This window comes from Rana temporaria, chromosome 5 (genome assembly GCF_905171775.1).
Source record: "Rana temporaria chromosome 5, aRanTem1.1, whole genome shotgun sequence".
NCBI lineage: Eukaryota > Metazoa > Chordata > Amphibia > Anura > Ranidae > Rana > Rana temporaria.
The window spans coordinates 73,083,562-73,155,650 of record NC_053493.1 but is presented as its reverse complement, the minus strand read 5'-3'; positions in this window follow the sequence as shown (position 1 = coordinate 73,155,650).

Here is a 72,089-nt window from a genome sequence, read left to right as displayed (position 1 = left end):
TATTTATGTAAAATAATAATGTAAAAATTATTACATTTATAATTATTATATACAAAACTTTCGCCTTGCATTTCTAGAATGGGTTATTTTACAATGTAATACAAGCAGCTGAATCATTGGGTGAGAAGACTGGTGAAATACCACCTTCTACAGAACACTGATGGCATCTTTTGAGCCTAGGCAAAGTAACTGGAGTTTAAAAGTGGTTGTAAAGGCACAAGTTTTTTACCTTATTGCATTCTCTGCATTAAGATAAAAACATCTTCTAAGATTAGCTCCCTCCCAACTTCCCAAATATTTACTGCAATACTGCTCTCTCCGTACCGGATATGGAGATAGCAATGGAAGCCATTGGCTCTTGCTGCTGTCAATCAAATCCAGTGGGGAGGGACTGTAGTGGGGTGTATGTCAATGGAGACAAATAGCCCAACTCAAGAGTGAACCCTTACAAGCTGCTTGCTATGGGGGCACTTGGAAGGAAGGAGGAGCCAGGAATGCCAAAGGGGGACCCCAGAAGAGGAGGTGCAGGGCTGCTGTGTGCAAAACCATTGCACAGAGCGGGTAAGTGTTGATTTTTTCATGTAGACTTGTAAGAAAATGGAACAGTCCATTTTTAGGCAACCATATACATAAAAAGACAGTTTCCTTATGCAGCCATTTTTGGAAAGATTAAGTGATAACCTAATGTTCACTGGGCATGACAAAGTTTCCCCTAACAAAAGCCTGAAGGGGGACCATTTGCGGAGTCCTTGCAAGTATTAAAACTTTAGTAAACCACTGTTTTTTTTAAGTCCTGCAAGGCAATGCCACACTGTGCTACTATGCATTGCATACTAGCACATTATGTGAAACTTACCTTAGAACAAAACCCTCCAGCGGTGCGCTGTCACCGCTGAAGGTGCTTTCATCTTCACCCATCTTCCTTCTGGGTTCACAGACTCCAGCTGTGTGAGTGGCCAAAGCCACGATTACGTCACTCCCGCACATGCACTCAGGAGCCGCCATTCATGGCACAGGACTCTGAAGGAATGGCACAGAATGCCGTTACTTCAAAGCACATGCACCGGTGACGTCACTGGCTGTATCAAAAGTAAATATCTCCTAAACTGTGCAGGTTTAGGAGATATTTACTGTACCCAAGGTAAGCCTTACTATAGGCTTACCTATAGACAAAAGTCGTGCATGGGAGTTAACTCTCACTTAAAAGTGGCCATAGATAGGTTGAAATTCAAATTCAAAATGTGTAGCTACTTCCTCTCCATGGAAGTTGATCTATCGATCAACAGAGGATGAGCGGATGGGTTGGAAAAAAGCTACTTGATCAGCAGCTGCAGCCACTGACTGCATCACTGATCTGTGCATTCTGGCAGCAGATGAGTCCCCCCTGCTGTCAGAATACAATAGTGCAGCTTGAATGTGTAGATGGTGTAATCAGTTCAGTTCTTCTTTCCGCCCGCTGGCTAAATGAAAAAAAAAAAAAACTGCGACATGAATAGCCAGCTTAAGGGTACATTCACACTGGGGCGGCGGGTGCATTGGTGGTAAAGCGCCACTAATTTTAGCGGCGATTTACTGTTGTTTTAGAGCCGCTATTCAGCCACTAGTTTGGCGATTTAAACCCCCCCTAGCAGCTGAAGAAAGGGTTAAAAGCATCCGTGCTTCTGAATTGCTTCCAGGCGCTTCCGAAGCGCTGCCCATTCATTTCAATGGGCAGGGGCGGTGTAGGAGCGCCACCCCAAAGATTCTGCTTGCAGGACTTTTTTCCTGTCCCGCAAGTGCACCGGCCCAGTGTAAAAGCACTCGGGCTTTCACACTGGGGGGAGGGGGGTGATGAGTGGCGATTTCAAACGCGTTACAGGTTCTAGTTATAGTGCTAAAATGCCTGAAAAGTGCCTCAGTGTGAAAGGGGTCTTACTGTTTAGAGCTACAAATGAGCCAAGAGATGGATTGTTCAAACACAAATCCCAGCAGTAGTGGGGGCGGCTTCCCCCCTCAGTCTCTCCGTGTCCCAGGATGTGTCTCCTCCTTGTCCCGGCATGCGTCTCTTCGGCTGTACTTCCCCTCCTCCATGTCCAATAGGATGGTTTCTCCTTTCGGACAATCAGGAAACGGGTCTCACAACCCGTTTCCTGATTAGCCAGGAGGAGAATCAGTGTGATAATAGCGAATATTCATTCTCTATTGTCACACAACTGGGGGGCTCGGAGCGCAGTTCTCTGCTCTTGGAGCCCACACCTTTTTGAAGCTTATTATAGCCTCTGGCTCCAATTATTTGCTTAAAAAAAACACCCCCCACCCATTGGAATCAATGGTCTGGCGCCCTCTATGTAGATCAGGGGGCCGGACGAATGGATGGGGGGGGGGCAGCGCCTGTGTGCTCCTAATGGACAGGCCACCACTGAATCTCAGGAGTCTTTATTTCTGATTAACATGACATGGAAGGGATAATTGGCACACAATAGGAAGCTTTTTTAAACTTCGTTAACGATCTGTGTGTTACAGGACATGTTGGTATGAATAGCCCCCATTGCAACTAGGATCTACCTGAACTAACAAAACTTTGATACAATGAAGATAATTACAGTGTTTCAACCAACAATATTAGATAGAAAATTATCTTCTTGCCAGTAATCATAAATAAAATAACATCCTGCTTCCTCGTCTCTTTTTAGTGCACAAAAAGAACAGTCAAGGTGTATTAAACGAACACGCCGCAACACATAAGGCAAAGCAAATCAAGTTTCCCTTTAAACATTTAAATCCTGTGTAAATAGTTACTGCAAATATATGAATCAGAAAAATGCACTTTCGGCTGCGATGACCACTCCTTTCACTATCTGCTTTTATTTGAAAAGCGGCAAACACAGCCCTAAGTTAGTTCTGTTTGCTTTTACTGCTGAAATGGTTTATTCTGTCTGAAAAAGAAACTGATGTTTAGTTAAAGTTAACACAAGTGAACATGTCAAAACAAGCCACAGGGAGTTATTTTGATGCGTCTAAGGCAATGGTGTATGGTACTATTAATTTCAGCTTACATGTTCATTAACTGATAATATTCACAAGATAACAAAATATCTAAAAAAAACATTTAAAAAAAAAATCCTTTTATTAGTAAAAAGGTAATAAATCAATAGTTTCCTGATCCTTAAAGGGAAATGTTACACATCGGTGTCATTCGTCTCTATTACAATTTCTTACATTCCTCCTTCTTATTCCTTCAAAAAAGCAGCAGTGTATAAATGTATGTATTTTTCAAATCTGTTCTCACACCCTGTTCTGGCTTTCTGCATACCCAACACAGGCCATGGCCTAGGTTGGCAGAACCAATTTTACACTGTGCATATGCACAAAGGCAACCTGAGATTTAGGTGCCCATTTATACTAAATGTGGGTCTGCAAATTTTGGGACCTACTCCGTACACTTAAACAGGGCAGTGTTTATTTTTTGGGCAGGTGAGTAGTTCTTTATGATCATCTGACAGTGTTCCTTGTTTGTAATATCAAGATTGTTTTAGACAAAAAATATTTAGCCATATTCAGAAAGACTGGCTTAACTGTGTGCAGGCGTAGCGTATCGTATATACGCTACGCTGCCGAGAGAGAAGTCAGAGAGGCAAGTGCTGTATTCACAAAGCACTTGCCTCCTAAGTTCCGGCGGCGTAGCGTAAATGGACCGGCCTAAGCGCGCCTAATTCAAATGAGGAACAGGGGGGCGTGTTTTATGTTAATGAATCATGACCCGACGTGATTGACGTTTTTAACGAACGGCGCATGCGCCGTCCGTGGACATATCCCAGTGTGCATTGCTCCAAAGTACGCCGCAAGGACTTATTGGTTTCGACGTGAACGTAAATTACGTCCAGCCCCATTCACGGACGACTTACACAAACAACGTAAAATTTTCAAAATTCGACGCGGGAACGACGTCCATACTTAATATTGGCTAGGCCAGCTTTTTGGTGGAATAACTTTACGCCTGAAAACGCCTTATGTAAACGGTGTATCTTTACTGCGACGGGCAAGCGTACGTTCGTGAATAGGCGTATCTCGCTGATTTACGCATTCTAGGCGTAAATCAGCTTTCACGCCCCTAGCGGCCGGCGGAACTAGACAGCTAAGATACGACGGCGCAGGCAGTCGTATCTTAGCTACATTAAGTGTATCTGTCTAACTATCTTCACCCCATGACCAGCAAAGATAAGCTCTAAGTATTAAAATATCACAAAGTGCAGCGCAACTCAAAAAAAAAAAAAAAAGAATAAACTATATAGGATTGTGCAAGTAAACCTTATGTGTGTCCTGAGAAAAAAAAATGTATATATATATATATATATATATATATATATATATATATATATTGTGACAGGAAGTCAGGTAAATCTGTGGGTGTTGTCACAGACGGGAGATACATTTCTGCCTTGTTTAGACAATTATTATCAGGTGTCGGCTGCAGAAGCAGCCAGAAAGATTTAAGGGCGTTGAAAAACTTCCGCTATTCAGAATGAGGCAATTAAGGCCTCTATAAGTAATCCAGAGGATTACTACTGATTGCTGCATCCTGAGGCTTTTTGAGTGAAGGAGAGCAGTGAACAGAAATACTTCTGAAGAGGTGAGGTGCTGTTGATTTTTTCTGTGTGATAAAAATCAAAAAGACTATTTGTTTTTCTGCTGTATGACCAGCAGTGTCTGCTCAGCACTAGGCTGTGCCAGACTCCATAGATAGGTTCCTGTGTGGTGAAGGTAGACGCCCCAAGTAGCCAGGGTTTATTTTATGTTTGATTTTGTTTATGCTGTTTGGATGCTTGTTTCCAGCAAGATGGAAGAATAAACCAAATTCTTTGTTTTCAACCGTCTTCGGCTGTTTCTCTGTATCGTTCAGTGTGTAGTGAACCCATCCAGGGGGTCACACACCCCCGCAACTGAGCTAACCCCTTACAATATATATATATAGGATTTCACATAATTTGAGGGAAATTAAAATTATCCACCTACAGAGGGCTGAATTCAAAGACACCTCGAAAATCGAAGTGAAAAAATTATGCAGCAAGCTAGTCCATTTTTCTGAAATTTCATTGCAAACAATTCAAAATGGTCCTCAGTAGTTTGTATGGCCCCCAAGTGCTTGTATGCATGCCTGACAACATCAGGGCACGCTCCTAATGAGATGACGGATGGTGTCCTGGGGTATTTCCTCCCAGATCTGGACCAGAGCATCACTGAGCTCCTGAACAGACTGAGGTGCAACCTGGTGGCACCGGATGGACCGAAACATAATGTGCCAGAGGCATTCTTTTGGATTTAGGTCAGGTGAGCGTAGGGGCCAATTTAATGGTATAAATTTCTTCATCCTCCAGGAACTGGCTGCATGCTCTCACCACATGAGGCCAGGCATTTTTGTGCACCAGTAGGAACCCAGGACCCACTGCACCAACGTAGGGTCTGACAATGGGTCCAAGGATTTCATTCCGATACCTCCATGGATATGCCTACGATGTTACAGGCAGCATAAAGTTCTCTGCAGCTTCTCCAGACCCTTTCACGTCTGTCACATATGCTCAGGGTGAACCTGCTCTCATCTGTGAAAAGCATGGGGCACCAGTGGCGGACCTGCCAATTATGGTGCTCAATGGAAAATACCAATCGAGCTCCGCAGTGTCTGGCAGTGAGCACAGAGCACACTAGAGGACATCGGGCCCTCAGGCCACCCCCATGAAGTCTGTTTCTGATTGTTTGGTCAGAGACATTCACACCAGTGGCCTGCTGGGGGTCATTTTGTAGGGCTCTGGCAGTGGTCATCCTCTTCCTCATTGCACAAAGGAGCAGATTCCGGTCCTGCTGATGGGTTAAGGACCTTCTACGGCTCTGTCCAGCTCTCCTAGAGTAAATCCTGTCTCCTGGAATCTCCTCCATGCTCTTGAGACTGTGCTGGGAGACACGGCAAACCTTCTGGCAATGACACGTATTGATGTTCCATCCTGGAGGAGTTGGACTGCCTGTGCAACCTTTATAGGGTCCAAGTATCGTCTCCTGCTACCAGTAGTGACACTGACCTTAGCCAAATGCAAAACTAATCAAAAACAGTCAGAAAAGATGAGTAGGGACAAAAATGTCTGACACCTCTACCTGAAAAAACATTCCTGTTTTGGAGGTCGTCTCATTGTTGCCCATCTAGTGCACCTGTTAATTTAAATTAACAGCAAAGCAGCTGAAACTGATTAACACACACCCCTCCCCATCTGCTACTTAACTGACCAGATCAATATCCCAGGAGTTCTGAATCAAAAGTGCTCCTTAAATTTTTTTTGGAGCAGTATATATATATATATATATATATATATATATATATATATATACACACAATGGGGGTTATTTACTAAAGACAAATAGACGTTGCACTACAAGTGCAAAGTGCACTTGAAATTGCTCTGAAAGTGCACTTGGAAGTGCAGTCGCTGTAGATCTGTAGATCCGAGTGGGAAACGAAAGGAAAATAAAAAACAGCATTTTAGCGTGCACATGATTGGATAAAATCAGCAAAGCTTCCCCTCATTTCAGATCTACCCCTCAGATTTACAGCGACTGCACTTCCAAGTGCACTTTCAGTGCATGATTTCAGGTGCACTTTTCACTTGTAGTGCAAAGTGGATTTGCCTTTAGCAAATAACCCCCAATATCTCACAAAAGTGAGAACACCCCTCAGATTTTTGAAAATATTTTATTATATCTTTTCATGTGACAACACTGAAGAAATTATACTTGCTACAATGTAAAATAGTGAGTGTACAGCTTGTATAACAGTGTACATTTGCTGTTCCCCCAAAATAACTCAACACAGCCATTAATGTCTAAGCCGCTGGCAACAAAAGTGAGTACACCCCTAAGTGAAAATGTCCAAAATGGGCCCAAAGTGTCCATATTTTGTGTGGCCACCATTATTTTCCAGCACTGCCTTAACCCTCTTGGGCATGGAGTTCACCAGAGCTTCACAGGTTGCCACTGAAGTCCTCTTCCACTCCTCCATGACGACATCACAGAGCTGGTGAATGTTAGAGACCTTGCGCTCCTCCACCTTCCATTTGAGGATGCCCCACAGATGCGCAATAGGGTTTAGTTCTGGAGACATGCTTAGCCAGTCCATCACCTTTAACCCCAGCTTCATTAGCAAGGCAATGGTCATCTTGGAGGTGTGTTTGGGGTCGTTATCATGTTGAAATTCTGCCCTGCAGCCCAGTCTCTGAAGGGAGGGGATCATGTTCTGCTTCAGTATGTCACAGTACATGTTGGCGTTCATGGTTCCCTCAATGATCTGTAGCTCCCCAGTGCCGCCAGCACTCATGCAGCCCCAGACCATGACTCCCCCACCATCATGCTTGACTGTAGGCAAGACACACTTGCCTGTGTACGCCTCACCTGGTTGCCGCCACACACGCTTGACACCATCTGAACCGAATAAGTTTATCTTGGTCTCATCAAACCACAGGACATGGTTCCAGTAATCCATGTCCTTAGTCTGCTTGTCTTCAGCAAACTGTTTGCGGGCTTCCTTGTGCATCATCTTTAGAAGAGGCTTCCTTCCGGGGCGACAGCCATGCAGACCAATTTGATGCAGTGTGCAGCATATGGTCTGAGCACTGACAGGCTGACCCCACCCCTTTAACCTCTGCAGCACTGCTGGCAGCACTCATACGTCTATTTCTCCAAAATAGAATGAACCTGAGCATGGGCACTCAACTTCTTTGGTCGAGCATGGCGAGGCCTGTTCTGAGTGGAACCTGTCCTGTTTTTGACCGCCATGCTGCAGCTCTGTTTCAGTGTCTTGGCAATCTTCTTATAGCCTAGACCAGTGATGGCGAACCTTGGCACCCCAGATGTTTTGGAACTACATTTCCCATGATGCTCAGCTACACTGCAGAGTACATGAGCACCATGGGAAATGTAGTTCCAAAACATCTGGGGTGCCAAGGTTCGCCATCACTGGCCTAGACCATCTTTATGTAGAGCAACAATTATTTTTTTCAGATCCTCAGAGAGTTCTTTGTCATGGGGTGCCATGTTGAACTTCCAGTGACCAGTATGAGAAAGTGAGAGAGCGATAACACCAAATTTAACACACCAGCTCCCCATTCACACCTGAGACCTTGTAACACTAACGAGTCACATGACACGGGGAGGGAAAATGGCTAATTGGGCCCAATTTGGACATTATGGGCCAGATTCAGAGAGAGATACGACGGTGTATCTCCTGATACGCCATCGTATCTCTGACTTAGGCCGGTCGTATCTATGCGACTGATTCACAGACGCATAGATATGCCTAAGATCCGACAGGTGTAACTGTGTTACACCGTCGGATCTTAACTGCAATTTAAAAATGGCCGCGGGGGGGCGTTCTCACTGATTTACACTGAATAATATGTAAATCAGCGAGATACGCCAATTCACGAACGTACGCGGGCCCGACGCAGTGTTGTTACGACGTAGCGGATTTCCCGGCGTATACTTACCCCTGCTTCTATGAGGCGCAGCCAATGTTAAGTATAGCCGTCGTTCCCGCGTCAATTTTTTTTATTTTTACGTTGTTTGTGTACGCCGATTCAGAAACCCGCTCGTCGCAAGTTACGCTCACGCCGAAACCACTAGCGACGTCCTAGCGACGTCAGTGGTAGCAATGCACGCCGGGAAATTTCGCGGACGGCGCATGCTCATTTAAATCGGCGCGGGGACGCGCCTGATTTAAATAGTACACTCCCCCTAGCCGCGGAATTTGAATTCCGCCAGGGGTTTTACGATCCGCCGCCGCAAGTTTGGAGGTAAGTGGTTTGTGAATTACCCACTTGCCTCTCAAACTTGCGGCAGCGGATCTTAAATCACATAGATCACGCGGATCTAAAGATCCGCTGATCTATGTGAATCTAGCCCTTTCACTTTTGTTGCCAGCGGTTTAGACATTAATGGCTGCTTGTTGAGTTATTTTGAGGGGTCAGCAAATTTACACTGTTATACAATCTGTACACTCACTACATTACATTGTAGCAAAGTGTAATTTCTTCAGTGTTGTCAAATGAAAAGATATAATAACATATTTACAAAAATCTGAGGGGTGTACTCCCTTTTGTGAGATACTGTATATATAATAGGTCTGCAATCTCATGACAATAAAAATTATAAACGTGACCAAATATCGGAAATTCGCCAAAGCCAGTATATCAGCGATAGTGCAAAAAGTCCTCCAAGCAATGTACAATCTAAGCTCTTCTTCTTAAACCTTGTTTCTCCTTATTAATACCAGTGTATAAGCACATGTGTGTTTCATGCATGCTCCAAAAACTCTGAATTGCTCCACCACTGTATACTACCACTTCTCACTGCTACCGCTTACCTTAAGGAATGACCCACACTCAGGTAAGGTCAATATGCACTTTCCCAGCAACCTGTGCTTTAACTCAGCAGAGATCCTCCAAGGATTATTGATAGATCACCATGCATCTCAGAAGCCAGCCCATTCAGAAAAAAATTGAATACAGAGACTCCCATGGTGCAGTATCAAACACATAATAGTTTATTATCCAGGAAGAATAAAAAATACTCACAAAAATAGTGCACTCATACATCCACATGCACTAGATTAAATTGTCTTTTTCACATTCAAATTGCCCCCTTAAGGATTTGAAATTCCAGGAATGATGATGCCATGTGGCCCTGCCCCTGATGCATTTCATCATGTGATGCAGTGACTTCCTCATAGAAAAAGCTGACTGGACGTACCAACATCTTTTTATACACACCCAAAGATTATAGTGTCTCCTAGCAACCACGGCTATTTTGTGATAGACCAAATGCAAACACTAGAGGCCAAAACATAAATAATACATACTAACAGCCTTGGCCATTTTGTTGTGTGCAAATATTAATATTAGAGATCAATCAGGGACACCCGCAAGCATGACCCGGAGCAGCATGCACAACGGTAGACAGTTACCGTACTTAAACTACCCACCTGTAACCTCCAAAGACTGTCTCAAAGTAAATTTCCAAGCTGGACAAATTCAGGACAAAGATGGTGTTGGCCTTGGTTGGGGGAGAGAACCAGTCCTCGCTGGAGCCTGAGCAGACTCACAGAGCAATGACAAAAGTATAAAGTTCTATCTCTCTCTGAGAGGAAGGCTGCTCTTCGGTGGTTGAAACAGCACAATCTGTACTGGGGAGACCCAGCCTGAGGTCATCGCTCTCTTCACTGACTCCACTGACTTGGGTCCTTTCTTGGCCCACCTGGAATAATGCTATTTGTGTATATTTCTTTACTTTCCTTCAATTGTTTTTTTAATTTCATCTGCTCATCCCCCCTACATGTTATTCACCCCTGTTCTGGTATTGGGGCCTCTAAAATTAGCCACCACATTCGCCACTTCTTTTTCTCCCAGCTCAACCTACTCAGTGGCTCTTCTCTATCCTGATTCTAAGGGATTACCCCCACTGTAAATTTTAGTTAAATGCTACTGCCTTATATTTATAATGTCTTGTGTAGAGATCCGCAGAACAAGGTTAAGTGCTCATCTGCCCTAGCATACCTTAAAAAAACAAAGGGCTGTTGGAGATCCACCTGACAGGTCAATAGTAACTAACTCTTAAATGTCCATGGTTAAATTGGGTATACCATGCCAACCACGCCTACTCCTACAGTGGGGTTGACATTATGATTCCAAAGGCAATGCAGTTTAGGTTGATAGAGATAAGATTGGATATTCAGGGATGGTATATATGTAATCAGCTGTCCACTAGATGGCTCTGTTTCCATTATAGCATGCTAAAAGGAAAAGTTGTAAGCAGATGCTAGCTTCCTTTTTAGAGAAGTCCCTCTTTAGTGATGTAATATGGGGAGGTTAGTGTCCATATTAAAGCCAGGAGAGGAGGAGCCTTAAGCAGTTGGGGTATGGGAACCAAACACCCCACACCTAGGCAGATACACAAACCCAATTCCAAAAAGGTGGAATGCTGTGTAAAATCTTCATAAAAAGCAGAATTCAATTCATAAACCCATATTTAATGTTTAGAAAATATACCTTTTTAAGTAAATTAATAAGGTGCCTTTGAAATTGATGACAGCAACACGTCTCAAAAAAGTTGGACAGGGCCACGTTTACCACAGTGTATCATTCACACCTGAGACCTTGTAACATTAATGCTGCAATCCCATGAGAACGGTCTGATGGACTGTTTTCATCAGACCAAACCGATCGTGTGTGGGCCCCATCGGTTATTTATCCATCGGTTAAAAAATTGGAAACTTGTTTTAAAATTAACCGATGGATACCTAACAGATCTCATTTGTAGGCACGTCCATCGGTTAAAAATCCACGCATGCTCAGAATCAAGTCGACGCATGCTTGGAAGCATTGAACTTCGTTTTTTTCGTTTTTTTCTTCGTTGTTGTGTTTTACGTCACTGTGTTCTGACACGATCGTTTTTTTAACTGATGGTGTGTAGGCACAATTGACCATCAGTCAGCTTCATTGGTTAACTGATGGAAAAATCCATCAGACCGTTCTCATCGGATTGACCGATCGTGTGTACAGGGAATCACGAATCACATGACACGGGGAGGAAAATGGCGAATTGGGCCCAATTTGGACATTTTCACTTAGGGGTGTACTCACTTTTGTTGCCCGTGATTTAGACATTAATGTGTGTTGAGTTATTTTGAGGAGACAGAAAATATATACTGTTATACAAGCTGTACACTCACTACTTTACATTGTAGCAAAGTGTCATTTCTTCAGTGTTGTCACATGAAAAGATATAATAAAATATTTACAAAAATGTGAGGGGTGTACTCACTTTTGTGAGATACTGTATATGAGCATGGGTAAAAGTATGGAAAACCTCTAAGCTAATTATGCACACAGACCACCCATGGTTATTTCTCCCCATTTACGTGACAATTTCACTATATCTGATTCTTCAGAGATGTCCCATTGTTTTGTTGAATTCTTTAGGGCGTTAAACTACTTGAACCCTAGGTGACATTCCTTACCCCAATTGAATGCAACCCAGGTCCAACTATAGAAGCACCCATTATGGAAATGAAAATTCATACAATAGTTGCCCTCTTTGCCAGAAACTAAAGCACTGGGCGCTGACACCTGCCTGTAGAGCTTTACACAGTATACCTTTATTCTATAGCCCCCAAACTCCTCAATCTCTACACAGCAAGTTTTGTAACTTCCATCCTGCCTCAAATCATGCAAGAAGCACTAATTATACTGATTCCAAAAATCAATAAGTACTCATACTGCGCTGAATTCTGTAGTCCCATCTGTATCTCCTGCGTTTTTTTGTAGGAAGTTTTTTTTTTGCCGTTTAACATTTTATTTTTGGGGACCTCTAACATCCACTTGGGAGTGAGTGAGGACGATTCCCTATAACCACTTGCCGACTGGCTCAAGCCGATATACATCGTCAGAATGGCTCTCCTGCACAAAATGGCGTATCTGTACGTCAGTCCATAAAAGTAGGATAGTGGGCATGCGTGCAATGCCACAAGCCCCCCACCGGCACACCGTGGGAGCGTGCCGGCAGGTCCCGCGGACTCGATGTCCACCGGCGGCCCGCGATCATGGCGAGGAGAGGCAGTACGTTAAACAAGGCATTTCCCCGTGCTGTCTAGTGACATAACAGGGATCTACTGCTCCCAGTAATCGGGAGCAGTGATCTCTGTCATGTTTCAGTAAGCCCATTCCCCCTGCCGTTACAACACGCTAAGGGGACACACTTAACCCCTTGATCGCCCCCTAATGTTAACCCCTTCCCTACCAGTGTAATTTTGCTATAAAAACACACTGATCAATGTAATAATGTCACTGGTCCCCAAAAAGTGTAATTTGGGGTCAGATTTGTCCACCGCAATGTCGTAGTCCTGCTAAAAATCACAGATCGCCTCCATTACAAGTAAAAACAATAAAAATAAATAAAAGTCTCTAAATCGATCCCGTAGTTTGTAGATGCGATAACTTTTGCGCAAACAATCAATAAACGTCTATTGCGATTTTTTTTTTGCCAAAAATGTGTTGAAGAATATACAACAGCCTAAACTGTTAAATAATTAATTTTTTTATATATATAATTTTTGGATATGTATTATAGCAGAAAGTAAAAGAAAATATATATTTTTTCAAAATTGCTGCACTTTTTTTGTTTATACAGCAAAAAAATTAAACCGCAGAGGTGATCAAATACCACCAAAAGAAAGGAAAAAAGGACGGCAATTTTGTTTGGGTACAACATCGCCCGACCACGCAATTTTCAGTTAAAGCAACGCAGTGCCGTATCATAAAAAATGCTCTGGTCATTAAGGGGGTAAAACCTTCCGGGGCTAAAGTGGTTAAGAAGGATATAAGGCACAGAGGTCAGTGAGGATCATAAAATAAGAATCAGCAGTTGTGTAGAGAAGGCTCACTTTTATAGCTGGAGGGTAGTGCCACGATCGGTTCATCCGATGAAAACGGACCCGTGGATTTTTTCATCAGATATCCGATGAAGCTGACTTTCATCAGTCTTGCCTACACACCATCAGCTAAAAATCCGATCGTGTCCAACGCGGTGATGTAAAACACAAACGACGTGCAGAGAAAAATGAAGTTCAATGCTTCCGAGCATGCGTCGACTTGATTCTGAGCATGCGTGGATTTTTGACCGATGGATTTCCCCACAGATGATCGTTTTTTTCTCCCGGTTTTTTAACCATCAGAAAATTTTAAAACAGGGTCTATTTTTTTTCACCGATGGGAGAAAAAAAACGATGGGGCCCACACACGATCGGTTCGTCCGATTTTCGTTCGTTTTCATCAGACGAACCAATCGCGTGTACAAGGCATAAGAGTATATGGGTGTTGTAACACACTATCTAAATGTGAGCTCATTTAAGTTGAGTATTATATTTGGAGTTGCACATAATACACTATATACTTTTTTTCCTTTTCTTTTTTAGATTGATTGGCAGGTCTATTGGCTTTCCACCAAAGACTCAAGAAACAAGAGACATTTAGACTTGAACAGATGCACATTATTGGGCATAAAAGGGTATTGAATAACATCCTGAAGGAATGTTCTATGGACTAACTTTATGCAGCGTACACACGATCGGTCAAACCGGTGAGAACGGTCTGATGGACCGTTTTCATCGGACAAAACCGATCGTGTGTGGGCCCCATCGGTTATTTATCCATAGGTTAAAAAAAAGCAATCTTGTTTTAAATTTAACCGATGGATACCTAACCCATAGAAAAAAAATGATCCTTTGTAGGCACGTCCATCGGTTACAAATCCACGCATGCTCAGAATCAAGTCGACGCATGCTTGGAAGCATTGAACTTCGTTTTTTTCAGCACGTCATTGTGTTTTACGTCAGCGCGTTCTGACACGATCGTTTTTTTAACTGATGGTGTGTAGGCGCGACGGACCATCAGTCAGCTTCATTGGTTAACCGATAAAAACGGTCCATCAGACCGTTTTCATCGGATGGACTGATCGTGTGTACAGGGCATAAGAAGGACAGGAAGCCACGGCATGGGGGTATGATGAATGCATGCAGCCTCTGGACAGTCAGTTGTCATACACAGACAATGGTTATCCACTGCAACACGTGTACAATATACAGTACTTCTTATAAAACAAGTGAACCTGTTGGTAGTGATCGTAATTCTGCATACCTGGAAAGTATTATCTATGTTTAAAATCTTTTTCCACTAAGATGATTCTCCTCTAACAGTTTTCTTTGATCGGCAAGAGATTCAGTTTCTTATCATAGACTGTGTCAGTTCATCAAAGGGATGATATTTGCCATCTTTCATTACTTCAGTAGAATAGTACTGCAGCATTTCAACACTTTTTTAGCCTGATCATAAAATGTTCCTCATACCATTCTAGCATACTGTATACTATTAATCAAGATGGTCGCTATCTCATTTAATGGCATACCTGTTTTTTTTTTCTTTTTGTTTTTGCTTAAAAGCTTTCTAAACCACCTGTTCCTATATAGTTCAAGTACAGATGTTGAAAGAGACAGTGGCAAATATGTTGGCAGTACTAGCAGAAAAGTGCAGGATAGAGAGACGCTGCCTTATGCCCCTGTACACATGATTGGAATTTCCATCTGACTTTTTCCATCGGATTTTCCGATCGTGTGTAGCCCCATCTGAGTTTTTTCTTCTGAAATTCTAATGAATTCCATCGGACTTTAGATATAGAACACGTTCTATATTTTTCCGATGAAATTCTGTCTGAATTCCGATGTGATTTGGCCGGGCAAAAGCCTGATTGTGTGTACGCGGCATTAGGGGCATGTTATGCTGATGAGCCCATCTCTGCTGGCTAAGAGGATCACTGAAGAAGAGATAATTCACTTGATTCTATGGCATCTCTTCCTTTTTGGATGAAAAGCTGCAGAAGCTTGCTGGCCAGTGATGAAGTAGTGGCAAGGTAGCACTTTGCTACTCTTTAGAGAGTCAATGCATTTAGTCATTCTGACACACCAAGTTGTAACCAGCAACAATCACCAAGCATGTGATATTCATCCTAGGAACATAGGTAGCCATTGTGACTTCTCTTGCCAAAAATGTTTGTTGACTGGCTGTTGTGCTGATCAAATAGCTTTTTGGGTTTTTAGTTTACCTAGTGTATTGTTCAGTATTATTATTATTATCGCTCAGTAAACAAAATCTAAAATCCAAAGCCAACCAGCCAGCTAGCATTCTCTTTTTAACTTCAATACTTTTTTTTATTGTTTCCATTCAAGTACAAAAAAATACATATCCATATTTCACAGTCCATACAGTTTATGTGCATACAAAAAGTTAATTACATAGACTAAAAATATCCATTAATCTCATTCCCGACCCTCCCCTCTCTACCTCCCTCCTATCTTACTTTTAAAGTGCATACACGTTTTTATCCCTATTTCTTTCTTAATTTGTTCTTTACAAGTTTTTCCTTAATTAAAGTGAGCGGCCTATTTTGCGTAACCAGTGCTCCCATATTGCTTTAAATTTTTTGAGTTTTCCACGTCTAATCCATGTTCCCCTCTCCTTCCCTATTGTGTTGTTCATTACATTAAGCCATTCCGTTACTGTGGGTGGATTTTGTGCTTGCCATTTTAGTGCTATCAGTTTCCTCGCCTGGAACAGGCATCTTATAACTGCTTCTAATGTATCCCTCTGCCCCATTTTCTCCTCAATGCATCCTAATAGGCAAACCCTGGCCTCGAGTTCCAGAGTGGTCCCAAAGGTTGCGTTTATAATGTCCAAAATCTTAACCCAATATCTATGCAATTTTGGGCATTTCCACATCATATGCATAAGGTCACCTGTATTTTGGGACATTTATCATCTGACTTACATCCAAAGCTATATAATTTCTTGGGGGTAAAGTAAACCCTGTGGACCAAAAATAAATGGGAGACCCTTTGTGATGGAGCTAATGAAACCACTGTCCCCAATTCCAATATCCTATCCCATTGATCGTTCGTTATGAGGCCAACATCCTCCTCCCATCTCTGTTTATTTCTACTCAACTTCTCTTTTCCTATAAGCCGATCACTGATCCGTTCATATAATTCTGAAATGAGACCTTTCAAGACCCCCAACTTAATTAATCTTTGGAGATGCGTGAGCTTTTGCCATTTTACCTTCTGTAACTTAAATTGGGCTTGTAGTGCATGTCTAACCTGCAAATAGGTAAAAAACATGGAGTTTGGAATACAATATTCACTGCTTAGCTCTGAAAAGGATTTTAATGTGCAACCTGTATACAGTTGTGCCAGTCTGGTTATCCCACGTTTATCCCATTCTTTTAATTTCCCCATGGCCAGGATTTCTTTTAAGTTCTTATTTTCCCACAATGGGGAGTATTCTGTTGGTCCTTTATAGTCCAAAGCCAATTTTCCTGCTTGCCATATTCTTGCAATCATCTTTACTGTTGGACTTTTTACCAAGAAAAAGTTGGCCTCTAGGGTCTCTATTACAGATCTATGTGGGGACCCTCTTAACATAATTTTCCCACTTGCACTTCCTCCTCCCTCTATACTGCACCCCCCCAAATTCTGTAACTGTGCCGCCAAAAAATAACTATAGGGGTGTGGGACCGCTAGCCCTCCTCTATTTGAGCCAGCTAGTATTCTCAGGCCGCGTACACACGGCCGAGAAACTCGATGGGCAAAACACATCGTTTTGCTCGTCGAGTTCCTTGTGAAGCCACCGAGAATCTCGGCGAGCCAAATTTTCCCATTGCCATCAAGGAAACAGAGAACATGTTCTCTTTTTGGCCCGATGAGATCCTCGTCGGTTTCCTCGTCGAAAAGTGTACACACGACCGGTTTCCTCTGCAAAAAAAAAAAACAGCAAGCTTCTTGCTGGTTTTTGCTGAGAAACTCGGCCGTGTGTACGTGGCCTAAGAAGAAGATTAGGGATGGTAGCCCACTTTTTTTGTCAGTCTAGGTTCCTTAGCTGCCAAGACTGCACACGGCCTTGGTAACTAAAAAGTGCCCAATCTACATTTTAATGTTATTTGTTTTAAAGAGAATGCAAGCTTGTGGGATTGTCTAGGAACACCCTGGTTTTAGCTGTAGGAGTGAGAATCCAAAGTTTATGGGGACAATTATGTGTTTCTATGCTAACAGAACCCACTGTCTGTAATCTTGTCCTTCATGCTAGTTCCAAGTACGCACCAGGTAGTGAAGACAAGGTCAGGATGACAGCCCTGAATCCCTCACATGTCGAGCAATGCTAGCTTCTGTAATTCTATTGTCACAGATCTTTAATGGAGACCTGAAGGATGCCATAAATTAACCCTCATCTACAAATGCTTGTTGCCTGGCAATAGCGCCACTCACCTAGAACAAGCATAAAATAAATGCAGCCAGCGTGAAATCAGAAGCCCAGGTCAAATTTTGTGGCAGTGATTCAGAAAGAATGACATCCATTGGATCAGTAGGAGAGGCATTTTAGAAATAAAATATTACAGCCTCAATGTTCCTCTAAGCATAGGTTTCCTTTAAAGGGGTTGTAAAGGTAACAAAAAAAAATCCCTAAATAGCTTCCTTTACCTTGGTGCAGTCCTCCTTCACTTACCTCATCCTTCGATTTTGCTTTTAAATGTCCTTATTTCTTCTGAGAAATCCGCTCTTCCTGTTCTTCTGTCTGTAACCCCACACAGTAATGCAAGGCTTTCTCCCTGGTGTGGAGTGTCGTGCTCACCCCCTCCCTTGAGGGGGCGAGCAGGAGAGTCAGGACATTCTCTACGTTGCAGATAGAGAAATGAGCTGTGTGTAAGTGGGCGTCCTGACTCTCCTGCGCTCCCCCTCCCCCTCAAGGGAGGGGGTCGAGCACGACACTCCACACCAGGGAGAAAGCCTTGCATTACTGTGTGGAGTTACAGACAGAAGAACAGGAAGTGAGGATTTCTCAGAAGAAATAAGGACATTTAAAAGCAAAATCGAAGGATGAGGTAAGTGAAGGAGGACTGCACTAAGGTAAAGGAAGCTATTTAGGGATTTTTTTTTACCTTTACAACCCCTTTAATTTATCATATAAACCAGGGGTCTCCAAACCTTCTAAACATAGGGCCGTTTAACTGTTCTTCAGACTTTAGGGGGCCGGGCTGTAGCTGTCAGGAAAAATAAATGTCCCATCATCAGTTGGAGAAAAACAATGCCCCATCTTTGGTGTCATTGGTAGGAATTGTGTCCCATCATTAATAATATTGGGCCCTGTAGTCAGTCTCATTGGTAGGAATCGTGCCTCATCGTTGGTGTCATCGGGGATACATGGTGCCCCATCGTTGGTGTCATTGGCAGGAACTGTGCCCCGTAGTCGGGAGGAATTGGGAGGAATTGTCCTGCATAGTTGGTGTCAGTGAATGAAATAGTGCCTCAAGATAAAAAGCAATAAAAGCAAGCAAAGTGCTGCATCTGCCCCCCGTTTGCAAACCACTGACATAAACATTTAAAAGCTATAAAGATTTGTATTTATTACTTCCTTAAAGGTATTTTTATTGTCTGCAGTGTAAGTTCCTCAATTTGACCTGGTATCAGCCCCCCATATATACAGAAGTGCCCAACAAGTGGGAAGGAGAAGCACCACGAGGAACCAGTCAGTTGTGCTGCAGTGCAAGGAGTTAATTGGTCCACTGCTCCTCCTTTTACTGTCCAGTCAAAAGGATAGGGGAGCGTATGAGACTTATAAGACCTCAAGCACATGGATATTTGAGTCTTGTACTGTAAAGGCCAATGCAGAAGCCATTAGCATTTACAAACAGCCAGCAACGTGTACATTTATTTGTATGAGCAGTTGTATGTAGCACCGTGGCTCACTGGGCTTGGGAAAGTGCCAGAAATTGTTTGCTACAAAACTCAAGAGCATGTAAACATCCATGTGCATGAGGCCTAAGTGTTAGTGAACTGCAGCAGGTCAACTACCCTGCAAGCAACTCTGTATCTTGGCCTAGGCCAACAAGGCCCAGGCCTAGGGCAGCACTTTGCAGGGGGGCAGCATGAAAAAAGTCCCCGCTGGCTTGCGCTACACTTTTAGTGTAGCGCCAGTCTTATGGGGTGGACCGCAAGACAAATTGGTCTGGTGCCCCCATAAAGCGGCTGCACTACTGCCGGTTATGTTAGGGATGGTGCAGACACAAGGGACACTGACATGGTCACCTATAGCTGTCAGTTAGGTAGTAGGACTCTCCTGCAATCTTTTGCTTGTGTCAGTTGTACATATTAAGGAATCTTAATTTTATTTATGTTGATTGCTGATGAGAAAAATAAACAGATGGATTTATTTGTTTCTGCCCCCAATTCCTTCCTTTTCTCACCGCCTGGACCACATTCACCTTCATCACTGTGCTATATGTTTTTTGCTGCACCACTGGCATGGTTATATCCTCTAAGTCCTCCATAAATTTAGCAGAAATGTGTGCTTAAAGTAAAACTATAAGCAACATTTTTTTTCCATTTTGGATAGAGTAAAGGATGATTATAGCCCCTGTTAATTTGTTTTGCTATCCATTAATTTCCCTTCATTTCCTGCCCTATAGCCAAACAGACAGTGAGAGGAAATCTCTGCAGATTAGGGGAATTTCCCTCCCCCCAAGGCCCTCAAATTTCAGGGCAGGTCTTAAACAGGAAGGGGTGTGACCTTGACAGGAAGGGGTGTATCATATTTCAATTAGGGGTTGCACGAGTTTAGTCAGGCCTAGGGCAGCACAAAACCAAAATACACCACTGCCTGCATGAGAGGGATATGTGATGTGGTAGGTTGTCTGAATCTCAGAATTTGATTAACAAAAATATAAACCCTTTTCAACGTAAAACAGATCCTTATACCCTTACATGTATAGTATCTGTATATGTAGCTGTGGACAGCTGCATATGTAACATCCTGTAAAGTAATAAAACATAATGTATTGGAATGCAATGGAACGTATTACAGTATAAATTGCATTTTTTTGGACTTTTTTCAGTCTGGATCTGGTAACCTGATTTGCAGAGTGTGCCTTTTAGTTATCTATGATCTTGTTATTTTACACGAAAAGCAAATGATGAAAAAAAGTAATAGTTAAGTGCGTAATCCATCAGATAGATTACTATATGATGACAAGCAGCTGTGTACAGGGCAGTTTTTCTAAAGTAGTTACCTAAAGAAAACAACATTGATAACTGTACTTTTTTTTATTATGATTATTTTTCTTCTATACTCCGTACATGTAAAAGTGGGAACATTTTAATTTTTGTCAACTATGAAAAAAATATATAATTTGGGAGCCAATTTGGGGGAAAATAATGGTTAGATTCAAGGTTGGCCTTAATATTTCTTAATATTTATTTGCTTATACATTTACTGTATAAAGGTATCAGGGATGTGCGGTGAGGTGAGTGGCTGGGTAGGCACTGGCTAGTATCAGAGCCAGATACACACAGGTTACATACCCTGCGAACGTTAGAGCGAGAACAATAATGCAACGTAGATTTTTATTATCTCACAAAGCACCTTGTGTATCAAAGAGTTCTTACTAAGAACACTTTTATATAAAAGGCTCAAAGAGAAGTAGGGGCACTAAACTGCCTATCCTTTATTAGATTTGGTGGTAGCATCCTCACACAGCTTAGACACTGGACTCCCAGTCCTGTTGTACTCAGGGCACCTCCTTAGTTTATCTCATACAGAGGGATCTTTTTCAATAAGCAATAGTAACAGTCAACTACAGAGGCGGCTCTCTAATTAAGCAAATCAGACGGTCGCCTAAGGCCTTGCACTCACAGGGGCCCCGTGGTCGCCTAATTTGCCTGTGATCAATACTAATATTGGCGCCATCGGATCTCTATCACCCCTCTCTCTTTCTCACCTCCCCCTCTCTCCCCCCCCCCTCTTGCATTGGCTGAATATGTCTGATGGGTGAGGAGGGTGCCCTGGATGTGGTACTAATCACCTGTCTGCTAGATCCGGACATTTTCTGCAGCCATTTTTCTTGCTTGAATTATTTTTCCCATTATGGATGTGAATTGGGCCTCATGTCTAATACAGACGGTCATTTTTTTTTTATGAAAAAAAACGAATTTTTTTGTGAAGTAAACGACGTTGCCTACACACCTTCATTTTTTTTAAATGCTCTAGCAAAGCGCGGTTACGTTCAGCACTCTTTTCCTTCGAAGCTCACTTCATAACTTGCTTCTGAGCATGCGCGGGTTTAAAACGTTGTTTTAAACGTCGTTTTAGCTACACACGGTGATTTTTTGTGACACAAAAAACGACGTTTTGAAAAACGACACAAAAAATTGAAGCATGCTCGAATTGTTTTTTGTCATTTTTCAGAAGACATAAAACGACGTTTTCCCTACACACGGTCATTTAAAATTACGTTTTTAAAAACGTAATTTTTAACATCACATAAAGCGACCGTGTGTACGGGGCATTCGTTTTGCCTAAGGCCTCACAAAGCCTAGAGCCGCCTCTGGTCAACTAATATACAGTCTACGCATGAGCGGTGTGCTGAGGATTTTGCAGACACAGGCTGTGGTGTAACAGAAAATCCTAATACTTTTGGGCAATTTAAAGTCATGCATGCAAGCCATGCAGCCAAAAATCAACCACAACCATAGGCGTGCGCAGCCTAATGCATTAGGGTGTGCACCTCAAACCAAAGATCAAACACACATGAGTGGAGTTTTATTTCCGGGTACCACTCCCAGTATAAAGAAGTGGAAAAGATCTTTTCATCCCATTGGCACATCCTTTTTCTAGACAGAATACTGAAAGCTGTCATCCCTGTCAAACCGGGTTTCATTTACAGGAAGGCTCCTAATTATGGAGATAAGATTGTAAAAAAAGTTTTAGATTCACCCAAAAAAAAAAACTCCTTTTGGGATAAGGACGGTTTTTATGCATGCCATAAGTGCCTCCCATGTAGGGAGGCCGATAGACCACTAAGAGCTGTTGAATCTTTTACTTCTACATCCAACAATATTGAGTTTCCCATAAAGGAGTTCATAACATGCAATATATATATATATATCCTTGAATGATCCTGTAAACTCATGTACATAGGCCGCACAAGTACTGAAAGTGAGGATTGCAGAACATGTAGCGAATATCAAATTAGGTTTTAAGGACCATAATGTTTCACTACATTTTAAATTATTTCACGATCAAAACCCTGCAGGTCTCAAATTCTGTGTGGACCACCTCAAACCGGCATGGAGGGGTTCTAATCATGTTAGAGAATTATCTAAATGAGAGACACAATGGATATTTTCAGTTGATACTTTGTTGCCGAAAGGGTTGAACATTGACCTTAATATTAATGATTGTTAATGATGTCCTCCTTTTATCTTCTAGATGGTTCAGATACTCTTAAATATTCTTAAATATAGTATTTTAGACTCACTATAGTGTTTTTTAACCACTTGCCGTCGCCGCACCGTCATAATACGTCCACAAGGTGGCTCTCCTGGGCGAGATCACGTATTATGACGTCCGGCGCGTGAACGGCGATGGGGCGCGCGCGCGCGCCCCCCCGCCGTTCCCGATGATCAGATTCGATGCAGAACTGATCAATCACCAGGTCCAGGCCAATAAAATCTGGCCTGGACCTGGTGATCGCTCCAACCAATGGTTGTCTTCCCCTGGCAATGTTTTGTAAACATTGGCAGGGGAAGTACTGCTCTCTCCCTCGTGTCGGTCTTTCCGTTCCAGACCGAGAGGGAGAGAGCATCTAACAGTGAGTTGCACAACACTACACTGACACCAGGTCACGTAGGCACACATTTAACCCCCTGATCACCCCCCGATCACCCCCCAAATTAACCCATTCACTGCCTGTCACTGTGTCACCCAGTACAGCAATCAGATTTTTTTTTGATCGCTGTACTAGTGTCATTAGTGACAAAAATAAGTGTTAGGGTAATCAGTATTAGGCTCTAAATAGTCTAGGGACCCCCCCTAACCCCCCCCAATAAAGGTTTAACCCCATCATTACCCCCTGTCACCAGTGATCACAGTATAAGTGTCACCGGTGACGCAGTTTAGCTAGTTAATTTTTTATTGCATCAAGGCACCCGCCATATTTTTTGCAATAAAATTTTAACCCCCTGATCGCCCGGCGGGTGATCAAAGTTTGGTTTTAGCGCCAGATAGGGTCTGCGTCGCCCCAGGCAGCGGCCAATAGCGCTAACACCCACGCACGCACCATACGCATCCCTTTAGTGGTATAGTATCTGATCGGATCGATACTTGATCTGATCAGATCTATACTAGCGTCCCCTGCAGTTTAGGGTTCCCAAAAACGCATGGTTAGCGGGATCAGCCCAGATACCTGCTAGCACCTGCGTTTAGCCCCTTCGCCCAGTCCAGCCCACCGAAGTGCAGTATCGATCGATCGATCGATCGATCACTGACACAAAACACAAAAACACATAACTGCAGCGTTCGCAGAGTCAGGCCTGATCTCTGCGATCGCTAACAGTTTTTTTGGTAGCGCTTGACTCGGTCACTAACAGGTCAGGTGCTTTTTTGCCTGTGAATCTCACCACTGTACCCCTAAATTTAGAGCCCAAAATGGCAAATCGGTGGTACAGTGATGAAGAGGCCTACTTGTTTATGAGCCTGACAGATAGTGATGAGGAGGTCACGCATCTGTCAAATTCTTGCTCAGAATACGATCCTGTAGACGACAGTGGCTCCCTGACAGATAGCTCTGACGACGGAGTGGTCCCTGCTAGGGTCAGGCGTACCAGACCCCGATCTTCTGCTGTCGCTGAGGTGCAAGAACCGCAGGGCTCTCGTATGGAGGAGAGAAGTACTAGCGCCGCTATTCCTTCTGGTGAACTGGCAAGCACCAGCGGCCTAGTACATCCTGGTCATATATCCAGCACTGCAGTAACACTTGATGACGTGGCGAGTCCCATAAGTGCAGTTCAAGCTGGAGAGGTGGCAAGCACTAGTAGTGTCCCGCTGCCACCAAGAAGAAGAAGACGACAAAGACAGGCCCGTCCCCATAGTGCCCTTCCTGCTGCATTCGCCAATCCTGATTGGGTACCCACCACTTCTGCAGCACCCATACTTCCCCCATTCACTGGCCAACCCGGAATTCAGGTGAATACAGTTGATTTTACGCCACTGGATTTTTATTCGCTGTATTTCACGGAAGATCTCTATAGATCTATTGTGGACCAAAGCAATTTGTACGCTGGTCAATTCTTCACCGCTAATCCCCAGCTGTCCCTTGCCAGAGATTGGAAGCCAATTACGGTTTCCGAATTTAAGATCTTTCTGGGCCTTTCCCTCATCATGGGCATTACTAAAAAGAGTGAGCTGCGGATGTATTGGTCCACGCACCCAGTTCACCATATGCCCATTTTCTCTGCCTCCATGACCAGGACACGATACGAGCAGATCTTGCGGTTCATGCATTTTAGTGACAATGAACTCTGTCGTCCTCGGGGAGACCCTGAATTCGATCGGCTCTACAAAATTCGGCCCCTCGTAAACCACTTCAACGAACGGTTTGCAGCCTTGTATAATCCCCATCAAGTTGTCTGCGTTGATGAGTCCCTGGTTAAGTTTTCTGGCCGCTTGTCATTCAAACAATTCCTTCCCAGCAAGCGTGCCAGATACGGGGTCAAGTTGTATAAGCTCTGTGACAGGGCAACAGGCTATACATCTAGCTTTATGGTTTACGAGGGAAAAGACAGTCACGTAGAGCCGGAGAATTGCCCTGATTACATAGGGAGCGCTGGTAAGATAGTGTGGGAATTTGTGTCACCCTTATTCGCAAAGGGGTACCACTTGTACGTGGACAATTATTACACAAGCGTGCCACTTTTTAGTCACCTTTTTGATTATGGAATTGGCGCATGTGGCACCGTGCGACCTAATCGCCGGGGCATCCCCCAACGGCTTGTAGAATCCCGTCTTAGTCGGGGGGAGAGAGCCTGCTTACAGTGTAATAATTTGTTAGCAGTGAAGTGGAGGGATTCACGGAATGTTTTCGTTCTGTCCACGCTTCACGCAGACACGGCAGTCCAAATTCCTACGGCGACTGGTGTTGTGGAGAAACCCCTCTGTATCCACGAGTACAACCTTAACATGGGAGGGGTGGACCTCAATGACCAGTTGTTGGCGCCGTACCTAATTGCCCGGAGGTCCAAACGCTGGTACAAAAAAGTGTCAGTGTATTTGTTTCAATTGGCTTTGCTGAACGCTCATGTGCTATACAGAGCTTCAGGACGGACTGGATCCTTCCTAAAATTCCAGGAAGAGATTGTCGAAGCCCTTCTGTTTCCAGATGGTGCTGTGCCCCACCTTCCCAACGCAAATGCAGTGAGCCGGCTGTATGAGAGGCATTTTCCTTTTGTCCTCCCTGGTACCCCTACCCAAAGAACCCGCCAAAAAAGATGTCGTGTCTGCAGCAAACTCGGATTTAGGTGTGACACCCGCTTTTATTGTCCCGACTGTCCTGACCAACCTGGTCTCTGCATTGGTGTATGTTTCAAACGCTACCACACACTAATTGAGTTTTAGCGTAGGGTACAGCACCACACAGTCCTAGGCACACCAACACAGGGTCTCGGAATATGTGATGGCCATCACATTTTGAGAGACCATAATCTGCAAGGTTCAGTTTACAGTTTTCTTACAGTTTTTATAAAAGTGAAAAAAAGTGGAAAAAAAATTAAAAAAACTCACACAAAAACACAAAAAAAATATAAAATAAAAAATCCAAAAATAGTTGTGGTTGTATTTTTCTCCTCTCTTTATTGTTCTCTTATGTTCACTCTCTACTGTCCACTCACTATTGTTCTATATCTATTCTCTCTATTTTTACAATGTTTTATTGTATTTGCTTTGCAGGTATGGTATGTTATACTGTAATGTTTGTTTTATTGTTAACCATCATTTGTTTAGCAGGTACGCCATTCAGTTGCATCGCGGATTTATTTAGCGTGACAGCAACAGCGTTTGCTCCCACGATTTATAAAGCTGTGACTCCAACGCTGTAGGAGGTGATTTCACCACCACTGTTAAAAAAAAAGCATATATGCCGAAGCATGGGGGCAGCAGGGGCGGAGGAGCGATTTTGCTCCTAATGCCGCGTACATACGGTCGAAAATCCGACGGAGGCTTGCCCGTGGAAAAGTTCGACCGTGTGTATGCGGCATAACTTTTTATGCGGGAGGATGCCCCCATGCTTCGGCATGTATATTTTTTAGGCACAGGTTGCGTTAAAAAATGTTTTATTTTTTACTGTATTTATTTTTTTGGTATTTGCTTTGCAGGTATGGTATGGTAAGATCTTAATGTTAAAATGTAATGTTACTTTGTTATAATGTTAACCATCATTTGCTTAGCAGGTACGCCATTCAGTTGCAGCACGGATTTATTTAGCGTGACAGCAACAGCGTTTGCTCCCACGATACATAAAGCCGCGACTCCAACACTGTGGGAGGTGATTTCACCACCACAGTTAAAAAAAGAGCATATATGCCGAAGCATGGGGGCATTAGGGGCGGCGGAGCGATTTTGCTCCTAATGCCGCGTACATACGGTCGAAATTCCGTCGGAAGCTTGCCCGTGGAAAAGTCCGACCGTGTGTATGCGCCATAACTTTTTATGCGGCGTACATACGTGTGTGAGCGGCATAACTTTTTTGCGGGAGGATGCCCCCATGCTTCGGCATATATAAATGGTGCATGTATGCCCATCATTAGAAGTGGGTGGATGAAGGGAGGTATTCTAATGGTGGGCATACCCACCGATCAATCTTTTTTTCGTTCAGCCAACAGGCTGCATGAAAAAAAAAAAAGATTACAATACATGTCCAACAAGAACCATCAACGTATGGTATGTTGCTGGACTTTGAATGGTTATACCAGAATGATGCCTGCGGGTTTAGGTATCATCTTGGTATCATTCTTTTCAGCCAGCGGTCAGCTTTCATGTAAAAGCAGTCCTAGCGGCTAATTAGCCTCTAAACTGCTTTTACAAGCAGTGGGAGGGTATGTCCCCTCCCCGGATATAAACTGCGCCATTGGGAAAGTGGGAAAACATTTTATCACACCGATCTTGGTGTGGTCAGATGCTTTAAGGGCAGAGGAGAGATCTAGGGTCTAATAGACCCCAATTTTTTCAAAAAAGAGTACCTGTCACTAACTATTGCTATCATAGGGGATATTTACATGCCCTAAGATGGCAATAAAAATTATAAAAATAATAAAAAAAAGTAAGGAACAGTTTAAAATAAAATTAAAAAAGCAAATTAAATAATAATAAAAAAAAAAAAAAAGCACCCCTGTCCCCCCCTGCTCTTGCGCAAAGGCGAACGCAAGCGTCGGTTTGGCGTCATATGTAAACAGCAATTGTACCATGCATGTGAGGTATCACCGCGAAGGTCAGATCGAGGGCAGTAATTTTAGCAGTAGACCTCCTCTGTAAATCTAATGTGGTAACCCGTAGAGGCTTTTAAAGGCTTTTAAAAATGTATGTAGTTTGTCGCCACTGCGCATTTGTGCGCAATTTTAAAGCATGTCGTGTTTGGTATCTATGTACTCGGCCTAAGATCATCTTTTTTATTTCATCAAACATTTGGGCAATATAGTGTGTTTTAGTGCATTAAAATAAAAAAATATGTATTTTTGCCCAAAAAAATGCATTTGAAAAATCGCTGCGCAAATACTGCGTGGTAAAAAAAAATGCAACACCCACCATTTTAATCTGTAGGGCCTTTGCTTTAAAATAATATATAATGTTTGGGGGTTCAACTTAACTTTCTTGCAAAAAAATTATATGTTTTTATGTAAACAAACAGTGTCAGAAAGGGCTTTTTCTTCACGTGGTTAGAAGAGTGGGTAATGTGTGACATAAGCTTCTAAATGTTGTTCATAAAATGCCAGGACAGTTCAAAACCCCCCCAAATGACCCCATTTTGGAAAGTAGACACCCCAAGCTATTTGCTGAGAGGCATCTCGAGTCCATGGAATATTTTATATTTTGACACAAGTTGTAGGAAAGAGAATTATTATTATTTTATTTTATTTTTTTTGCACAAAGTTGTCACTAAATGATATATTGCTCAAACATGCCATGGGCATATGTGGAATTACACCCCAAAATACATTCTGCTGCTTCTCCTGAGTACGGGGATACCACATGTGTGAGACTTTTTGGGAGCCTAGCCGCGTACGGGACCCCAAAAACCAATCACCACCTTCAGGCTTTCTAAGGGTGTAAATTTTTGATTTCACTCCTCACTACCTATCACAGTTTCGGAGGCCATGGAATGCCCAGATGGCACAAAACCCCCCCAAATGACCCCATTTTGGAAAGTAGACACCCCAAGCTATTTGCTGAGAGGTATGTTGAGTATTTTGCAGATCTTGCTTTTTGTCACAAAGATTTGAAAATTGAAAAAAGAAAAAAAAAATATATATATATCTTTCTTCATTTTCAAAAATAAATGAGCGCTGTAAAATACTCACCATGCCTCTCAGCAAATAGCTTGGGGTGTCTACTTTCCAAAATGGGGTCATTTGGGGGGTTTGTCTGCCATCTGGGAATTCCATGGCCTCCGAAACTGTGATAGGCAGCGAGGAGTGAAATCAAAAATTTGCGCCCTTAGAAATCCTGAAGGCGGTGCTTGGTTTTCGGGGCCCCGTACGCGGCTAGGCTCCCGAAAAGTCCCACACATGTGGTATCCCCGTACTCAGGAGAAGCAGCAGAATGTATTTTGGGGTGCAATTCCACATATAACCATGGCATGTGTGAGCAATATATCATTTAGTGACAACTTTGTGCAAAAAAAAAAAAAAAGTTTGTCATATTCCAGCAACTGGTGGCAAGATATAAAATATTCCATGAACTCAAAATGCCTCTCAGAAAATAGCTTGGGGTGTCTACTTTCCAAAATAGGGTCATTTGGGGGGGTTGTGTGCCATCTTGGCCTTTTATGGCCTTCAATACTGTGATAGGTAGTGATCGGTAGTGAGGAGTGAAATCAAAAATGTATGCCCTTAGAAATCCTGAAGGCCGTGCTTGGTTTTCGGGGTCCCGTACGCGGCTAGGCTCCCAAAAAGTCCCACACATGTGGTATCCCCGTACTCAGGAGAAGCTGCAGAATGTATTTTGGGGTGTAATTCCACATATGCCCATGGCATGTGTGAGCAATATATCATTTAGTGACAACTTTGTGCAAAAAAAAAAAATTGTCATATTCCCGCAACTTGTGGCAAAATATTAAATATTCCATGGACTCAACATGCCTCTCAGCAAATAGCCTGGGGTGTCTACTTTCCAAAATGGGGTCATTTGGGGGGGGTTTGTGCTATTTGGGCATTTTATGGCCTTCAAAACTGTGATAGGTAGTGAGGAGTGAAATAAAAAATTTGCGCCCTTAGAAATCCTGAAGGCGATGCTTGGTTTTCGGGGTCCCGTACGCGGCTAGACTCGCAAAAAGTCCCACACATGTGGTATCCCCGTACTCAGGAGAAGCAGCAGAATGTATTTTGGGGTGCAATTCCACATATAACCATGGCATGTATGAGCAATATATCATTTAGTTACAACTTTTTGTAATTTCTTTTTTCTTTTTTTTTTTTTGTCATTATTCAATCACTTGGTACAAAAAAAAAAAATATTCAGTGGGCTCAATATGCCCCTCAGCAGATTCCTTGGGGTGTCTACTTTCCAAAATGGGGTCATTTGGGGGGATTTTGTGCTATATGGGCATTTTATGGCCTTCAAAACTGTCTTAGGTAGTGAGAAGTGAAATCAAAAATTTGCGCCCTTAGAAATCCTGAAGGCGGTGCTTGATTTTCGGGGCCCCGTACGTGGTTGGGCTCCCAAAAAGTCTCACACATGTGGTATCCCCGTACTCAGGAGAAGCAGGAGAATGTATTTTGGGGTGCAATTCCACATATAACTATGGCATGTGTGAGCAATATATCATTTAGTGACAACTTTTTGTAATATCTTTTTTTTTTGTTTTTTTGTCATTATTCAATCACTTGTTACAAAAAAAAAAAATATTCAATGGACTCAAAATGCCTTTCAGCAGGTTCCTTGGGGTGTCTACTTTCCAAAATGGGGTCATTTTGGGGAGTGGTTTTGTACTTTCCTGCTATTTTAGCACCTCAAGAATTGAGATAGGCAGTCATAAAATAAAAGCTGTGTAAATTCCAGAAAATGTACCCTAGTTTGTAGATGCTATAACTTTTGCGCAGACCAATAAATATACGCTTATTGGCATTTTTTTTACTAAAGACATGTGGCTGAATACATTTTGGCCAAAATGTATGACTAAAATTGAGTTTGTTCGATTTTTCTTATAACAAAAAGTAGAAAATATAATTTTTTCTCAAAATTTTCGCTCTTTTTCCGTTTATATCGCAAACATTAAAAATCGCAGAGGCAATCAAATACCATCAAAAGAAAGCTCTATTTGTGGGAAAAAAAGGACGCAAATTTTGTTTGGGTACAACATTGTATGGCCGCACAATTACCAGTTAAAGCAGCGCAGTGGAAAATTGTAAAAACACCTCTGGTCTTAAGGCTGACAAATGGTCCGGTGGGAAAGTGGTTAAGTACCGTATTTTCCGGCGTATAAGACGACTTTCTGGATGCAAAAAAATGCATCCAAAGTCGGGGGTCGTCTTATACGCCGGGTACAGTCTCAGTACTCACTTTTTTCCCCCAGCGCTGACAGTGTCCCATGCTGCGATCGCGATCGTGAAGGATTTCAAAGCCGCGCCTTCACTGCAGAGTGTTCTGTGATAGGATGAACAAAAATCTTCCCAGCAGCGCCTCTGTTCTTTGTTCCTCCTATCACAGATGCCTTCTCATCCTCGGACGAGATGAGAAGACGTCCGTGATAGGCGGGAAACATAACAGAGGCGCTGCTGGGAAGATTTTTGTTCATCCTATCACAGAACACTCTGCAGTGAAGGCGCGGCTTTGAAATCCTTCACGATCGCGATCGCAGCATGGGACACTGTCAGCGCTGGGGGAAAAAGTGAGTGTTATTGCACTGGGGGGGCAACAAGTTCAGGCACAGTGGGGGCAAGTGATGGCACAATGGCAATGTGAGGGGCAAGTGATGGCAATGTGGGGGCATGTAATGGCACAATGGCAATGTGGGGGCATGTAATGGCACAATGGCAATGTGGGGGCATGTAATGGCACAATGGCACAGTCTGGGCATGTAATGTAATGGCACAGTCTGGGCATGTAATGTAATGGCACAGTGAGTAATGTAATGGCACAGTCTGGGCATGTAATGTAATGGCACAGTGAGTAATGTAATGGCACAGTCTGGGCATGTAATGTAATGGCACAGTGAGTAATGTAATGTAATGGCACAGTGAGATTTGAAAAAGCCTGTTTCTGTCAGCGGTTCTGGCTACCCCTCAGCTTCCAGAAAGACAGTAAGAAGGGGGTAGTCTTATACAGTGAGTATATCCCAAAATCAAAATTTTTCCTGGAAAATTAGGGGGTCGTCTTATACGCCGGGTCGTCTTATACACCGGAAAATACGGTATATTTTAGAAAAATATGTTTTAAATATATATTTTTAAATATATATATATATATTTTTTTTTATATCTTCATGTCATATTTATATCTATATATACAGTAGTGTGCTTTTGCGGATATGAGTTTTCTCTAATTTGAATTTCTTCCAGTTGCATTTATTCATTCATATTTATTTTGGTTTTTGTTTCCATTTTTTCCCTCTTCCATTTATATATTTATTTATACATGGCAAGCACTTGTTTGTCCAACTTTTATATGCACACGTTTGTTCTACTTATTATACAAGCAGTTCGGGTATTTAGTAACGATATACGGTTTACTCTGTTAATATCATGCTGATACCCTAATTACTGATGTCTCTATGTCTTCCCACATTGGGGATTCATATTGACATCTCTTTCTGTTTTAGACCGGCCGATACTGAATACAATGGGGCAGATCCACAGAGATCTGCACCCGCGCAGCATATCAGAGATACGCTACGCCGCCGTACCTTACCTGGCTTTAGTTCAAATCCTTAAAGATTTTGCGCCGTAAGTTACGGCGGCGTAGTCTATCTCTGGCGGCGTAACGGCGCGTAATTCAAATCGACGATTAGGGGGCGTGTTTCATTTAAATGAAGCACGTCCCTGCGCCCAATGAACTGCGCATGCGCCGTCCCTAAATTTCCCGCCGTGCATTGCGCTAAATGACGTCGCAAGGACGTATTTTTTTTAACATAGACGTGAATTACGTCCATCCCGATTCACGGACGACTTGCGCAAAAAAAAATTCAAATGAAACGCAGGAACGACGGCCATACTTAACATGGCAAGTCTAACTATACGCCGCAAAACAGCAGCTTTAACTATACGTCGGAAAAAGCCGACTAGAGACGACGTAAGAGAATGCGACGGCCGCGCGTACGTTCGTGGATCGTCGGAAATAGCTAATTTACATACTCAACGCGGAAAACGACGAGAACTACACCCAGCGGACGCTGAAGTATTGCATCTAAGATCCGTAGACGTACGAAGCCATACGCCTGTCGGATCTAACCCAGATGCCGTCGTATCTTGGTTTGAGGATTCAAACCAAAGATACGACGTGGGAAATTTGAAAGTACGCCGGCGTATCAGTAGATACGCCGGCGTACTCTCTTTGTGGATCTGCCCCAATGTTTTTTCAGTCAGACATTATTTATGCAAAAGAGGATCTTTTGTATACAATGTCACAGATTAACATGATTGAAGTACGTATATGTGCCGAAGTATGTTGTTTAAGTTCTGAATGCAGTTCTCACAATAATTATTATAAATATTCCTGTGACTTGACACGGCTGACGTTCTGCCTGTCTTCCGCTCTTAAATGCACCAATAGGAGCAGGAGGGCAGCGCCGTCTGATCCAATGGCCGTGGAGGAGGGATGTTAAATAGTTCTCAATGACGCCGAGTAGCCACGCCCTCTGTGTAAGTCGGAAGTGACGAAACGCGTCAGTGAGTGGCTCGGAGGATAGCGGTGACTACTCTTTATATGTTCTTTTGCAAGTTGATTCATTGAACGTATATTGGAAGCGGGATGTTGGTACACAGGTTTTTTAAAAATTTAAGCAGAATCACACTATGTCAGTGCCTTTGTGTTTTATATGTACCGTGAATGGAAATGAACCCTTGTTGCTTCTGGAGTGATGACGAAGGTCTAAATAAGAGGAATCTGTATACAATGCTCAGTTTTTACATTATTCTGGTGAGTGTGAATCCCAGAGGGGGAGTGTGCCTCACTTCTGTGGTGAAGATTGGGAGCTGGTGTAGGGTGTACTACTGATCCAACCCTAGAAGCACTAACCACTTTTTGAACTGTGTTTTGATACACCACTTTGGGACTATTATCATTCATTTATTTATGTGGTTTTGAACTTCATCCATTATTAGCGCTGTTTTATCAATTGGACTTTATTTCAGGGTCTATGTGTTTGATACATTATATATATATATATATATATATATATATATATATATATATATATATATATATATATATATATAAATATATATATATACACACACACACACACACACACTCATAAATAAACTGTATTAATTTTTTTTAAATTAAATAAACATTTATCAAGGTAAACAAACATTTTTTTTTAACTTAGGCCCCTTTCACACAGGGCGGATCAGTAATGATCCGCCTCCGTATTCTCCTTATGCTCCGTTGATCCCCGCTGAGCCAGCGGATGACAGGGCGGTCCCCGCACACTGTGCAGGGACCGCCCTGTCTTTTCTCCGCTCTCCCCTATGGGGGGATCGGATGAACACGGACCGTCTGTCCGTGTTCACTCGATCCGATCCGCAGACGGAAGGAAAGGAAAAATAGGGTTTTCTTCCATCTGCAGAATCGGATCATTACGGAGGCGGGCGAGATCGGGTGTTCATCTTCTGACGCCCGCAATCTCAAAGGGACCAATGTATGTCCGTTTTTAATCCGCAAACGGATGGATGAAAAAGAGGACATACAGTCCGCAGGTGTGAAATGGGCCTTATTGATTAAATAATCTTTTAACATAAACAAACCTTTTAAATAAATCTCCAGGTCAAATAAGCAATTTTTACACAAACCGCACGGAAAGTAGGATTTTTTTTTTATAAGTGTCAGGTTTTAATATCCTGAATTGTATTTACTGCTTTAAATAAACTTGTTAGATTCCCCAGCAACAATAGATTCTCTCAGCAACAATAGATCCCCCGGGAACAAGACATCTCCCCAGCAACAATAGATCTTTCACGACAACTATAGATTCACCAGCAACAATAGATCTTCCCAGCAACAATAGATCCCTCCCAGCAACAATAGATCTCTCCAGATTTGGTCTGTGTGAAAGTTATACAGTCTACAAACTATGGTATACTGTATATATAGTACAGATGGTGAGAATGCTGGTATGGGTTATGGCAGTGATCAGGACGCTGGTATGGGTATGGCAGTGATCAGGACGCTGGTATGGGTATGGCAGTGATCAGGACGCTGGTATGGGGTATGGCAGTGATCAGGATGCTGGTATGGGGGTATGGCAGTGATCAGGATGCTGGTATGGGGTGTTACAGTGATCAGGATGCTGGTATGCTGTATGGCAGTGATCAGGACGCTGGTATGGGGTATGGCAGTTATCAGGACGCTGGTATGGGGTATGGCAGTGATCAGGACGCTGGTATGGGGTATGGCAGTGATCAGGATGCTGGTATGGGGTATGGCAGTGATCAGGACGCTGGTATGGGGTATGGTAGTGATCAGGACGCTGGTATGGGATATGGCAGTGATCAGGACACTTGCCTTTTTTTTGGTCCATCGTGTGTCTGGCTGCCTGCCCTGCTCTGTGTTGTTTTACTGCTCACCTCACTAAGCCACCTGCCTGCCGCTATCCAGGCTGAGGCTCCACTGCTTCTTCCAAGGGAGACAGAGGAGGCTGGAGTGCAGATGTATATCACTCCGCCGCCTGCGGGACCTGCAGCCGGGAACTATAGAAGACCCATCAGCAAATGCGGCTGGATTACTTTGCGGCTGTGGTCCTGGCAACTCCCTAGTCCCTGCTCAATCACCTCCCACTTGCAGCACACAGATGTTTTTGCTTGCCTGGACCAACCCCAGTGGTGACATGAGCTACACAGACAATTGATTGATTGATTGATTCAATAGATTTATAATGCGCCAAATACTGACCCGTCAGGGCAGTGTCTAAGCGCAGAAAACATAACTGTAAATGGATAAATCAAGTCAGGGAGGGAAAGAAAACAGATCACCAGGGAACAATAGGGAGAACTAACATGACTCTGCCTGCTTTTCCTACAAGTTTTTAGCCTTTTACGAAAGGACATAATAGAGGGGAGAGACCGAATGGAAACAGGGAGACTATTCCATAGAGCCGCTGCCCTCACAGAAAAGCGTCTGCCCCCAACGGTAAGCAAACGGGCAGATGGGCAAGTGACAAGACCAGCTGTTAGTGATCTGAGTGCTCGTGCAGGAGCATATCGCGTTATCAAGGAATTCAGATATTGCGGGCCCGTCCCATGATAAGCGCGATAGGCGAGACAAAGAGCCTTAAACTCAACGCGATCTACCACAGTGAGCCAGTGCAGTGATCGCAGGGTAGGGGTAATATGCTCCCGCCTATTTAGGCCGGAGATTAGTCTAGCGGCCTGGTTCTGGACGAGCTGGATTTTCCTCAGCCACTTTAGAGGCATACCCAAATACACAATGTTGTTAAAGTCAATCCGGGAGTTGACGAGAGATTGACTTTCCGGTGGTACTGAGAAAACAGATTCTTGACCTTTCTCAGACACCTTATGTAATACAGTGCGTTGCGGATACATTGATTGACTTGGGGTATCCAATTCAGATTACAGTCAAAAATTGTCCCCAGGACGCGGACTTGATTCACTGGAACAGGACACGGCCCAAGGCTCGTGGGCCATTTTCCCAGAAAGACAGCTGGATCAATACGTCCAGAGATGAGAATTTCTGTCTTTTTAGCATTTAGACTAAGGGAATTGTGATCCATCCACTGTTTGATGTCTAATAGACAGGAAGCAAGCTGCAGATCAGGAGCAGGGTCGGATAGGCTGTCGACGACCAACTGGACATCGTCTGCATACAACCGATTAAACACTGCATGGGTGTCCAGCAGACTCGCAAGCGGCCGAAGATACACATTAAACAGCCATGGCGACAGGGCCGAGCCCTGAGGCACCCCACAACTCAGGGTGCTGATGGCAGATAGGAAGGGACCAGTTTTAACCTGAAAGGTCCTGTGGGTGAGAAAGTCTGAAAGCCAGTGTGAAGCAGAGCCAGTAATGTGAAACTCGTCCCGAAGCCTGGCAATCAACATAGCGTGGTCTACAGTGTCAAAGGCCACGGAGAGGTCAAGGAGCACCAAGGCAGCCGCTCCCCCTGCGTCCCTGACTCCGAGCAGCTTCTCTCTGGTAAAAAAGGACCATGAGCTCAATCCCACGGCCTGCACGGAAACCGCACTGTGAGTCGTGAAACAGACCTGTTGTCTCCGAGTACGATTGAAGTTGGAGAAAAATTTCGTATTCCACCAGTTTGGCCAGGAAACCTATAGCAGAAATGGGTCTGTAGTAAGAAAGACAGCCAGGGTCCAAGTTGGGCTTTTTTAAAATTGGTGTAATAATAGCATGTTTCCAGCGGGCCGGAAACACGCCATGAGTTAGGGAAAGATTGACAAGTATCAGGAGGTCGTTCACAACCAGCTCTGCATTCTTCTTCAAGAGCCAGGCTGGACATATGTCACCATGGAAGTAGGAGGCCTTAATTTTTGCCATAGATTTCAGAAGATGTTCCCGGCTGACCTTACTAAAGGACGACAGGGAATGGGGCGCTGAAGAATTTGGCTTGGGGGGGCATGGCCCAAAAGTGATTGATTTCTGTGAGTCAGTCCCTGAGAGTGACAGGGGGTTGGTCGAGGGTTGGGGTTATTCCCAACAGCAGGCTCACAGCAGTCACAACTAGCACTAGCAGTGAGAGCACAGGGATAATTAGGGTGTGCCTGGGCACACTCGGCACACCCTGTGGGCATGCCTATGACCACAACCAATTGTAAATTCTGTAAACAATTACAAAAAGGTGAACTGACTGAAGATTTTGAGAATATTTTCTATGAGTGCTTGCACACAGTTGTAACATTGCACAATCAGCGAACAGTCACTGGAGAAGTCATTGTGAACTGCTTGAAGGAACCAATTGTGGCACTCTGAGATCGACCAATGATGGGTGATTTTTGAACACTCTGCGCAATCTGAGCAATCTCCTCTATAGTCAGGGTCTACAAGAGTTCCAAGTCGTTAATGGGTTAATCCAGCTGCGTACATGTTCTTTTATTTTTTTCCGGCAATTGTAGCAAAGGACCAGGTGTCTTTCATCTGTGATCTAGAGCCCAACAAATCAAAAGGTATCCTACTCAATCTTTTCATGTATCATGTCTGCTTGTCAAACATTAAAACATATCCTAAGCAATCTATTAATCTACTGATAAATAACCTCCTCTATCTGTGACTGCATTATAGGATTAGTGAATAAAGGCTGAAAGGGGTAACACTGGGTCACACGAAACATTGAGTGGCAAGGAAGTGCCAAGTTAAGTATCAGTATATTTTGTCTTTGTTTTCCCAACACAAACAGCATTACACATTATACTCTTATCAAAAGCACACCTTATCCACCCATCATACAATTAGAGTGGATTTGTGACCATGCCCTTGTTGTACATATTGGAGAAACAAGGTGTCCACAAACATTATCACCTAAGAGGTCCCAGACTTGGGCTTTACCAGGTTCTTGCAACCATTTTTTTTTTCAATGGGCGTGTATCAAAATGACATCTTGCAACCAGAAGTGTAGCTAGAAATCTCATGGGCCCATAGCAGTATAGAGTGGGATTTGTAGGGACTTTTATTTACACACTTTAACACTGGTGTCCATTGTTGTTGAGCATTTGCAAATTGTGACTAAATATTATAAGGGGCTGTTCATAAGCTCAGATTTCCCATCATAAGTCACTGCTAAGCTGACCAAGGAGAGGAGAGTTTATTGTATAGTTACACAAAACTATCTTTGTTAAGGATCAATTTGTGGAAAAGTCTGCATTTATCTACCCCAACCATTTTACAATCCTTTTTCTGGCATGAACTGGGGCCTTTGCACCTGGGGCCCCTTAACAGCCATATGGGCTACAATGGTTGTCATTACACCCTTGCTTGCAGCATTGGAAACATTTATTGCCATCCGTGCATTGCAATCACATGCAATCAGATGTAGACATCTCATCTGACTGTTCTTCAAGAGTAACACAAAGCAAGCGTGTCAGGAAGAGCATACCAGTAGACAACATGGTTCCTCTAGACCAGTGGTTCTCAACCTTTCTAGTGCCGTGACCCCTTGATAAAATTTACCAAGTTGTGGGGACCCCTAACAGTAGAATTTTTGTAGCATGGGTTTTCAGCACCTAAGGCCAGACAAGTAATTTGCGCCCCTAGCCCACAGACATTTAGGGATCCCTAAGTCCCTTACACTCGTACAGTATTAAAACCCCTTCTGGTACATTTTAGGATGTACCACTCTCTCTATGTTCTCCTTTGATTCACTTTTATCTCTCTGCCTTAATTTCTTGTCCCCCCATCCCTCTCTCTAGTCATCTTTCCTGTTCTTTCTCTTAGGCACCGTACACACGACCGAGTTTCTCGGCAGAATTCAGCCAGAAACTCGATCGGAGCTGTATTCTGCCGAGAAACCCGGTCGTCTGTACACTTTCGGCCGAGGAAACCGACGAGGATTCCGTCGGGCCAAATAGAGAACATGTTCTCTATTTCCTCGTTAGTCAATGAGGAAATTTGGCTCGCCGAGATCCTCGGCGGCTTCACAAGGAACTCGATGAGCAAAACGATGTGTTTTGCCCGTCGAGTTTCTCGGACGTGTGTACGGGGCCTGATTCTTTCTCTCCCTTTTTTCTTTGTTCCTCTCTCTCTTTTCCTCTCCCTTCCACGTATTCTCTACTTTTATTCCTTCTCTCACTCTTTGGGGGGGGGGGAGTGCTGGCGGGGAGTTCTGATCAGCCAGCTTAGATGCTCTTGATCAAGATCTTCTGCTGATCTAAGAATTGTAGTGGGAACTTTAAATGGCAACTCTATCACAGGTAGTGTTACTCACTGTGTCGCCAGCTCTGTGGTGTCTTGCAGCAGTGACGCCTATGCCGAAATCAGGAGATAGGGTCTCCTCCAGCCCTTCCCAATTCACATTTCTCGCCATTCAGCTGACTTCTAGTCTCTGCCCCACAGCCATGCTGTGAACTGAATGGGCAGGCAAGGGTTCCAGGAGCAGCTCAGCTGGGTGGCCATAAGCTTCAGCCCTGCTGGATGGCTGTGAAAAGGCTAAGAGTGCTTCAGGCTTCAGGAACAGCCCAGCCCGCGATTCACAAATCTCGGGGTAAGGTAATTTCGTGCAATGCACGTCGGCAAAAATGACGTCGGGAGCATGCGCAGTATGTCCGGCGCGGGAGCGCGCCTAATTTAAATGGGACTTGCCCCATTAAATTAGGAACGCCTTGCGCCGGACGGATTTAAGTTACACCGCTGCAAATTTCCAGGTAAGTGCTTTGTGGATCGGGCACTAACTTGGGAAATTTGCGGCGGTGTAACTTAAATGGGAAAAGTTAAGTTACGCCGCCTGGCTGTGGATCTGGCCCTAATTTCCTGCTGTAAAGTTACATTAAAGGGGTTGTAAAGGTAATTTTTTTTTCCTAAATAGCTTCCTTTACCTTAGTGCAGTCCTCCTTCACTTACCTCATCCTTCCATTTTGCTTTTAAATGTCCTTATTTCTTCTGATAAATCCTCACTTCCTGTTCTTCTGTCTGTAACTCCACACAGTAATGCAAGGCTTTCTCCCTGGTGTGGAGTGTCGTGCTCGCCCCCTCCCTTGGACTACGGGGGAGTCAGGACGCTCTCTATGTTGCAGATAGAGAAAGGAGCTGTGTGTTAGTGGGCGTCCCAATTCTCCTGTAGTCCAAGGGAGGGGGCGAGCATGACACTCCACACCAGGGAGAAAGCCTTGCATTACTGTGTGGAGTTACAGACAGAACAGGAAGTGAGGATTTCTCAGAAGAAATAAGGACATTTAAAAACTAAAGTAAAGGAAGCTATTTAGGGAAAAAAAATTGTACCTTTACAACCCCTTTAACACTAAAAGAGGGAGAAACATCTACAACAAGCAAAGCCTTTTAGTGATGTTATTCATTATAAATATTAGTCACTATTTATATTATGTGTTTTTGGACCACGTCCAACCCTATTCTGAAACAGTCAGCTAGAACCAATTTCTGCAGAAAACTACAGCACATTGTCACAGCTCTTTTGGAGAGAACACTTTCCATATCTGCAGGTTAAACCTCTTTTCCTCCAGTGAGACAGAATGTCTAAATGTCTAGTACCTTTTAACCACTGCCTTTCAGCCACAGTACATATACTGCGGCAGGTTGGCTCTATTGCGCAAAACGTCGTACCTGTACGGCACTGTAATAGGTGTAATAGATACTGTGGGTGCGCGTGCCGCGGGAGCATGTCTGTGGGTCCGGCGGACTCAATGTCTGTCAGCAACCCGCGATCGCTCCATAGAAAGGCAGAACGGGAATCTGCCTATGTAACGCAGTCCCGCTAAAAACCGCAGATCACCGCCATTACCAGTAAAAACTATTAAAAAAAAATAAAAGTCCATAAATATATCCCCTATTTTGTAGACGCTATAACTTTTGTGCAAACCAATCACTATATACTTATTAAAGAGGTAAACAACTGTGCTTGCTATAATCAACAATATAAAGTTGGACTTCTGTAAAGCAGCAATAATGTTGGATAACACAATAAAATATAAAAAGAAAAAATTGCGCTAATGAGTACAAAGATGGGTTAAATTGATAAGTTCAAAAAAAGGGTTAAGCTGATATGGGTGACCAACAGAAAACTCTTCAATCCTGTGTCAAATCTTATTGCAAGACATGCTTACCAGATAGTAAGATAATTATACAGATGGCTATAGCCCAGCCCAGCCCAGGACATTTGTCAGTACAATAGCACTAACTCCTAACAGACAGAATAGCACTAATAGACAGAATAGTGTAATGATTCTGTTAAAAAACTAGTAAATACCTAATAAATTCCTTCATCTATATCACCTCCGGCATTCTAGTTTCTGTTCTCTCATTCACTTCCTGGTTTGCATCGCTCGTTCATGTAAGAACTACATTTCCCAGTATGAATTGCGGCACGCCCAGTAATTCACACCTCCTTGAAGTCTCTATCACGTAGAGAGCATCCTGCCACACAGATGTAGTTCCCAGGAGGGGGCGAGCACGTTACTGACCACCGCAGTAAACCCTCCCTTCACGGTGGTCAGTAAAATCAGACAAGCAGGAAGTGAACAGAACAGAGAAGAAATAGAGCAACTTTTGAGCAAAAACGAACAATGAGGAATGTCTGCAGGTAAAAGGATGCTTATTATGAAATTTTTTTTTTTCCTTTACAATCCCTTTAAGCTGGTGATGAACAAACGACACCCAAATCCACTGCAAAGTGAACCGCCACCATATAGGATAAATCCGTACCAGATGGTAGTAGTTGTAGGCATCAATACCACACATAGACAAAGTTCAACCTCAGTTGTGGACTAATAATGGATGGAAGGATGAATATTCCTCGCTGTTACTCCGGACTTCATGGGACTCATATGATAGGTAAGTACCTGTGATCACAAGCGCCGCCAGCTGACTCCCGGTGTTACGTCACGTGAGGACACGGCTCAGCCTGCAGAGCAGATAGAGCACAGGCCACGCCCACCGAGCTGGCTGCACGTTCCGGACTATATGCTTATTGCGATATTTTTTACCCAAAATATGTAGCAGAATACATATTGGCCTGAACTGATGAATACATTTGTTTTTCTATATATATATTCAGGGGCGGACTGACCATTGAGTCACTCGGGCACTGCCCGAGGGCCCCATGCCACTAGGGGGCCCCATCCGGGTTGCCAGGCTCAGTAAAACCAGGGACAGTATGTAAAAATCTGTGTTTTTTTTAGATCTGTCCCCGATATGTCCGAAAATGACATGCTTTTAATGTGAATATCCCAAGATTTTAGCTGCCCGCCTCTGCACTACCTCCTGGCGTGGTGGCCATCTGTAAGCCAGAGGGGCCCCATACTCTTCTATTGCCCGGGGGCCCCATGAGTTGTCAGTCCGCCCCTGTATATATTTTATTGTATGTTTTATAGCAGAAAGTAAAAAATACATTTTTTTCAAAAGCTCTATTTGTAAGAACAAATACATTAATTTTGAACTGATTAATTTCTTCTGTGTGAACTTGTACCCCCTCTTTCTCACCTCATTTAAAGTCCCAAGGGGCGATTCTCCTTTTCTTTTTTGCTTACATATAGGGATGGAGGTGTCAGAGTGGTGACAGTAGATCTGGCTTTTTCTTATTCATTAATTTTGTTTGGGTGCAACGTTGCACGGCCGCGCAATTGTCAGTTAATGCGATGCAGTACCGTATCACAAAAAATGGCCTTGTCATTAAGGGGGGTAAATCCTTTCAGGGCTGAAGTGGTTAATCACTGCTTTTCAAATGCTAATACATTTATTTTAGTTAAAACTGAACCCCAGGAATTCAGTCACAAACGTAAGGAGTTACTATAGGTTAAGTTCAACAAGGTGCATGCCACCTTTTGGACTTCTCTTTAGTTTACAATTTACATTTTTACTGATCATCTGGAGCATGTCTATTACTAAACTTCTGCCGATTCAATGCTGGGCCTTTTGGTTTCAGGTCTAGCGGCTGTAGAATCATATGCAATCACTCTGCCTGCCCCTTCTCTCCCCCACCCAATCACAGAACACTTTGTATTATGTGAACCCATTCACAAAATACAAAGCCTTCTGTGAATGCGAAGAGCTGCTATGTGATAAAGCAGCATCTCTCTTGTCAAAGCACAAGGAGTATTGTGAAAGATGTGCTCCTGGGGTTTATTTAACAGTATCAAAAATCTACTTAAACATTGGTCTTCATACCAAATTTCTTTCTCTGGCAGAATAGTGGCCATAAAGATGATGATATTACCCAAACTATTCTTTTTTAGAGCCCTTTCACTTATCATACCTAAAAAAAACATTAGAATCTTTGCAGAGAGAGACCAACAAATTCATCTGGCAAAACAGGAAACCCAGATTTAGTTATTCCCTTATGTTTAGGCCCCAAACAAAAGGAGGCCTTAGCATTTCAAATCTTTGGCTTTATTAGTTGTCAGCCAGATTCACCCAGGTAGCCCAATGGTATGCCTCTTCACTCCTAGTCCCTTGGCTCAGATTTGAAGAAGAATCTATCCTACCCTACAATTTACGTGGACTTCTCTGGTCCAAGTCCATCCCACCACAAAAAATAAGACCCTTAAACCTTATCGTCACTCACACTCTTCAACTATGGAACAGACAAGTATCTAAATTTAATTTATCCTCTGACACTCCTCCCCTTGCTTCCTTTATAGGTGACCCCCCCCCCCTGGATAGAGCCCAAGATCAAAACTTTCTGATGAATTGGAAGTCACATAACCTAACACACCTGAAATCGCTCTTCCACAACAATTCATTCCTCAATTTTAATGAACTACAAACAAAATATGATCTCTCACCTACTGAGCTAGAAAACTATACAAAAGTAAGAAATTTCTATCAGAAATATTACTCACTTACACTTCACCCTCCCTATACACAATTTGAGCAAATTTGTATCTCCTCCCCCCGCGATAGGGGTTTAATCTCCAGAATATATAAAAGCTTAAATGAGTTTAACATGCCTGAGAAATCAAATCCCATGCTTCAATGGGAATCATATCTAAACACCTAATTTACCCCTGATCAGTGGGATACTATCTTCATAAATCTCCATAAGGCCCCATTCACACCTAGGCGTTTTTACGCCTGAAGCGCACTGCTCACAAACGCCAGAGGGGAGAATTACCATTATTCCCTATGGTGACTGTTCACACCTGAACGCCTGAACGCCCAAACGCCTGTCGCGCGAAGCTCAAACAAGTCCCAGACCTTTTTTTGTCGCGCGAATCGCGCGACAGCGGCGTTTGAGCGTTTTTTTTCCCCATAGAAAGTAATGGGAAACGCGCGTATTGAGCGGGCGTTTGCTATGGGCGTTTCGTCGCTTTAATCAATAGAACTTGTCGCCCATGCAGAAGATTAAAAAAAATCTACCAACATAGCAACAAGTGATGAAAAGATGATAATTTTTCCTATTGGCTAAAATAAGAAACGCCGAAGTACAAAAACGTCGCACGACGCTGTATGCAAACGCGCAAATAAGCATGAATACGCGCGAAAAAAAACGCCCGAAAAAACGACCGAACGCCCTACGCTCAGGTGTGAATGCAGCCTAAATGTACCAAAACAACCTCGATCAGAGAATCGGCCATTAAATTGCTTTATAGATTGTATCTTACCCCTGCTAAACTTAACACATTTTATCCCTCACTATCCCCACTTTGCTTTAGGGGTTGTCCCACCCACGGAACACTCTTACATATTTTTGGGGATTGTCCCCACTTAAAAAACACTTGGCATAAGGCAAGCATTATAATAGAAAAAATATCCAGTAGAAAGATCTCTCTTACACCTCAAATCTGCCTTCTATTCTCACCTATACAGGATATTTCAATGACTAGCACAAGACTAATCCACACATTCCTCAGCTCCATTCATTGGGCCATAGCCTTTAATTGGCGCTCCAATACGGTACCCTGGCCACAAATCCTCAACCGCATGACGAACATTAAACTTTCTGAAAGAATTCACCACATCTTATATGATTCTATGCCCCTTTACCAAAAAAAATGGATCCTCTGGGACAGAGCCTCTCTGGTTTAGTAGGAAGGGAAAGAGGAAGGAGAAGGGGAGAGAAATATTATAATAAATTATTTCTGGATTTTTAACTACCTCCCTTTCTCAACAATTATGTGACTTTTTTTTTTTTCTCTTCACTTCAATAATCTCGGTTGACCTGATTGAGTCTGCATTTTTTCACCTGACTAAGCATAACCCCTCTTATATTTCTGTACATTTTTTTTTTTAAAAGTGTATTTTGTACGTGTACTCAAGAAAGGAGCCAGACTGCAGGAGTTGGGAGTAGGCAGGCCTCCCCCAGAGGCAATCTGTCACCTTTCTCTATGCCCCGGGTGGCAATGGCGGGTAGGTGAGGGGGTCCTCCCACATAGCCCGCCCTACCTGCTCCGCTTTGAAGCCACACTATCTTGTACTGCAGAGCAAGAAGCACACCTATACCAGTGCTTGAAAGGACTTTTGTGGACCTGTTAGGTAGCGATTTGTGTCGCTAAACTCTGTCCCTGCTGTTATGTTGGAGCTTAAAAAAACAAGAGCGAAAGGGACTGGACTTTGGCTTACAGAGAATAACTGGAATGCATTACATCAGTGTCTGGGTAGCAACGGGGCAGAGGGACTCCCTATAAGGGAGTGAAAGGATCTAGCCTGCTCAACCAGCCCCGTTAGTCCTTCGCCTCTCTTTTTAGAGACCGCGTGGTCAAAGTGCGTGCATGTTAACCCAATTTCGAGTGCGTGTAAGTGTGGTGTTTTTTGTGGGAGGGGGTGGGCGTACTAAGCGCAGGCTTACCTCGCATAGCACACCCACCGGGAGCCGGGCTGAGATCACCAAACTCAATTCACATGTAGCCGAGACCGGGATCCGAACCCCTAACTGCAGAGGTGAATGGCTTGTCAGCGCAGTGCCAATCGCGTTGAGCCACCGCAGCTCCCTTATATTTCTGTACATCATTCGTTGTTGATGATATATGTTTGCATACCTGTACTACTAATGCAATTGTTTTTATACACCTTGACTTTTTCATAATAAAAATCGTTTGTAAACAACAACAAAAAAAAAAAAAACTGTCAGGCCTCGTACACACGACCAATTTCCTCAGCAGAATCCATCAAGAAACTTGGTGGGAGAGTTTTTTTGTCGAGGAAACCGGCTGTGTGTACATTTTTCATCGAGGAACTTGTCGAGCCAAAAAGAGAGCAAGTTCTCTTTTTCCTTGACGGGAATGGAGAAAATTGGCTCGTCGAGTTCCTCGACAAGCCTAACAAGAACTCGATGAGGAAAACGATGTGTTTCGCCCGCCGAGTTCCTCGGTCGTGTGTACGAAGCCTCAGATGGAGTTTATCTTTTATATTTCTCAGTAGCTGATGTCCTCCATGTTACTTATTAATATAGCTGTCTTTCTAAGCATTCTTTCCATCGTTTTTGTGAACTGCAGCCTTACAGACATGTCATAATAGGATTAGTCAACACAGAATTATTTATATACACCCAAGATCAGGAGAGCTACTTATGGAAGGCTTTGGAGAGATGTAAAGACTCCAAGTTGCCGATTAAGCGCCACGGTTCTAGTAGTGCATAGTCACTCATCATACAGGACCTGGATGAAAACAAGAGTCAAAAAGGGAATTTTGTCCTTTATTTTGCACTCTTAACCTCTAAAACAAAAAGGAAACAAGTCTTTAAACTCTTAATCTTTATCTGTATCAACTGCACCCTTTGTTCTAGGTTCCTTCTGTATCAATTCATAGCTTAATAAAGGCTCTTGAAATAGAGTTTCACTGAAAAAGTGAATAGAACCAGACTATCTTTTGATAAATAACCTGTGTAGCCTTCAATCAGGGCTGATCCCTGCAATCACACTTTCATTGTTCAGGTCAGGTTGTGGAAAATGTTTTTTTGACAGAACGAATGATGATCACCTGTGGTTTAAAAAGAACCTAGAATCCAATCATCAGCACAAAAAAACAACATTCAATTCACTTCTCCATTCTCTTTCATGTCTGATGCTTTTCACTTGTAGACAGTGCTGCGATGCATTCAGCAACTTCTTTTTCCATGAATCTCACAAAGCAAATATCTTCCGGGGAAGCTCATAAAAGATTTGCTTTTACTTACTTCAGGTGCACAATGCGGATTGTTATGTTGGAGCTTAAAAAAACAAGAGCGAAAGGGACTGGACTTTGGCTTACAGAGAATAACTGGAATGCATTACATCAGTGTCTGGGTAAAATCATTATTCAAGGGAACACTCATTGTACAACCAGGTTAAAGTCTACAACCTGGATACATAGAAAGGTTAAACGGAAAATATAAAAAGGATACAATAAAAAATAAAAATGTAATCCACAGCATATTAAGCTTGTTGGATCAGAAAATTCTAGAAGGCAAATTTGTATCGGTACCGATACCAATCATTTCCCCGAGTACTTGTACTCGGGGAAAATGCTCCGATGCTTCACCCAATACTTGGGCAGTCAGGGATGATCCGTGCGGTGGGGGGAGTTACAAGCGCCGATCTCCTTGAATAGATTTCAATACAGCCTGACAGCTTCTCCCCCCACCCCTTTTCAGCTGTTTTAGTGAAATCTATACAGCGGTGATCGGTGCTTGTAACTCCCCCCAAAGCCACACCGATCACCACTGACTGTCCCTGTATCCTCCTCCAGTTCCCCCATCCGTGCTGCTCTCCCCCTACGTGCTCCGTGTCCCCCCTGCATGCTGCTGCTGTCCTCCTCTGTTATTCTTTTCTCCCCCACCGCGCTCCGTGTCCCCCCTCCATGCTGCTGTCCTCCTCTATTATTCTGCTCTCCCCCACCGCGCTCCGTGTCCCCCCTCTGTGCTGTTGCTGTCCTTCTCCGTTATTCTGCTCTTCCCCTCCGCGCTCCGTGTCTCCCCTCTGTGCTGCTGCTGTCCTCCTCCATTATTCTGCTCTCCCCCTCCACGCTCTGTCTCCAGCCCTCTGTGTCGCTGCTGTCCCTCTCCTCATTCGGTGTCAACCTCCATGTCCCCCTCTGTGCTCCGTGTCACCCTCCATATCCTCCTCTGCCCCCTCTGTCAGGATGGAGAGCTAAGGTAGGAGCCGCTAAACCCGGCTCTTACCTTTTCCAAATGAACAGTCAGTGATCACTGACTGTTCATTCATATAACTGAACCATCGTAACCTGTGTTTATGATTCTTCAGTTTATGAATGGAGAGGAGCCTCTTTCTCCTGTCCATTCATTTTCAGTGCAGCTGAAAAAGGGACTGAGGAATCTGTGTCCTTAATCCCTTTCTCTGTCTCAAAGGTGAGATGCCAGGGGTTTGTTAAGACCCCTGATACAGTCCTGATAAAAAGTTTAAGACCACTTGAAAAATGGCAAAAAATCATATTTTACATTGTTGGATCTTAACAAGGTTCGAAGTAGAGCTTCAACATGCAACAAGAACAAATGAGAGTGAGACAAAACATTTTTTGAGCATTCAATTAATTGAAAATAACGATTAAACTGAAACAGGCTGTTTTTCAGCTGATCAAAAGTTTAGGACCACATGCCTTTAAAAGGCCAAATCTGTGCAAAGATGTGGATTCATTGTCATTTTCTGTCAGGTAGTCACACGTTGTGATGGCAAAGGCAAAAAAACTCTCCCTTTTTGAACGTGGTCGGATTGCTGAACTGCATAAGCAGGGTCTCTCATCAAGACATTGGACGATCCTCGACCCAAATTAAGGCCCTTACTGGTGCTGACTGTAGCCCCATAACCATCAGACGGCATTTGAAACTGAAGGGCTTCAAAAACAAAAAACGTCTTCAAAAACCTTGTCTCCTTGAACGCCACAGAACTGCTCGTTTGGACTGTGCAAGAGAGCACCAAACATGGGACATTCAAAGGTGGAAGAAAGTTTTATTCTCTGATGAGAAAAAATTTAACCTTGATGGTCCTGATGGTTTCCAACGTTACTGGCATGACAAGCAGATCCCACCTGAGATGTTTTCTACGCGCCACAGTGGAGGGGGCGCCATAATGGTCTGGGGTGCTTTTTCCTTCAGTGGAACAATGGAGCTTCAGGAAGTGCAGGGGCGTCAAACGGCCGCTGGCTATGTCCAGATGTTGCAGAGAGCATTCCTCATGACTGAGGGCCCTCATCTGTGTGGCAACGACTGGGTTTTAACAGGACAACGCTACAGTACACAATGCCCGCAGGACAAGGGACTTCTTCCAGGAGAATAACGTCACTCTTTTGGCCCATCCTGTGTGTTCCCCTGATCTAAATCCAATTGAGAACCTTTGGGGATGGATGGCAAGGGAAGTTTACAAAAAATGGACAACAGTTCCAGACAGTAGATGGCCTTCGTGCGGCTGTCTTCACCACTTGGAGAAATGTTCCCACTCACCTCATGGAAACGCTTGCATTAAGCATGCCATAACGAATTTTTGAAGTGATCAAGAATAACGGCGGAGCTACTCATTACTGAGTTCATGTTTGGAAGTTGGATTTCTGTTTTGGGGGGGTTTAGTTTTTTTTTTGGAGGTGTGGTCCTAAACTTTTGATCAGCTGAAAAACAGCCTGTTTCAGTTTATTCGTTGTTTTCATTAAATTGAATGCTCAAACAATGTTTTGTCTCACTCTCATTTGTTCTTGTTGCATGTTGAAGCTCTACTTGGAACCTTGTTAAGATCCAACAATGTAAAATATGATTTTTTGCCATTTTTCAAGTGGTCTTAAACTTTTGATCAGGACTGTATCTCACCAAATCCCCCCAACAGGGCTAAAAAAAAAAAAATATGTAAATTAAAATAAAAAACACACTGGCCCGGATTCACGTAGATGCACGTAACTTTGTGAGGGCGTAACGTATCCTATTTACGTTACGCCTCTGCAACTTTTACAGGGAAGTGCCGTATTCTCAAAAGAAAGTTGCGGCGGCGTAGCGTAAATAGGCCGGCATAAGCCCGCCTAATTCAAATTGTGAAGAAAAAGAAAAAATTGTAAAGAAATTGTAAAGAAAAAATCAATCATGACCCGACGTGATCGATGTTTTTAACGAACGGCCGTGGACATATCCCAGTGTGCATTGCTCCAAATATGCCGCAAGGACGTATTGGTTTCGACGTGAACGTAAATTATGTCCAGCCCCATTCACGGACGACTTACGCAAACAACGTAAAAAAAATTTTATTTGACGCGGGAACGACGTCCATACTTAACATTGGTACGCCGCATGTACACCTCATATAGCAGGGGTAACTTTACGCCGGGAAAAGCATATCTGTCCTGCGTCGGCCGGGCGTACATTCGTGAATTCGCGGATCTAGCTGATTTACATATTTCTAGGCGTAAATCAGCGTACACGCCCCTAGCGGCCAGCGTAAATATGCAGTTAAGATCCGACGGCGTAACAGACTTACGTCGGTTGGATCTAATAGAAATCTATGCGTAACTGATTCTAAGAATCAGGCGCGTAGATACGACGCCGCACACTCAGAGATACGACGGTGTATCCGGAGATACGCCGTCGTATCTCCTTTCTGAATCCGGGCCATTGACACCATCCACTCCCCCCCTAAGAAAGCATTGTAAAAAAACATAACAAAAAATAGTAAAAAAAAATACTGACGCATGTGCCACTGTCACATGACATAAAAAAAGTATTGGTAATCGGTATCGGCGAGTACTTGAAAAAAAGTATCGTTACTTGTACTCGGTCTTAAAAAAGTGATATCGGGACAACCCTAGTCACTATAATATGGATGAACACTAGCAGAAAAGCCATATAACTTTCTTATAATCATTGGTAGATCCAGTATAAGATCTCTACTGAAGTCCTGTCCTCTTATGATGACCACCATTTTTGCTTCACTACAGCTTTAGGTCCAGGTCATTATGGTCTCTCTGTTGGTGTCTTTGTTCATCCATGAGTGAGTGAGTAACTAATATAGCACTACAAATGCGAACTAAGTCACCTCAAGGCACTTAGTAGGAGTACCATGCAGGTTAGTTTTTTTTATAAGAGACATGCCATAGTCATATACTGTACATGGGAAGCATATATACCCTGTATATTTTCCTGTGTATATGACTGGTATTTTTAGTAAGGTTGTGACATGGGAAGTCTTAGCAAATACAGACCATTGAATCCCCTGAATGCCTTTTTTGTGACACTGAGGTTTAATTACTCAAGAAAAATCCACTTTGTGCTACAAGTGCACTGCAAGTGCATTGCAAGTGAACTTGCAGTGGACTTGGAAATGCAGTCGCTGTAGATCTGAGGGGAAGCTCTGAAATGAGGGGAAGCTCTTCTGATTTTATCATCCAATCGTGTGCAAGCAAAAATGCTGTTTTTTATTTTCCTTGCATGATCCCCTCAGATCTACAGCTACTGCACTTCCACTTGTAGTGCGAAGTGGATTTGCCTTTAGTAAATAAACCCCACTGTGTGGTAAGCAACCCATGTTTCGTCCATTCTTGGGTCTTTTTTTAGTTGTCTCAACATTTACAGAAATAAGTGTTATTGATAAATGAATTAAAACTGGTACATACACCGATTAGCCATAACGTTATGACTACTAACCTAATATTGCGTAGGTACCCCTCTTGCCACCAAAGCAGACCCTTTTTTGGCAAAAACAGCCCTTAACCATTGAGGCATGGAAGCCACTAGATCTCTGAAGCTATGCTGTGGTATATGACACCAAGCAATTATTAAAAGGTCCTTTAAAATCTCTAATATGCAAGGTGGGGCTTCCATGAATCAAATTTTTTTTTTTACCACATCCCACAGATGCTTGATTGGATTGAGATATGGAGAATTTGGAGAGGAGTCAATACCTCAAACCAGGGCTTGACAAATTTCCTTGGAATCTAGGAGCCAGCTAAAAAAGTTAGGAGCCAGGAACGCGCCCGGTCCGCCGAGCTATCGCGCAGAAGCAAACGCATATGTGAGTAGCGCCCACATATGAAAGCAGTGTTCCAACCAGACATGTGAGGTATCGCCGCGATTGGTAGAGCGAGAGCAATAATTCTAGCCCTAGACCTCCTCTGTAACTCAAAACATGCAACCTGTAAAAAAATGTAAACGTCGCCTATGGAGATTTTAAAGGGTAAAGTTTATCGCCATTCCACGAGCGGACGCAATTTTGAAGCGTGACATGTTGGGCATCAATTTACTTGGCATAACATTATCTTTCACAATATAAAATAAATTGGGCTAACTTTACTTTTGTCTTATTTTTTTATTTAAAAAAGTGTATTTTTTCCCAAAAAAGTGCACTTGTAAGACCTCTGCGCAAATATGGTGTGGCAGAAAGTATTGCAACAACTGCAATTTTATTCTCTAGGGTGTTAGAATAAAAAATATATATAATGTTTGTGGGTTCTAACTTCTAAGTAAAGAGAAGGAGATGGAAACAGGCAGGGAAGCTGCATTATCATTGCTGGTTGTCTTGTCATACCAGCGGCCACCACAAGAGGGAACCAGATTCCAGAAGGAACCATAGGACTGCAGAAGGCCGCAAAGCCGCAGCCTCAATTACCAGCTGGCGGGGCCCGACGCGAACGTGAGGGGGGGGGTTGCGCACAGAGACAGGGTACCCCAGCTGTGCAGCCCCAGGCACCAGGTCGCTAATTCTAGTTGCAATTGCGCTCTGGAGCCCACGGGTTTGTCGAGCCCTGCCTCAAACCCGTTGTTGTGTTCCTCAAACCATTCTTGAACCATTTTTGCAGTGTGGCAGGGCACATTATCCTCTTGAAAGAGACCACAGCCAGGGCTACCATCGGGAATTTTGGGACCCCTTACACAGCTTTGGGCATGGGCCCCCTGGAGCAGAGAACCGGGAGTGAGGGGGCCATGAATTGAAAATGGGGGGACCGCAGTGAATCGAGAAGCTGGGGGGGCTGCCGCCATAAATTAGGGTCGGGGGGCTTTGGGTGCTGACGAAAAAAAAAAAGGGGGATGCCATCCGGAGCCCTGTGGATCACCGGGCCCCTTAGAGGTCAGGGGGGGGGGCTTTGGGTGCTGATGAAAAAATAAATAAATAAAAAAGGAGGCCATCTGGGTCCCTTAAAGGGTTGGGGGAGGGGCCTTTGGGTGCTGACAAAAAAATTTAACAAAAAGGGGGATGCCATCTGGGCCCCTGGGGACCACAGGGCCCCTTACAGGTGTACTGCCTGTACCCCCCTGATGGCGGCCCTGGCCACAGCCATCAAGGAATACCGTTTCCATGAAGGGGTACAACAATGTTTAGGTAGGTAGTACATGTCAAGTAACATCCACATGAATGGCAGGACCCAAGGTTTCCTAGCAAAATATTGTTTAAAGCATCACTTAGGGGTTGATTTACTACAGGCAAATCCATTTTGCATTGCAAGTGCTCTTGAAAGTGCACTTGAAAGTGTAGTCGCTGTAGATCTGAGGGGGACATGCAAGGAAATCAAAAACAGCATTTTAGCTTGCACATGATTGGATGATAAGATCAGCAGAGTTTCCCCTCATTTCAGATCTTCCCCTTAGATCTACAGCAACTGCATTTTCAAGTGCAGTTGCGGTGCACTTGTATTGCAAAGTAGATTTGCCTTTAGTAAATAACCCCCAATGCCTCCAGTGGCTTGCCTTCTTTTCATTCTGCATCTTCCCAGAGGTAGCCGATGTACACGCACCCGGCTATCCCTGTGATGTAAAATACAATGGGATTCATCAGACCAGGCCATCTCCTTCCATTGCTCTTTGGTCCAGTTCTGATGCGCACATGCCTATTGTATGTGCTTTTGGCTATGGACACGGGTACCCTGACCAGTATGCGGCTACGCAGTTCCATACATGACAAACTGCAATGCCAATTTTTTCTGCTTTAAACACATTTTAGGGACAAAATGTTTACTTGCTGCCATATATCCCAACCTACTTATTCACTTAACCTGCCAGTGGTCATAAAGTTATATCAAACCAGAATGAAAGAATATCCCCACTAGGGGAACCAGATCATATCCACCACTGGCCTGCCACTGATTGCAAAGCCTTGTCTGGTTGGAAATTCCAAATACACAGAAAAATAATCATGTTTCTTTTCTCCTGTGTGGCCAGGGTCATCTAATTCTGGTTTATGCGACAGGCACAGCTTAAAGTGGTTGTTAAGTCACTTTGTAAACTACACACAATCCCCTCTTTTTAGAAAGAGTACTATGCTGTAGTGTATGTTTGTAAAGAAGATGCCCATTACTACCTTATTTCACAGTGCCGATTTGGCACTCACGTGACTCCTCGCTGCTCCTTACTCCTGATCTGACCGCTAGAGTGGGAGGGGCTGGGAATCCCCCACTGATGTCAGTTGGGAGGAGGGGAGGAGCGCTCTAAAATCAGGTAGTAAATGGGCATATTTTTTAAAGAAAGAACAGAGACTACAACATTGGGGCACATAAACTGACCACGGTGCCAGGGTTCAGCAACCATGATAAACCGTGGTCAGTTTACAGAAGGGAGGGCATAGCCAGGCAGGATCAGCCAGGTATTTCAGGTGATATGCTATATAGGATGCTTTAAAGAAACAGGACCCAGTTTTTTTATTTTTAGGGTTACAAACACTTTAAAGCTTAGAGCTTTTTTCCAAACTCCTAGCTTGACAACAAATGTAAGCATCTCCCTTAGTAGCTCAGAAAAGCAATATCTAATGAAGGAGACATATAGCACACTTGGTCTGCAGCCAGATACTGTAAGAGGCTCTGCACTGTCAGGCCTCGTACACACGACCGAGTAACTCGTCGGGAGAAACACATCGTTTTCTTCGTCGAGTTCCTTGTTAGGCTTGTCGAGGAACTCGACAAGCTTGCTTTGCGTACACACAGTCAAGACAAAATCTCCTCGTTCTCAAACACGGTGACATACAACACATACAACGGCAGGGGAAGTTCGATTCCACTGGCTAAACTCTTGGGGCTGGTTTTGCTAATCTCATGTGTTTGCGTGTTAAGTAAAAGTTTGGTAAGAGACGATTTGCACTTTTCAGTCTGTTACAGCTTGAAAAATGTGTTATCTCCATTACAAATGCTACTTTTACTCCCGTCTCATACTTTATTCTGAGCAAGCGCCGGTTTCATACACACGATCGAGTTTCTCGTCGGAAACCAGCCCGACCAGGAACTCAACGAGCCAATTTGACTCCCGTCGAGGAAATAGAGAACTTGCTCTCTTTTTGGCTCGTCGAGTTTCTCGACAGTTTCCTCGACGAAAATGTACACACGACCGGTTTCCTCGGCAAAAAAATATCTCCCAGCAAGTTTCTCGCTGGTTTTTGCTGAGAAACTCGGTCCTGTGCACGAGGCTTCAGAACCAGCATGACCTAATTGGCATGCAGTAGCAATTGCAAATAGCTGTGTTCTGTACAGTTTTATTGAAATAGTTCATCTCAACTAGACTTTAATTACAGAATCTTATTGAGATAATTCTTTGTAGCTAGCCACATGTCACATTCAGTGAACCCCTGAGATATTGCAGTGAAGAGTACATGTTTGTGCAGCTTTAAACATCTGTTTTTGATTCTGTAGTGTATACATGTTATTTGACATTCTGACCATGCTTTGCATTATTAAGTGCTGGTTCACACTACAGCGACTTGGGATCCGACTTGTGTCATCTCAAGTCACCCCAAGTCGCGCGACATGAGAAAATCCATTGAAGTGAATGAGAGGCGTCTTAATGTACACTACTGAAGTCGCTCCGACTTCAGAAAAGGTTCCTGTACTCCTTCAAGGCAACTTCTAGGCAACTTATACCCATTGATTTCAATGGAAGTTGCCTCCAAAGTCAGATCACCGTCTTAACTGAAGCAACTTTACAGGAAGAGAAAATTGTTTACTCAGGCAAACCCCTCCCTCCCACAGAGCTGATTATTGTTTGATTGGCCACTGGCAAAGTCGCCTGTCCTGGAGGCAACTTGAAGTCGCTTTAGTTGTCTCGCAGAGTGAAGTTGTCTCGCAAAGTCGCGCTGGAAGTCGTGAACCGCCACTTCACCTCTATGGAGCAGCAGATGTAAACTCATTGTGTCCCGTGACTGGTTACCAAGTCGCTCTTCAAAAGGTTGGTCACCCCTGCTTTAAAGCATAACTTCACCCAAAGGGTGTTTGCATCCCCCTCCACTGCCACATTTTGCATTTTTTTAGGTGAGGGCGGATACCTGGTTTTCGCTGCAGAAATCTTAGCCCCCCTCCTTCCCCCGCTGTCTTCTGGTCCCAGAAGGCTACAGGATTATCCACAAGGTGCAGCGTAGCTCACACAATGCGCGGTAAAAAAACAGCTGTGAGGTCGCAAGGCTTCCCTTTTCTCTTACTTGAGATGAACCTGAAGCAGCTACAGTATTTATAGCTGCTGACTTTACATTTTGGGGGGGGGAGACGGGAGCTCCTCTTTTAGTTGTAAGAGTGTTAAAATAAAAGTGGGTGCACTGAAGGACTTGGTGTGATGGTCAGGGGGCAGATTCTGTGGGACAGCCAGATGGCAGGCCCTGGGGAATGTTGGTGGTCAGGCCCGGGGGGGGGGGGGGATTTGGTGTCAGGCCTAAAGCTATGTAAGGGGCCCCAAAATTTTCGATGGCTGTCCTGGTGAATATGATGTGACAATAATTATTATAAGGGTTATGATCAAACATTATATTCTGTCGGACAAGGGTGTGGTATCTTAAATGTTCAGCGTAGCCTGACTTGCAGGCATAGATTAGGTATGAGATGCTAATTTGGCCAAATTCCCAGAATGAGCTGCAGTTTATCACAGTTTAAACAACTTTTTAAAATGAATATGAAATAATACAGTCTCTTCTTCATTTTTTTTTAAAGGGAAGACTTGCAGCAAAGGGCAGTGCAACCTAAAATAAAGGCCCTATCATTATAATGTAAAGTAAAAAAAAATATATACACCCAAAATAAATGAAAACCCTAAACTGTCACCTTCTGAAACAAAAGCATAGTAGGAATATCAGCCATCAGTCTTCTAAAACAGCAAAGGGAACAAAGCCATGCATGGGTTTTTGAGTGAAAGAACAACTGTGAAAAAAAAAGACGAATCATTTTATTTAAAGTGAAAAAGGACAATGTAAACTGCTGCAAAGACTATTTCCTTACTATCTATCTTCTGAAAACTAGCACTTGCCTGCCCCCATGTAAAGGAGATGAAGCAATATCATAGCTCCCAACTGTCCCTGATTATGAGGGACTGTCCCTGATTTGGAACAAAGTCCCTCTGTCCCTCTTTCCTCCTAATTTGTCCCCTCATTTTGGTCTGATCTATATAGATGTATATAAAATGCACTATTTATCTATCAAAAAGTGTTTCCCAGTGCTAAACCTTTTATCTAATTTCTAAATTGCTGCATTTGTAAATTTCAAAAGCCAGTATAAAGGAATAGTAGTAGTAAAAAAAGCACTTGTGGGTTTAACTAATCTTCTTTTTTTGTATAATTCTAGGGCTGTGGAAATTAAAGATAAATTCCTTCATTAATCGTTAATTTTTTTGATCGATCAAAATTCTAGTACCAGTGGTGCAACGGATCGTAAATGATCTGTGATCCGAATAGGTCACCATATGCGGATCGGAACACCACGTGATCCGCGGAGCTCCGCTGTTGCCTCGGCCATAGGAAAAGCCGTGGCTTCGGCCTAGCTCCCGGAGCAGCGGCCATCTTGGTCCACCCGGCGGTGGCCTAGGTGAGCCTATAGCGCTGACGTCATCACCTGGCCTCAACTGCTCATGTTCGGCCGGCTTCTCTGTTAAGACTAAGCAAGCACTAGTCTTCCTATACAGTGGGGTAGATGTGGACCATATTACAGTGGGGAAATGTCTGTGGATATTACAGTGGGGAAATGTCTGTGGATATTACAGTGGGGAGATGTCTGTGGATTACAGTGGGGAGATGTCTGTGGATATTACAGTGGGGGAGATGTCTGTGGATATTACAGTGGGGAGATGTCTGTGGATATTACAGTGGGGGAGATGTCTGTGGATATTACAGTGAGGGAGATGTCTGTGGATATTACAGTGGGGGGATATGTCTGTGGATATTACAGTGTTGGAGATGTCTGTGGATATTACAGTGGGGGAGATGTCTGTGGATATTACAGTGGGGGAGATGTCTGTGGATATTACAGTGGAGAGATGTCTGTGGATATTACAGTGGAGAGATGTCTGTGGATATTACAGAGGGGGAGATGTCTGTGGATATTACAGTGGGGGAGATGTCTGTGGATATTACAGTGGAGCGATGTCTGTGGATATTACAGTGGGGAGATGTCTGTGGATATTACAGTGGGGGAGATGTCTGTGGATATTACAGAGGGGGAGATGTCTGTGGATATAACTGTGGGGGAGATGTCTGTGGGTATTACAGTGGGAGAGATGTCTGTGGATATTACAGTGGTGCAGATGCCTGTGGATATTACAGTGGGGGAGATGTCTGTGGATATTACAGTGGGGGAGATGTCTGTGGATATTACAGTGGGGGAGATGTCTGTGGAGGATATTACAGTGGGGGAGATGTCTGTGGAGGATATTACAGTGGGAGAGATGTCTGTGGATATTACAGTGGGGACTATATATGATGGTGATACGAAAAATGTATGTGCTTTATAATTAATCGAAATTAGACGATTAATCGATTAAAAAAATCGATTAATCGAACACAAAAATTGTAATCAGTAACAGCCCTATATAATTCTCCTTTAAATGGGTGTGACAGGGGGTGTGCCCTATGGCTTCATACTTTTGCTAATTGGTGTCCCTCGTTCCCATCTCAAAAAGTTGGGTGGTATGCAAAATTTACATGCACGTACTGTAGTTCATATGAGGAGGCCAGCCCAGGGTAACAACCCTGACTTCCTCCATAGATACAGTGGAGGAGTGACATAGCCATCCAGGGGCATGAAGTTGTTATTTGCAAGAATACCAGGTGAAAATAAATTAAATTAATTGTAGTATAATAAATTAAAAGTAGCATAAAATAAGAAAATTATAGCACCCATCACACAAAAGACTATTAGGCCTTATGCACACTGGACATTTTTACAGCTGCTGTTTTTGGCATTTTTTTTTCTGCAGCCAGTAAACTTCCCAGCATGCTATCCTATGTGTTCATGGACACTGGGGGGTTATTTACTAAAGGTAAATCCAATTTGCACTTGGAAGTGCTGTAGGTCTGAGGGGGACATGCAAGGAGAATAAAACATTTTTGCTTGCACATGATTGGATGCTAAAATCAATAGAGCTTCACCTCATTTCAGATCTTCCCCTCAGATCTACAGCGACTGCAATTCCAAGTGCACTTGTAGTGCAAAGTGGATTTGCCTTTGGTAAATCAACCCCATATGCCTTTTTCAGCATTTTTGGCAGGGGCGTTTTCTGGCTGGAAAACTAGAGGGGTCGAAGAGGAGTTTTTCAGCTGTAAAACGCTCTAAGTCGAACAATGCCAAAAAAACGCGTTTTTGAGCCATAAGCTTTTGTGGGAGCATAGTTTTGTTAAAAAAAAGCTAAAAGACGCAAAAACTAAAAAATGCTAGTACAAAAAATCTGCTAAACTCATTCTACAGCTACATTTTTCTATAGCTACAGCTTTCTATAGCTAGCGCTCCTGGCATTTTTATAACATCCAGTGTGCAGGAGGCCTTAAAGGGGTTGTAAAGGTATAAAAAATGTTCCTAAATAGCTTCCTTTACCTTAGTGCAGTCCTCCTTCACTTACCTCATCCTCACCTCACTTACCAGTGTCCTTATTTCTTCTGAGAAATCCTCACTTCCTGTTCTTCTGTCTGTAAGGCCTTGTACACACAACCGAGTAACTCGTTGGGCGAAACACATAGTTTTCCTCGTCGAGTTCCTTGTTAGGCTTGTCGAGGAACTCGACAAGCTTGCTTTGCGTACACACAGTCAAGACAAAATCTCCTCGTTCTCAAATGCGGTGACATACAACACATACAACGGCAGGGGAAGTTCGATTCCACTGGCTAAACTCTTGGGGCTGGTTTTGCTAATCTCATGTGTTTGCGTGTTAACTAAAAGTTTGTTAAGAGACGATTTGCACTTTTCAGTCTGTTACAGCTTGAAAAATGTGTTATCTCCATTACAAATGCTACTTTTACTCCCGTCTCATACTTTATTCTGAGCAAGCGCGGGTTTATCAGGCCTCGTACACACGACCGAGAAACTCGACGGGCGAAACACATCGTTTTGCTCGTCGAGTTCCTTGTGAAGCCGTCGAGAAACTCGACAAGCCAATTTTCTCCATTCCCATCAAGGAAATAGAGAACTCTCTTTTTGGATTGTCGAGTTTCTCGACAGTTTCCTCAACAAAAGTGTACACACGACCGGTTTCCTCGGCAAAAAAATATCTCCCAGCAAGTTTCTTGCTGGTTTTTGCCGAGAAACTCGGTCGTGTGTACGAGGCCTAACTCCACACAGTAATGCAAGGCTTTCTCCCTGGTGTGGAGTGTCGTGCTCACCCCCTCCCCCTAGAGTCAGGATGCCCACTAACACACAGCTCCTTTCTCTATCTGCAACGTAGAAAGCGTCCTGACTCTCCTGTAGTCCAAGGGAGGGGGCGAGCACGACACTCCACACCAGGGAGAAAGCCTTGCATTACTGTGTGTAGTTACAGACAGAAGAACAGGAAGTGAGGATTTCTCAGAAGAAATAAGGACATTTAAAAGCAAAATCAAAGGAATGAGGTAAGTGAAGGAGGACTGCACTAAGGTAAAGGAAGCTATTTAGGAAAAAAAATGTACCTTTACAACCCCTTTAAGTTGCAACATGTTCCATTTTTGGTTTTGGGTTAAGATATACTTTAACAAGCACTCAAACCTGAATTTATACTCTACAGACGCAAAACACAAGTGCTGCTAGTGTATCATAGTTTCAAAGAAAACCTCCAGGTAAAGGTGAAAGATAAACATCCATAAATTAATTCTCAGAACAAAAGTAATTTTGGCATTCACAATTCTTTGTATTACTTTTATGTCTTGAATAAATGACATACCTGAGATCAATACAAGGCAGGGAAAGGAGTGGTACTGAAGCTCATAGCTTACACTGCCTGCAAGGCAAACTAGTGCTTCTTCATTTAATAGCTTGTTGTTCTTTGTGTGTATATTTATCTAGATAACCAAAAGAAAGGGAAGCATACAAGATTCTCAGAATGTTTGTGCATTCTTTTGGCAATTATCTAGGAAAATTAGTCCAAAAGTTAAATAACCTCCAGGGCTGTTGTATTAATTATAAAGCACTACTAAAGAATAACGCATCTATTCTTTAAGGAGTATTAATTATTGCTTAGCTATGTGTTTTATTGTACATATGTACACCGACAAATATATTATTTAGAGTGCCGTCACACAGCAAATGTTGAAACTGATATGTTTTCAGTGGTATTCTCAGGCCTCGTACACACGTCCGAGAATCTCGTCAGGAAAAACCCGTTGTTTTCCCTGACGAGATTCTTGGCAAGAAACTCTTGCCACTGGAGTGTACTGACATTCATTTCAAAAGAACCGCGAGCATGCGCTCGTCCCATTCGATGCCGTCGCCGCCATCTTGCTTCACCCTACCTATGCCGTGGAAGCTACAGCGCATGCGTCAAAGTCATTTTGAGCATGCGCGGGTTTCCACGGCGACAGGTAAGTATACACACTCTCGGGTTTATCGTCAGGAAACAGGCCGACAAGAATCTCGGCGAGAAAAAAGAGAGCAGGTTCTCTTTTTTTCTCGTCGAGATTCTGGCCAGATTTCCAGACGAGAAACCTGAATGCCTCGTACACACAAACGGGAATGTCGGCAAGAATCAGTTTTCTTGCTGGTTTTTGCCGAGAGACCCGGTCGTGTGTACGAGGCCTCAGTGCCTTTTTCCTATATTCTGCTGATAAATTCTAACCTAGCTCAGCTATTTATTATTTAAGGATCTCTCTCTGTCATGTAACAAGTTGGGGGCCATTCTTTTCAAACCATGGTACTGGCATTAATGGCTCAACATAAGAAAAATGCTTTTTTTTAATTGATGCATCTAAAACCACCCATATACTCATATACTTTAAAGGAAGGTTGAATGTGTAGGAACAATCATGTACCTACATGTGAAAATGTCCTCAAAGCTCTACAAAGTACTCCATGAACTTGTATATTTAGCTCTGTTGAGTATTCAAATGTCATGTTTTAGTGATCTGACCCTATTGGGAACAGGTAAATAGAGGATAGGGTTGACCTCATCAGTGTCCTGCTGCTCCTTCACTGTACAGTCAGCAGGCAGGAACAGTGGCGACTGGGGCTTAATATTTCTGGGGGGGGGCAGCAAACAAACCTCCCCCCACTCGCACCACCGCCGTAGCTTGCATCACCCTCGTGGGAGACAGATGGGAAGGAGGTGGTGATCAGAGGCTTTTCCTTAAGGGGCTTGCCGAGATTCATCCGGTTCCCCTGTACATTCACAGACAGCAAGAGATTGCCAAGGGAAGAGCCAGGGCTTCTCCTCCCGGCCGAACAGGAAGTGGGTCCTGACAACTAAGCCCCGATTGGCCAGGAGTCCTAAGACTCCCAGCCGATAGGGTGTCAGGACCTGCTTCCTGATTGGCCAGGAGGAGAATCAGGAAGACAATAGCGAATATTAATTTGCTATTGTCACACAACTGGGTGGGCTCATGGCGCAGTGCTCTCGCCCCCTGAGCCAACGCATGGTTTAAGCCAATTAGAGCCTCAGGCTCTAATCATGTGCTTTACAAAAAAAACATTGGAATCCATGCGTCCAGCACCCTGCATGTAGATTAGGGGCCAGGCGCATTGATTAGGGGGACGGCGCCCCTGTACCCCTTATGAACGAGCCACCACTGGGCAGGAGTGAGCCTAAACTAGGCCGTGTTGATAAAATTGACTATGTCTCTAAAATAGAGAAGTTTCTCCTGCAAAGGAAATAGTTAATACTTACCTCTCCCACTGCCTGCACCACATATTTCTGTTGTATTAAAGAGAAAATGCCATCTCAAGATTTTTCAGAATCTAACATTGCCCCTTTGCATCCTGTAGTTCCTGTAGAGGTATGTGGATCTTCATGATCTAAAACTAGGAAGTGTCAAGTTCTGAAGGTTTTTCAGGCAGAGGTAACAATACATCAGAGATTGGTGGCATTGGTGAGAGTGGTAAATATGAGCTTCTTCTTTTCAGGGAAACTTTTTTTAACATTTTTATTTTATTCACTTTAAATTACATAAGTTTTTTCTACATATGTCATGTACTAGCCACATAAATAAAATACAGTAACATGGAACCATCTGCACATACATTAGGCCTCGTACACACGACCAGTTTCCTCGGCAGAATTCAGCTTCCGACCGAGTTTCTGGCTGAATTCTGCCGAGGAAACTGGTCGTGTGTACACTTTCGGCCGAGGAAGCCGACGAGGAGCTCGGCGAGGAAATAGAGAACATGTTCTCTATTTCCTCGTTGTTCAATGGGAGCTCTCGCCCCGCCGAGCTCCTCGGCGGCTTCAGGGCTGAACTGGCCGAGGAACTCGATGTGTTTGGCACGTCGAGTTCCTCGGCCGTGTGTACGAGGCTTTAGATGTCTGTTCCAGTACCCTGGGAGCCCACATGCCATTGTATAGAAATGTTGACATAGCTCTGCCTCTCCTTAAACTTTCCAATTGACTTCTAACTATGGGTAGCCTTGTTGGTCAAAAAAAGGAGGGGCAGGACAGCCTTCAACACTGTAGGGAGGCATTAATACTTGCATACTTGAACTCCCAGGCATCCAGTACAATTGAATAGACATCTGAAGGCCGGTGTAGGCACCACAAGGTGGCCAATTCAGAACATTGGTGGAGTATTAGTACTTTAACCCCCCTGGCGGTATTCCCGAGTCTGATCGGGGTTACATTTTCGTGCTGCGATCGGTAACCCCGAGTCAGACTCGGGCTCGCCTCGCTGACTCCACAGGCATGGTTTACTTACCTTGTCCCTGGATCCAGCTATGCCACCGCGCTGTGTGAGTGAGCGGGTGCTCGCTCGATTCACACAGTGCCTCTGTGTGCCGCCAATCTCCGTTCCCTGCGACGTTACGACGCACGGGGGCGGAGAACGGCGCCAAATTCAAAAAGGTAAACAAACACATTACATACAGTATACTGTAATCTTATAGATTACAGTACTGTATGTAAAAAATACACCCCCCCTTGTCCCTAGTGGTCTGCCCAGTGCCCTACATGTTCTTTTATATAATAAAAACTGTTCTTTCTGCCTGCAAACTGTAGATTGTCCATGGCAACCAAAAGTGTCCCTTTATGTCAAAAATGGTTTTAGAGCAGCTAGAAAACAGCAATAATAAATTATAATTTATAACACTTGCAGAATTGTGCGATAGCGATTTGTGGGGAAATTCGTCTTAAAAAAATAAAAGTAATGACAGCGACAATTCTGCAACTGAGCAAATTTCAGTGATTTTGAGTTGATTACATTATTGAATAATTTTTATTATAATTATATTATTACTTGTTATAATTATTTATAATTATTTATTATATTATAATTTATAATTTTGTTTTTAAAAAAAATGTCATACCCGGGATGCCTACTAGTCTCTTGTTTGGTCAGATTTAAGTGAGTTATTCCTAAGAATTACAGGCCTACAGTATAAAACGCCAAATTTCCTTGCAAATAATAGTACCGCTTTCAGCACCTTTTTTCTGAAATAATCATACCGCCAGGGAGGTTAAGTGTCCCCTGGTGAATGTGCATGTGACCCTCTATAATCAAAGGGTCCTATATGTGAGGTGAGCGGCCATTGCTTATTACTGGTGGAGGTTCATCGCACCCACGGAATCACTTGTATGTCCTTATTGTATCAGCACTTATTACCTCACGGATTGTGTTTCATATACATGGACTTTATTATCGCTGCATCATCTGCTTTAAATACAAATACAGACTTCATTACGTGGGACACCTGGCAACCAGGTGCACTCTCATAAAAAAACAAACACCACTTACTGTATAATATCACAGCGTGGCCATCTATACATAACTACATAAAATATGACAAATAGGACCATGTAAATACCAATTAAATAAAAATATTAATAATTATAAAGATAAAAATTCCATTTAATTATAAAAATTAAGGAAAATTTATTAAAATTCAAAAATCTTAGAATAGACAAAGATACACTAATTCATCATAAGGGATATCTCAAAATATATGATAAAGGTCATAAAACAATATAAATATTCATCAACCACTTATAAAGCAGTTGAGATCAAAGTCAATGTTGAGACCTCGGGATGGAGGACCTCGGCCTCAAAAATCCAACTTGATTCCATTCTACTCAACTGCCCTATAAAATGACTCCCCTTCCAATGCTTATTCACCAACTCTATACCCCAACATTTTAGAGAATAAGGATTTTTATCATGCGTTAGTTTAAAATGCTTGGACAAGTTATAGGTGACCACCCCCTTTTTAATGGTACTTGATATGTTCTTCTACCCAAACATGCAGGGCTCTGGAAGTGCATCCTATATACTGTAGCCCACATCCACTTTAGGCATGTATATGACACCAGTAGTGGAACAAGTAATCAAATCCTTGATACAATAACATTCTCCATGCTGGTGCCAATAAATTCTTTCTTTTTCTTAGTATTAATCCTAGCAATACGACAAGCTTGACAACTCCCACATGCATGAAACACTGTTAAAAAAACAAACAAGGTACTCTTTCTATGTAAGGGGGGGGGGTCTATCACCCCTGGGATGACCTTGTCTTTCAAAGTGGGGGCTTTCTTATATATAAACCCAGGATTCCCAGACAAGACAGGACCCAATACTTTATCCCTCTTCAAAATGTTCCAATAGTACCTAATAATCCTCTCAACCTGTCTATACTGAATGTTGGAATCAAGTACCATTTTAAATTTTAAATCGGTAGTGGTGCATGATTTCCCCTCTTGTAACATTAGCTGTCTATCTACCGTATATCTAACATTCCCTTTCAGTCATTCTGAATAGAGAGGGTTCATAACCTTTTTCAATGAACCAATTAGCCAAAACCTCTGATTAGCAAAGATAGTCTAATTCATCAGATCTTATCTTTGCTAATCAGAGGTTCTGGCTAATCAGTTCACACATCTATTTCCCAATGAGAACCTGGATATGATGCTGAGCATGTGCACTCAACTTCTTTAGTCGACCATGGCGCGGCCTGTTCTGAGTGGAACCTGTCTTGTTAAACCGCTGTATGGTCTTGGCCACTGTGCTGCAGCTCAGTTTTAGGTTCTTGACAATCTTCTTATAGCCTAGACCATATGTAGAGCAACCATTTTTTTTTTCAGATGTTCAGAGAGTTCTTTGCAATGAGGTGCCATGTTGAACTTCCAGTGACCATTATGAGAGAGTGGGAATAATAATACCAAATTTAACCTACTTCCCATTCACACCTGAGACCTTGTAATACTAACGAGTCACATGACACCGGGGAGGGAAAATGGCTAATTGGACCCAATTTGGACCTTTTCACCTAGGGGTGTACTCACTTGTGTTGCCAGTGGTTTAGACATTATTGCCTGTGTATTGAGTTATTTTGAGGGGACAGCAAATTTACACTTTTATACAAGCTGTACACTCACTAATTTACATTGTAGCAAAGTGTAATTTCTTCAGTATTGTCACATGAAAAGATGTTATAAAATATTTACAAAAAAGTGAGGGGTGTACTCACCTTTGTGAGATACTGTATATTTGGTATGAGGTATATATGTACATATGACTGGAGTTTAAAGTATAACTACAAGTTAAACTTTTTTTTTTTTTTAGTTTTGGATAAAGTGGAGAGGAATTAGAAGCCCTGTCCGTTGTTATTGTGTAATAACGCTCCTCGCGCCGTCTTAATGCGTTCCACGCTGGAACGCATACGGCGGCCACGCGATGACGTCTTCCTGGTAGACTTCCTTGCTGCCTTCTCTGCAGCCTTCTCTGCAGCCTGCTCTGCAACCTTCTCTGAAACCTTCTCTGCAACCTTCTCTGCAGCCTTCCTTCTCCGCTTGGCTGGAGGCTGTGCCTCTGGAGGTGTACTCGTGCCAGGAGGAGGAGAAGAAGGTGAAGGTGGTGGAGGAGAAGAAGGTGGAGGAGAAGAATGTGGAGGAGAAGAATGTGGAGGAGAAGAAGGTGGAGGAGGTTGAGAGTGTGTCATGTTTTTCTTAAATAACCTAGAACTTTTGATGTGTTTAGTTTTGGTGTTACATGTGAAATGGTTGTTAGTTGATAATGAAAATACACTTGACACTACATGTAGTACACAGCTAAAGTAAACACAAGCGAGACATCAAAAATGGATTTTAAACTGCTTTTCGAGGTTTTGGCTCAAAATAATAAATTAGATTGGCTGGAATAGGAATGGCCACCCCCTACCCGTGAAATATTTAACATGCTTATCCCGGACTGCATGGGCACTTTGGGGGGGCAAGCCTGTACGGGCAGGTTCTAGGCCCGGCAAGGTGATTTCACCTGAGGTAAGTCCGGCCTCGGGCCCAACTGTGGTCATATAGGTAGGAGCAGAGTTTTTTTTCTCAGAAAATAGGTGCAGGAACTCAACTACGACCCCGTTCAGATTTCACAAACAGTAGAAGGGTCTTAAAGGGGCATTAAATACCAGGATTGCATTACATACAGAGTGCAGAGTTCAGGGGGGTTACACACAGAGTGCAGAACTGTCACATGAAAACACAGAAACCAGACTTCTGTGTTTACAAGTGATTGTGGTGAGCAGGCACCAAAGGATCTGAGCCAAAGGTGGTGGAACTGAGTTCCCCTAAGTTCCCCCTGAAAAAAAGCCCTGGATAGGAGACTGTCTCCTTAAAAGATTGTGCAATATGCAGCAACATAAAATAATCTAGTCCCATTTACATTCCGCCATATGCATTGCGGTTAAAAACAGGCGGAACCGGCTGGCCATTATCCCAAAGGCGTTCTCCACAACTCTTCGGGCTCTGGCCAGCCGGTAGTTGAACACCCTCCTTTCTGGGGTGAGGGTCCTTTGGGGGGAATGGCCTCATTAGATGCGGTCCCAGGCCAAAGGCTTCATCAGCCAGAAACACGAAGGGGAGTCCTTCAACATTCTCTGCATCCTGTGGCAATGCAAGGTCATCACTCTGGAGACGAAGAGCAAACTCTGTCTGCCGGAAGGCTCCCCCATCCGACATCCGGCCGTTCTTCCCCACATCCACATAGAGGAATTCGTACTGTGCTGACACCACCGCCATCAGCACAATGCTATTAAACCCCTTGTAGTTGTAGAATTGGGAACCAGAACAGGGTGGTAGCACAATGTGGACGTGTTTCCCGTCAATGGCTCCACCGCAGTTGGAAAAGTTCCACCACGTAGCAAACTCAGATGCCACAGTCTGCCATTCCTGTGGCGTGGATGGAAGCTGTGGAATCAAACCAATAAAAAACTTTTGCAAATAACATTGCAAGCAGATTATACAAAAACATTGGCCAATATCAGTCAAACATTTATTTTAAGGAGCATTTTACACCAAAAATATAAGGCCCAATTATCACATTCCTCACCCCCTCTGATGGACCATTGTAAAATTTTTAGGGGGGGGGGCTAGATGAGTTTGGGACCTCTAAAAAAAAAAACAAGGTGAAGCTATACTTTAAAACACATTTTAGGGGGGGGGGATAAAGCACTACAATGGATCTTACAAAATACATTGGGAAGTGACTAGGCTAGGTGTGTTTGGGCCCAGATTAGAATGCTGGGGAGGTAAGTGAAGGGAAATATGCATGTAGGCCAAAAAAGGGGCATTAAAAGCTTACAGCATGCATGGGGCAAAGGGGATATTCACAGCATATTACAATCATGGTAATTGGGGAAGGAGGAAATAAACACAATACATTAGCATACATTAAATACATTGAATGTGATATTAAAGGAGAAAACTTACCCTCATATAGTCATCCTGCAGAACCTGTATTATAGCAGAACAGGTATCCGGAATTATGAGGCCCAGAGCCTGGGGGGAGATGCCCGTCGTGAACTTCAAGTCCTGCAGGCTTCTCCCAGTTGCCAGATAGCGTAACGTGGCAACTAGCCTCTGCTCAGCGCTGATGGCTTCCCGCATAACGGTGTCCTGCCTGGTGATATATGGCGACACCAAAGCCAAGAGGTGCTGGAATACGGGATCAGACATCCTAAGGAAATTCCTGTAATCATCAGGATTATTCTCCTGGATCTCCCGCAGCAGAGGCATATGAGAAAATTGGTTCCTACGGAGCAATTAATTCTTGGTCCATGAACGCCTCCTCACCCTGTTCATGGACTCGTCTAGGTCTAAAACAATAAGACCAACACACATCGACTGCATAACACGAACTCGACGACACGCAGGTGCCTGCAACATGGCTAGAAACGAACGACTAATCAGAACGAACAAACTAAACAGAAAGCACTGAAGAACAGCAAGACCTATGAAGAACGACCTGAAAACCAGAAACGAGCGGACAGGAATGCACTGTAAAACAAATACAACCTGACCACACGCCCTGAAAGGCAAGATACGAACCCACAAGCACAAACTGAATGACAGAAAACGATCTGAAAGCACGAAGACTGAAAAGCGTGAATCGTCACTCACCAAACTTTTACTAACATGCGGCAACACAAGATTAGCAAAAGCAGCCCCAAGGGTGGCGCCAATGGAATCGAACTTCCCCTTTATAGTGCCGTCGTACATGTTGAACGTCACCGCGTTTGAGAGCGACGAGATTTGGTCTTGACAGTGTGTATGCAAAGAAAGCTTGTCAAGTTTCTCGACAAGCCTAACAAGGAACTCGTCGAGGAAAACGATGTTTCATTTACGACGAGTTCCTTGGTCGTGTGTACGAGGCCTTAGAGACCTTCCTTGCTGACATCCTACACTACGGAATCCCTTGTTGCTACAATGAAGCCCTGCAAACTGATAAGTAGCAATTTTTTCACTTGTAGTACTATAGAAAGAACTGCTGCACATATTCCACCTAAAAACAATGGCCCAGATTCAGCAAAGCTTGCGCTATATTTGCGGGGGAGCAGGGCAATGATTTTGCCCTGCGCCCCCGCAAATATTTTGCGCTGCCCACGATTCACGGAGCAGTAGCTCTGTGAACTGCGAGGGCGCGCCGGCAAATTTGCCCGGCGTAAGCGCGCGCAAGTTAAATGAACCCGCCGGGGGGCGGGAATCATTTAAATTAGGCGCGCTCCCGCGCCGAGCGTACAGCGCATGCTCCGTCGGGAAACTTTCCCGACGTGCATTGCGGCAAATGACGTCGCAAGGACGTCATTTGCTTCAAAGTGAACGTGAATGGCGTCCAGCGCCATTCACGAAGCACTTACGCAAACGCCGTGAAATTCAAATTTCACGGCGCGGGAAGGCCGGCTATACTTTAGCATTGGCTGCCCCTGCTATTAGAAAGGGCAGCCTTGCGCTAAAGTTGCCGTACGGAAACTCCGTACCTGGCTTGCACGGGGCCCGCGCAAGCTTGTGAATCAGTGGTAGTATGCAATTTGCATACTACACGCTGATACACAATGGGAGCGCCCCCTAGCGGCCCCCGCAAGAATGCAGCCTAAAACCTGCGAGGCATAAGGGCCTTATGCCGTGCAGATTTTAGGCTGCAGCCGGTGTAACAAGGTTCCTGAATCAGGAGCACTCGTTACACCGGAGCAAGTAAGCAATTGCGCCGTGTAACTTATGGTTACACGGGCGCAATTGCTTCTTGAATCTGGGCCACTTGCTGTTATATAGTATGGCTTGTAGCTATTAACATACTACTTGGGATAGACTTTTGTGCCTATGACTGTTTGCTAAGGAACATCTTAAAGGGCCATCTACACTCAAATTACCTGAGCTATATTTGCCTCTCATATGCAACAATTAGTTGTCTATACAACTCATATTTACTACGTGCTTGACATCAGTGTTATTTGTTTATGGGCCTTGCCCTAACTTGCTGAACATATTCGTTCTAACTTTTCTATGCTAAGGATTGATGGCATTTCATACCAACTCTCTTAGTGGCCAAATGCATTTCTATATGTTTAAGTGATATGATGTAGAGAACCCCCAAACTCCTGTTTGTGTGGAGTGACGCCTGGGGTCCCGTACTGATAAACCCTTGCATATAGAAGTGCATTGGAATCTTTAAGTGTATGCTATAATTTTAAATGCTAAGCTCTGGTCGCATGTTGTAATGTGTCCAACCTTAGTAGCTCAACACCTTTCTTTATGTGAGAGAGAGATGATGTAGAGAACCCCCAAACTCATGTTTGCGTGGAGTGACACCTGGGGTCCAATACTGAATTCTCACATAAAGAAGTGCATTGAAATCCTTGCTAGCCGCAGTTGTGGTTCACTCCCGTTCACCAGAGCTGTTACATATTGCTGTGTTTCCCCCCTAAAGGAGATTCATCCTCTCTATTTGCCATTATCATTGAAAGTGAAAGTAAAGAAAAACACACATTTTGGGTTGTCCTCGGAAAAGTAATAGAGGGAAAATCTTCCAATGGAGACACTAGGTTCTGGTGACCTGGAGGTCCCCAAGAAAATTCATTAATTTGCTGGGAT